This window comes from Coptis chinensis, chromosome 9, assembly GCF_015680905.1.
Source record: "Coptis chinensis isolate HL-2020 chromosome 9, ASM1568090v1, whole genome shotgun sequence".
Classification (NCBI taxonomy): domain Eukaryota; kingdom Viridiplantae; phylum Streptophyta; class Magnoliopsida; order Ranunculales; family Ranunculaceae; genus Coptis; species Coptis chinensis.
The window spans coordinates 57,569,432-57,641,520 of NC_141464.1; the positions used below are offsets into that span (position 1 = coordinate 57,569,432).

Below are 72,089 nucleotides of genomic sequence, written 5' to 3' on the forward strand. Positions count from 1 at the left end.
GGCATGGGAAGATCAGGTCTAGAAAAACTGTTTGGCAAAATTCATGGTAATAACAACAAGGAGTGTGGGATTGGACATATTGTGGGGATTGATTTGGACACTATTAAGCCTATTATGGAAAGGGAGAATGAAGACTATCATGTAGATTAACCACTGGGGTATTTAGGTTTGGGTCCTATTTATAGTACCAAGATCTTAGAATGCTTCTGGACGCTCCCTCCACCTGGCATCATAAAGATTAATACTGGTGGGTGTTCGAGAGGAAATCCTGGAAGAGCAGGATGGGGACTAGTGCTTCGAAATTACAAGGGAGAATTCGTCGGAGCTGCAGCAGGAGGATTGGGAGTCACTACCAATTACCTGGCAAAAACGGTGGCCATAGTGGAAGCCATTGAAAAAACATTAGAGCTCGGATGGAAATATATATGGGTAGAAAGTGACTCGACAGCTGTAGCTCAAGCTTTTCAGGAAAATAAGATGCATTGGAGAGTTAGAGGAATCTGGCAAACTCTGAAGGAGCAAGCAACATGGATCAACATCACCACCACCTAGAGGGAGACTAATCTTGGAGTTGATAGTTGTGCTAAACATGGTGCAAATTTACCACAGGGAGAAAGGAAATGCTGGGACAGTAGACCTTCATTCATGAAAAATCTAGAGAATCACTACACCACCTATTTTCGAGTTGTCCACTAGTATTTTGATGTATTTGGAAAGGTACACATATGATGATATCTTTCCCAATCAGTTCTTCAAGTCCTTTTCTTTTATTGTAACCTTATTCTTTATTAATCAATTACCTTTTAGCAAAAAAAAAATAGTAGCGATATTAGGCTTTGGTCCATTTATAGTTGGAAATTAGACTTTAGTCCAACTTTTGGTAGTCAAACTCGTTGACTTTCTTATATTTTGCTTAATACCTAGAATACCCTTACACGTGTGTCTCACACGTTTGATTAGTTTTAGTTTTAGGATTGCTACGTGGCAAACATCTAACGTGTGTAGATCTACTAAACTATGTCTGTTGATTTCCACTTTCGCGTATCTCAAAAAGGTTGCCAGAAATAATGAGTTCTCAGCACAAGGATTCTTTCGATTCATCTCAGACAGACAAAATGGATTAATACAAAAGGGATTAATTCTGATTCTTCCCTTTCACTGAGTGCTTTAAGAGGTCTAGAAGAATTTGATATTTCTCGTAACAAATTGTCAGGTGAGATTCCAGAATATTTAGAGCAGTTCCCTTTTTTAAACCTAAATTTGTCCTCTAACTAGCTTGAGGGACGAGTTCCAACTAAAGGGTCTTTGTGAGCGCTAATGCAACTGCAATTTCACTTGTTGGAAACAAGAACTTGTGCGAAGGAATAGTAGAATTGGAGCTCCCTCCATGCATCCAAAAAGGGATCAAAAAGAAAAAGAAAACTTCCTTCCCTGTTAAAGTGGTTGTTCCTATCATTGTTGGGAGCATGTCTTCTTCTATTATCGTGTGCTTTTCTTGTACGCTGGCGAAGAACAAAGGCGAAAAATGAACCATCTTCAAAAGAAACATCGTTCAACCAGCTTCTTTATGAAAGGATCTCATATGGAGAGCTCTTTAAATCCACGAATGGATTATTTGTGGACAATTTGATTGGTGTTGGGAGTTATGTGATAAGAGCCCAAAACTGTAGTTTTAACCCCTTAATAATATTACATTTAGACCAATTATGTGTATAATAAATAAGAGTTAGTACTATTTACGTAATTTTGTGTATTTCAGGTCTTGGAGTCAAATATGTGAAGAAATATGTCACTTTTGCAAGAGAAATGAGCAAAGGTTGGTTGCTAAGAAGTTCTATGGTTAAAGGCCAAGATTCAAGGAGAAAAAACTTTTTAAAGCCCAGTCAAAGCTGAAAAGTCAAAGTCAGTAAAACCTTTGGGTGGTGATACTAGAGGTATGGGGTTCAAACCCCGCTACACACAATTGAGTTACTGATCTCTTTAAAAACAAGCTTGCCCACACATTTTTGTAAGTGCCTTCTAGCTTAGTTGGTAAAACCTTTGGGTGATGATACTAGAGGTCTGGGGTTTGAACCCCACTACACACAATTGAGTTATTGATCTCTTTAAAAATAGGCTTGCCCACACATTTTTTTACAGGTGCCCACTAGCAAAGTCGGTAAAACCTTTGGGTGATGATACCAGAGGTTTGGGGCTCGAACCCTGCCAGCATCAAAGAGTTACTGATCTCATTTAAAATAGGCTTGCCAATCAAAAAAAAAAAAAAAAAAAAAAAATCAAAGTCAACGGAGACAGAAATAGAGCATAAAAGTCAACATAACTTCCGCAAGTCGTATCTTTGGACTCAGACCTCAGAATTGGGCCTATTATATGTCAAAACGACCGGCTCGAAAAGAGATTTCTAATGGTCCAGGCCTTGACCCAATAAGAGGAGTAAAAGTAGATTAAAATACTGTTTCAGTAATTTCCAGCAGAAAAACCCTTTTTGGACTTAAGTAATTAGGTTTTAGGCTTGATTTCATGGCCCAAAACATGGCTCCAAAGCCCATGCACGAAATTGTAAACCTAGCCCTCTCCTATATAAAGAGGACTAAGGCATAACTCTCTACTAACTTAGAAAGTACTTAGATACAACTTAGTTTTACCTTAGTTAATTATTCAGTACTTAGTTTTTAATATAATTTTAATTCTTAGACTCTCTTCCATTAGATTAATCAAGCCAAGTTATTGTTATTATAATGTCTTCTTCTTATTCTTCTATTAATGATAGTCTAATGAATCTTAGCTAAACCTCTATTGGAGGGGTTTGATGAAGCTTTGATGAAGACTTGATATGTTAGTTAGAATTATTGCTTATTCAAGAGTTTCACTCTAGAGGTTAGTTTATTTACCATGAGAATGGATTAAATTTTCTCTCATGCTAATTATTAGTTGGTAGAGATTGTCATGAATAGTTAGGGATCAATACTTAATCTTTATTGGCTAGGATTGCAATAATATACACTAGCATATTAGGAATTTATCTAAATGAAATCAAATCCCCCTAATACCTCTCTTCCCATTTTCATCTTATAAACAATTTGCCATAGTATAAATTAGCATATCATAATTAGTTATTCCCTCATATTAGTTTAATTCAATTATTGCTCTCGTTGATATTATAGAATTATTAAGTTAGAAAAACTGTTACGTCTAGTAAACTAGGAGTAGAATGAATTCTTTACTCCACCTTATCACAAGATAATCGAGAGTAGAAAACTTGATCTAAACGTAGAACCCAATTGCTTTTACTTATTCCTAGCATAAATAGTTAAGAGTAGGTAAAACATTAGTTTTTAGTTTTATCATTATGGCTCTGTGTTTAGAGGTGTTGTCCAAGACATGAACAAAACTGTTGCTGTGAAGGTCCTAAATCTTCAACGAGAAAGAGCTTCAAAGATTTTCCTAATCGAATCCAAAGCTTTGAGAAATCTCCGCCATCGAAATCTTCTCAAAATCATAACAGCTTGCTCAAGTGCGGACTTTCAGGGGAATGATTTCAGAGCTCTAGTTTTTGAGGACATGCCTAACGGGAGTTTAGAGGAGTGGATACATCCAAAGACTGATGATGAGCACCAACTTCAGCCAAGAAATTTAAGTTTCAAACAAAGACTTAATATAGCTATCGATGTTGCTTCTGCACTTGATTATCTTCACCACTATTCTGAACCGGAGATTGTCCATTGTGACATAAAGCCAAGCAATGTTCTTCTCAATTATGACATGACTGCTCATGGAGCTGATTTTGGAATAGCAAAGATGTTTTCTGTTACTGGTGATGATTCTTCTCAAAGCCAAATCAGCTCATTTGTAATCAAAGGATCAATTAGTTATGTTGCTCCAGGCAATTGTGAATTCATTATGGGATTTTTTGGGATATTTATGCTTTGGTCCTATTTATAGTAGCGATGTTAGGCTTTGGTCCATTTATAATTGTGAAAAGTTTTCCGTCGTTATTTCTAACAACTTTTTTGAGATACGCAAAAGTGGAAATCAACAGACATAGTTTAGTAGATCTACACGCGTTAGATGTTTACCACGTAGCAATCCTAAAACTAAAATTAATCAAACATGTGAGACGCACGTGTAAGGGTATTCTAGGTATTAAGAAAAATACAAGACAGTCAACGAGTTTGACTAGCAAAAGTTAGACTAAAGTCTAATTTCCAATTATAAATGGACCAAAGCCTAATATCACTACTATAAATAGGACCAAAACCTAAATACCCCTTAACTATTTTATCATCAGCCATTTCACATTTACTAGAGATTGGGTAGTTAGTTGGGAGCTTGTACTATGGGTGGGGGAGTATTAGTTTTAGAGGTCTTTTAAACGGGCTTTATGTGGTGGTCTCTCACTGTATCTCTGGTTGTACCCCGTTTGTGAATTTTTCTCCTTTTTTTCATCCTAACAAATATTACTTAAAATAAAAATAAAAAAAAAAAAAAAAAAAAAAAAAAAAAAAAAAAAAATCAATCACATTTGTTGTTGGTCATTTTACATCAAGTTCAGAAAATTATTTTCAAGTCGTATTCTCATAGAAAGATTTTGTGGTTAGAAAGTAATAAGCCACATAAAAATATTTAGATCTGGACGACATGAGCACCAAGGCGCATAGGATATGGCTGTAACTCTGCAATTGTGTTACATGGATGCTCACCTACAATTTCTTGGCAGTGTATGGGACAACTAAATGATTGAACGGAAAACTTTTCAAGAAAAACAAAATCCTATATCTTAGGAAATACAGTAGTACCTCGACAATTTAATACCCTTGGGACCAAACAAAATTTATTAATTAAGCGGGTTTTAATTAATCAGTAAATTAATAATTATATTAATTAATATTTATTAATTTATCCAAATATTTATGAATTTTCAAAGTTTATTCTAGAAATATTTTCTACGGTTCTAAAGATCATATTATATTATCTTCATATACATTTCATTATACTTTAAGAACTTGTTCTCTTATGTTTTAATGTTTTAGGAAATAGCTATGTTTTAGATCCCGCCTTGACTTAAATTTCACGACAAGACAAACAACACTGGACTCATAGACAAGACAAACAACACTGGACTCATATTATATTTTAAGACATAATATTTCGCTTCATTGTATTTTTTTTCTTATCAATTTATGTAATAAATGGGCTCTACTAAACTCCACATGGGGTTGTTTTGAAATCTATTATCTTATAAATTTAGCGAAAACCAAGGAGTTTTTTTCAATATTCAGTGCATATGCCACATAAACCAAGGAGTTTTTTTTCTCTCTTGGGCAAACAGGTTGTTAGGCGCGCCCGCGCTCTAAGTATGCTGGACAAAGGCCCAGCTCCTCTTTTAGCTTAACGAACAGGTTGTTAGAGCCGCGTGCTTTCGACTTTGCACGGCCAAGGCACGCGCCAGCCTATCGTATTTCAACAGGACTTTGACTGTTTTCGGAAACAGTATAAATATAAGTTTTTTTTTGTAAAAACTTAACCTAGCCAAAAGAAATAAAGAAAGTGATTGTAAGAGAGAAATTCTTAGTGAGTTGAATGTTCATTCTTTGTGAGTGAATTAAGAGCTCTTGTAATCTGTTACTCTAGACATCTAGTAAAGCTTGGAACTCGCAGTGTGGATGTAGGCAAATTGCCAAACCACGATATATCCGTGTCTTGTGGTTTGTTCTTCTTTTACATTAATTGTTTTACTTTATATGCTTATTTAATTGACATTGAGAAGTGTTGGGATAGTACTTGGAGGGTATTGAAGTCTTGTCAAGAGAGAAGGATCAATCCTTGTGTAGGGTTGATCTATTTGTAGTGGATAACGTTATTTTCGTATTGTATTATTCACAACAAATATCTTATGAGAACTGCAGTAGTGTTTTATCCATACATCTTTCTCCTTTTGGTTGTTCTACCACTACCTTTTTTTTCCACGATATCAGCCCACTTCCGTCCTATACTGGTAACCGAATTGGAGTGAGCATCTTGTGTAATTTGTTCACTACCCTTAGTTTTATTTCCATTTTCTTCTTGAAAAGTAACTTTTTTTGTATTTCGGATTGTTATTGTATCTTGTTCTCTCTCTTCTACAATAATATTGTTGGGGGGAATAACGATGCCAATTGATCCCCACCACTAAAATAACTTGTACTAGGATCAACAACAATCTCCAGACTAAAATCTAAACTTTCACTACAACCAACCTAGCATGCCCAACTCTCTAAACAACTATCACAAACAAATAATAATGCAGAGAAAGTAAAACATACCACAACACAAAGATTTAATGTGGTTCGGCCAATGGTGCCTACTTCCACAAGAGCTAATCATTTTATAACGTGGGAAGGACGATTACAATCACTTCTTTCAGTCTCTCACCTTACTAGATCACTCCTCTCTCTCTTTACATGCTTTTCTCTCTAACAAAGGTTTCTCTCTAAGACTTGTGTTGGCTTTTTTTCGTGTTTTGTGTTGCTTAAGTTTTCCCAAAAATCCTAGTTCTCTTTTTATACTAAACTTGCAAATCTCGCGGTTACTGTAGAAATAGAAATCTGCAATTTTAGGCCTGAGCGCGTGCGCGCCCTCAGACAGGCCATTTCAAGCGCGCGCGCCCTCATCAAAAAACACAGGAAAAGTCCAATACTGATGTTTCTGAAAAAGTTGAGGAAAAAAACTATTTTCTTTTTCTCTCCAAGGCTCTTTGGGCAAGACTAGTTTCGAGCGTTCGCTCGCTCAAACTTCTTTAAGCAAACATCATCGGATTCTCTCATTCTTCTTCATGTGAGTGATAACTCCAACAAATATCGTCACAACTAGCGCCCGCATCGGATTGAGGATCCTCAAGCTGTTCACTTCCCTTGATCGTATTTTCATTCTCTTCACAAATATTCACTATATGAGCATCTGGCACTGTGCTAACTTGTAATTTGCTCTCTTCAACAGTTACATTAATACTAAGAGAAGCATCAATACTTTCCTCTTCACATTCTCTAGGAATCGAAATCAAATGTGAATCTGGGACTGTACTAATAACTCGCTCTTGAACTTTTTCAACATTTGGAGTGCTAATGATCAAACTCTCATTCACATTTGATGTACTACTTCTACTCCTGCCACTTTTAGTCTTTTACAAGAGGCAATGTTGACAACACAAACAAAAAGTTTCCTTATTTTTGCTAGAACTTGGCCCATTTTTGACTTCTTTTCTATGGCTCTTTCAATGGAGTCGTCTCACCGGTATATATAGCATGTTAATCAGTTAATGGTACCCAAGAGAGAAAACAGAGAATGCATGGCTATTAAGTTTTCAAGGAGATGATGATTCAGATGCCTAGTAAATTGCTTATACTTAATAGTCAACGCGGGTATAGGGAAGATTAAAAGGCTTAGGGGTTGGTGCAATATCTATGGGAATGCACGTCTCAATCGTAATTAACAACTTTATTGTCTTTTGTAAGCCAAGTGAATAATGCATGCCACGCCAAACTGTTCACCTGGTCTGAAATGTGATTTTGAGTCTGCCTCCTTCCCAACCCCCAAGGATCAATAATTCCATATAACCAAGAATAGCGCACATTCTCCATGTCATGCACTCAAAATGATCATTCGGAACCTTAGCCATATCATTGCTTGAATCCTTATTAGGGGAAAAAAGAATCACATCAAACAAATATATTGCACAAAGATTTCACTGTTAGAATGTTGCTTATGTAATGCATGTCTATAGTGCTTTGTGTTTATAGAACAATGTAAAAGTTAGGGTTTACCTCATTCAGTAAAGCGTTTAGAATAATTAACAAACTTCACTCATGACTTGTCATTATAACAAATTGAGCTGATACTTCAAATGCACCTAGGTTAAATGCACAGCATCCTACGTTTAGGATTTTCTTCATGGACAAATTGAGCTGTTCTAAAAGGAGTAACGATTGCTTGGAAGATGCAAATTAAATGAATTATGCCACTAATTATCATCATGAACATAAATATATTAGAAAGTTTGAAATCCATATAATCGCATTCCTCATAGTTGATAATTAAATTCAAATATCTGAGAGTCATCAATCGACCAAAAGAACGACACCATATGTAACTAATTTTCATATCCATTTGCCACACTACTTTTCTGGTTTTGTTTTGGATGCATGAAGTGAAGTTAACTATTCGTTACGACCAAATTTGTAAGTCCTGCTTGGGTAGCAATGAAAGTTATTGTCACCTCCAAATCCAGACTTATTATTGTAGCCTGGGTAATCTGTCAAACTAAATTGCACGTCTTCTATCAGCCGAAGCCCATTGTGCCTAGCTAGATTTTCTAGATTCCATTCATAATAGATGGCACTTGTTTTATGAGTAATGTGAATTTCTCCCTCATTTTGAAGCAACTCCTTTGCCTGTGCCATAAACCCCCTAACTAAGGCGCGGTTCCACCTGCACAGAAATATCAAAAAGTCTCGATTAATTATCAAGTAGATATTTCTACATGCACACTTTATCCTAAAATAAAATGCATTATTTAACAATTTTTCGAAGAGATTTAAGTTCACAATCAACTAACTTACTTGATTTCTTCCTACATCCACAAGACAATCGAGGCCCAAAGTTCAAAAATAAAATGCATTTTTTTAACAATTTTTAGAGAAGAGGGAAACAAATGGTTCTAACGTTATTTCATAGATTCGTTTATCTAACCCTTAAATAAGGGCCTAGTGGGCTGAAAATAAAGCATTGGGCTGAATTATAATTTCTTCCTAGGCTCGACGCCTCGACCTTTGGGGGTTGAGCCGAATAAATAAACCAGCCAGAGGGAAATTGAAAATGATTCGATCAAATCTGGAATGATTTAGCAAGTTCCAGTTTTCCCACATTGCAGTAGCATCAAAATTATGTATCAAAGTGCACCCTCTACTCTTCAAGTCCTTGATGTTAGACATGGCCTCTGCATAGCTTTTCTTCAGGAAAGCTGATATAGGAACAATTATTATATGGTTAATATTTAGGATTCACTGGTCAACGTACATGTACCATGAGAAATATAATTAGTATGGAAAGTGTACATACTTAGCTCAAAAGGTTATATTGAACTTTCTCTATTAAAGTGATTTTAATTATACATAATTTTGAAACGAATGAACCAATGATCAGGCCACTGGTGTTGTTCACCACAGGCTTGTACTAGTTAAAATAATCATTCAATACCCAGCTCAAGAAAAAATTTATGGATGTACAAAAAGCAAGCATGCATAGAAAAGGAAAAAAACTTACTCTTGGAATCAAGGGAAGTTGCAACCATGTTACTACCAGAGCTAAAAGCATTAGCCAAACATGCCGTAAACGAGAAGTCACCCTCCCCAACCAGCAGTATCTTATGAGAACTGCAGTAGTGTTTTATCCATATATTTTTTTGCTCTGGTGGCTTTGGCACAGCCTTTTTCTGCAAGATACTATCCTGATCCTCCTTCTAGGGCTGGTAATCAGGCTCGGTGCTCGTGAGCAACTCGGTGCTCGGTTCGTTTTGGGATTGGCTCGTGCTCGCTCATGAAAAAATGAGTCAAATATGAGCTTAGTTTTAGGCTCGTTTCGAGTTCGAGTTCGAGTCAAGTAGCTCGCGAGCTGCTCGCCACCAAATAGTTTTCTTTTATCTCTTTATATATATATATATATATATATATTACATATAAATACATAGAAAAGAGAAAAATACCTAGACCCACAAACACATGAACCCATAAGCCCACAAGGAAAAACCCTAAGTAATAGCCACGTCTCAAATGTCAAAAGTCAAAACACATTTTATCCCAAAAGGCCAAAACTTACAGGCGGCTCTCAAACCCCATTACACCCCACACCACCATCTCAAAGTTAATCAACTTATTGACACCTCCATCATTGAACTTCAATTCCTTCATTTTTCATATTTGTTTTCATGGAGTAAATTTCACTTTTTTTTTTTTTTCTTTTCATTTTCTTTTGCCCATCATTGATACTCAAGGTGATAGTGAGAAGTTAAAGTTGCAGACTTGCTGCTATTGTAGAAGCAATTGATCCAAACAAGGGCATTGCAGCTAAGAAAGTTGGAAGATAGAGATATGAGAATACTGATTTTGTTATATTTTTGGCTTTCACTTTTTGAAAGTGATGGTATGTAATATATAGCTCGTTGTAAATTTGTATGTTGATTGTAGTTTGGATGCGCTTCTTACTTTCCTAAAACTGAAATGTAATGTGTTTTGGATTTTTTGTACTTAATTCGTTCAAAAATGGAGTTTATGCCATTATTTCCAGATCTAGTTCACGAGCTACGAGTCTCGAGCTCGAGCTGCACTCGAGCTCGTTTTGTAAAACGAGTCGAGCCGAGTCGAGCTCAAGCTATGTGTAATTAGAAACGAGCCGAGTTTGAGCGCAAAGTAGGGCTCGACTTTGAGTTTGAGCTCGGCTCGAGCTCGACTCGAAAACCCACGAGCCGAATCTGAGTATGTCAATACTTGGCTCGCTCGACTCGATGACCACCCCTACCTCCTTCACTGCTACACTGGTAGCCAAGTTATTCATTTGAGAGTCTTGTGCAATCCGTTCACTTCCCTTTCTTTCATTTTCTTCCTGAACAGTCTCTATATGAGCATCTTGGATTGTAATAACTTGTCCTCTCTCATCTATAACATTAATACTATCAGTACTAGTGCTCGCATCGGATTTATAGTCCTCTCTAATCTGTTCACTTATATTTTCATTCTCTTCAAAAATAATGTATACTCTATTCTTACAACCTCTGAGCTCACCTCTCTTTTCTTTTCCTCTTTCTTTCTCGCTCTCTTTCTCCCTTATATCCTCCTCTCCTTCTTCTGGTTCGTCCTCTTTTCTTCATCCATCGATCTCCTCTCTCCACGTATTGCGGTGGTTATCTCTGGCCTCACTATTCACCCCCTCTCTCCACGTCTCCTAGCAGTCTTCTAGCAGTTCGGATACCGCTCCCTTTCTCATCACGTCTTGCAGCGGTTCCCAAACGGTTATGATGTCACGGACCTGATCCCATGTGACCTGCTCCCCTGTACTATACCACATCCGGTCCATTTGTCACCATTAACCTCATAGGTCATACATACTACCCCTACAGATGCCATCTCTCGGTCCCATAGATGGTCCGCAGACAGAAATGGGGCCGAGAACTAACTTTCCTCCTCTCTTTCCCGCCGTATATCTAGTTCTTTTTCTCTGTCAGCCCTCACCCCTCATTATTTTATTCTGTCCCATATTTTACTTTTCTCAGCACGTGTTCCACACTCCCACCTGCTCCCTTTTTATTGCCATGTGGAAATACGGCGCATGCGCCTCCAAACCTGCTGCCTCTTCGATTTTCGAGAATCCACGTGTCTCAACTTCTGTGATCCTTTCTTTCTCAGTAAATTTCCCTTTTGCCCCTGCCCCTTCAAATCCCGCTCAAACTTTCTATTTTTCACAAAACCCCCAAACCCTCACTTACCTCTTCCACTTCTCTCTCTTCAACCCTTTCTGCTTTCTCTCCCCTGTTCTTCCCTCCGGCAGTTATCTCCGGCTCCGCTCGTGCTCTCCATCTCTTCTACTGCTTTGGCTTCCTCCTATCGCAGGTTTGTTCTTTTTTTTCCTTTGCTCTTCATTTTCTTTTCCTCTCATTATTTGTTTTCGTATCTTTGGGTGTTGTTGCATCATTTTCTTCCTATCTTGAATTGCGATTTTTCCCTTTGAGTGAAAGTCCATTCCTTGCGTTGTTCCCATTATGTCTGGATCGGAATCGGTGGCTACCTCCGCCACCCGATCCGATCGTTCTGGATCGGTCACCCCCAGATCTAGTACACCCTTCGCGGACAAATCGGAATCCCCCGCTTCTGAATCCCACAGTCCAGCCGATGTTCCCTCTACTTCTGGGAGGACCTCTTCTATTCCTCCCCCGCCGTCGTACTACCGCAGACCCAACTTAGATGCCGTTAAAGCCGCTTCTGGCATACCCAGTGACGTGATACTAGAACACGTGTCCGGCGTCACACACTTTCCTCACTTGGTAACTCCGCGACCTGGATATTGTCACGCCCCGAGACCCAACACACATCCCGAGGACGTGAGGATGAATCTCAAGGCCGACACCTATCCTGATTCTACCGAAATTTCGGCAGAGTTTCCTTTGTTTAATCCACATTCGTAAACCCTAAAACCTGTCATAACCTGTCATAAACCTGGACATTTCATAATACCCTTCCACCAATCATATACATATACAAAATCTTCACCCTATACACAACTGTGATGCCTATATACATATCCAAAATGTTTAAGGCTAACTACACTCCAATACATCAAATAAATACATCAAAAGGAGCGGAGCTCTCTATATGTACAACCAAAATGGCTAAACTATCTCTATACCACCCAAAATAGGAACTTGACTCCGTCCTCGTCAGGCATAAGGGAATCCTCCCAAATCCCCATAACCCTCATCGCTAGGGTTAGGAAAAGCCTCCTCTGCCACTGGCTCGTCTGAAATGTTAAGTAGGATGAGCAAACAACTATGCCCAGTAGAAACACACATAACCAATAAATAGTTTACTTATAGAAAACATTTAAAACATGCAGGGTTTCCATAAAAGTATTCAAATATCGTGACTATATATATATATCACTAACTAGCAGAAATTATCTCGACATGCTTCCTTGATACATAAAATAGAGTTTTCACAATCATCATACAACTATTGTGGCCGCTGCATCCTATTAGAATGGTGAGGTAATGACCGTAATACTCGGCCCGATCCACAGGCAATCTCGGTTCAAGATTACTTCCCGATTAGTGAACCATGCACCGTTGTTTTTCGATTTTACCGGGAGGGAGCTGAAATGCCGTTGTTGTGTTTCGACACACAAAAATCCCAAAGCTTTTAGGGCTCGGTGGGCCCTGTGACCACGACCCCCCATACGGGCCGTCACCTAACTTACGGTGGTCAACCGTTCGACGATTCCGCAGACTGTTTCAGATCCCGATCGACACCTCCTCGAGTGGACTAAACTCTCACTCCTCGCGTCTAAACCTCATCGAGGTAACATGTAACCCCACACAAACTAATCACCATACAAAGATGACACGCAAAGCATGGTTATCTAGAAAAGTAGAAAAGGAATTCCCGGACTACATCCGGTGATGCATCCCTTTAAAGGTGGCCCACCACCTCGAAGGTGTACACCACGTTGGAATCCTAGAGCTTAATCGCTCCCTCCGAAATCGACAACAGTTCCTTCTTTATAGGAATTCACAGTTCCTTTTTCTAAATCCTCTCATGATAAACATAGTAATATCTATATATATGCTCGTATTACCGATTGTTTTCAAATACTCTAGTTACATATCTAGTTTTTCTTTTAAAACTGTTGATTATATAGGTGTGAGCTCCTGGATTTTCCGAAATTGAGTAGAACAACCTATGACTCCCAAACGGGCCAGTCATAGTAAATAACAACCGATGATTCCCAAATGGCGAATCATCGTAAATAACAACAACCATTCCGAGAAAAATCCAGAACCTCGCACCTAATTACAAACAACCGGGAAATCCTTCCCCGCATTACAAAATCCATCTCTATGTCTCCTTACTGAGACAAGAGACGCGAACCTTTCCCCAAAACCAGTTTTTCACTTTTAACAAAGAAAACAATCCCTCGCTACCCCAATTTTACAGAAACCCATTTCACACGATAGCTATCTATATATATATAGTTTATAGCGAGGAAATACAGTGCAAAACATGAATATCATATATACATGCATGGTTGATACGCAACTATCTATTTCCTATTTAAACAATTCAAATCATGCATGAAAATAAGCAGGCTATATATTGGTATGTAGGTTCCTACCTTAGCAAGTTCCTTCTCCTCAAGCCCACTTAACCAAATCGAGCCCGCTTACCCGAATCAACTCGAATTCAATCCTATACAGCATATACATATACGTCGGTTGTTAGAATTGATCGAACAACGAGGAATTCTTAACTAGTGTAAGCCGAGAAGAAATCTCGACGTTAAGAATTTGGTTTCGGATAAATTTCCATCTAACTACCGTTAACAGAGCTACAGGCCATTTCTGGCATTGTTCCTCTGACAGGGCTCTGTAGTCATTTACAGCCACTGTAGGACCGCACGTCAATGCCAATCATATCTATCAATCCCCCTAACTATTATGATTTTTCCCAACTCTAACTACCACAAATTCCACTCTTCAATTCACATTTAATCCAATACTACTAAGTGGGTGTTCTTTCTCACTTATTCGATACTCAACATGATCTTAAACAAGTGTGAACTAGCATCAATGCTCTAAAATAGATTGAATATTTAAAATTCTTACCGAGTCAGCCGATCCCTCCTCAGTTTTCGGCTCCACCACTATTTCACTCCACTCTAGCTCCTCCAAACTGCCACTGCCGACCTTCAACACCCCTAATACAATCAGTTACAACCGATATATCCAATTCCATCGAAATTTAAAGCTAATTATCTAATAGAGACGGAATCGCACTCACCTTTCTCTGCGATTTAAGCAATGCTTCGAAAATTCACTAGCTTCTCCAACTGCTACTACCGAAATACCACACTCCCGTTCAATATTTCCATCAATACATCACAAGCTATCAACATCGAGTTTAAACTTGTTGATTGAGGCAGATTAAACTCACCCGGCAGCGGCGGTACGACGAAATTCACTAACCTTTCGCAAATCCCGACGCAATTCCAAAAATATTTGAATTCCCGCACTTGCTTTGAGTGTTGTTAGGGATTGGTTGTTCGAATTCTTAGGTTGAATCGGTCGGAGAGAATTCACTCACCTGTCGCCGCGATTTGGCTGCGGTATGCTCGAATTTCCAAGAGATTTTGAATTCTCTCACTTCAGTTTAGTGTTCCTAGGTTTGGGTGTGAAGAATCTATGGTTGGATCGATGGGAATTGAGAGAATTTCGGTTTCTCTCTCCTAGGGTTTTAAAAGGTGTGAAAATTGGGGAAGAAGAGAATTGGGTGCGATTTCTTTGGTTTCGCGATTTTTGATTTTTTTCTATTTGGGCCGCGATATATTTAGGCCCAAGCCCAATATATCCTAATTAGACTTAACGTCCTACTTAGACTCCTAACCACTAACGAATTTGACGTCGCGTCGTAATTATTTTTCCGACTCATCCCGCTAAATTTAATCTTCTATATTCTATCTCACCGCATGCTATAATGATGACCCAATCATGCGTGTAAGCTGTTAACTCCGTGCACCTTCGCGACGCGAAAAACCGCTAACCGCCATTTTTGGTCAAATTTTCGTATAAGATTTGCTCATCTAACGGGGCTTAGGAGTCGGAGTTAAGTTTCCTTAAGTTACGTACGTTTAAAAAATAAACCCGACGACCAATTTACATAAACGACCCTAGAGTTGATATGAAATTTACAAAAATACCTTTAATAATAATTCAGGCCTTTACATATATCTTGTCGCCACTGTAGGACAGATAGCGGCAGGTTTGCGTTTTCCATTAACTCTTCTTGACGTCGAAGTGTGTAACCACTTCAACATTCCGCCATGCCAAGGCATAGGTAACTTCTGGCGTGTTATGTACGCCGCCAACCATTACAACGAGACCCATTCCCCCAAAATCCAGCTCCGCGATATTCTCGCCCACTTTTATATAAAGAAAAGCACTAAACTTGGGGGCGTGGGATACCAATCCTTCTGCACTCATCCGCAGAAGAAGTCTTTTATTCTTCACATCACCACTTCTGACAAAGTGTGGCACCATTATCCATTGTATGTGTCGGGGAGTTTTTTGTCCGCGGACCTCCCTTCGGAAGTTTCTCTGAGACATCTCCATTTCCTTCCCAGTGGTAAGCACACACCATTTTGAGTCATAGTGTTTTTTGTTCAATTTGTTTGTAACTTGCCTCTATTTTTGTTGATCCAGGTTGGAGACCCGACTCGCGGTCACAGATATACACCGGCGTTACTTCAGAGATCTTCCAATCCCTTCGCGACCTTGGGAGTGCCCAGTGTGAAATTCTCGGCATAGATCCCGTAAAAGCCAATCCTCTCTTACTTGATCCTTCTCTGAAAGACATCGGCAGATACCAAGGCCAACTCTACCGCCTGCCGCCCCCCAAAGAAAGAAAGCCAAAACCGTCACCTCCTCAAAAACGAAAACGTCCCCTTCACCGATCATTCAAGTATACCAACAAAATTTCTCATTCACGAGCTGTCGCACAACGTGCTGCTGCCTCTAAGGCCCCTTCTACTAGTGTTCCCTCATACTCCCGTGTGGCTGAGTGGGAAGACGACTTTGCCTGCAATCCTTCCCCAACTTTTGCCTCCGATATGAATGTGAATAAATTCAAACTTTGGGACACCGATTCTGACGGCAATGCGCCTGTTGAAGCGGCCGAGAAGAGTCCTCCTGCGAAAAGGGCCAAGACTACTTCTCATCCCCGAGCTGGTACCCGCGCTGATACTTCGCGATCTAGTGCTCCCACTCGCCGTCTCAGGCAAGATCCCAGTCTAGCGGGTCCCTTGACATCCGGCCTAACTGAAGTATGGCATCCTAAATTCAAGGCCAGAGACCGCGATGTCAACACTCGCGACTCCGCTCTGGAGAATCCAAATTGCCGCGAAATCTTTTGTTCTTCAGCTCCTATCTCCCTCGGGATCAGGCCTATGGAGACTCTGGCACTGTTGCGTCCCATAGGGCTTCCATCTATACGGGTTGGGAAAAGGTGTGTGTTATCATTGTACTTTCCCATTATCTGTTTCACTATCTTTAATTCCAAATCTTTCTCTTCAGCTGAACCTGGATATTGGCTATGTGCTGCGCGGCTTAACCAGTACTGTGGAGAACTTGGATGCTGCGAAGCAAGAGATTGATGGCTTGAAATCAAAGTGCTCCAAGTTGGAGAAGGAAAGGGACGACTCACGGAGCGCAGCCCTTAAAGCACAGAAGGAGCTCCAGGTTGCCGAGGACAAGCATCGGGATTACGTGGCGGGGGTATCTTCTAAGCTGGAAAGCCTGAAAGAGGCAGAGAAACTTGCCTCCCAAGCGGCTGTGGACAAGGCTTTGAAGGAAGCCGCCGAGCGATTTCGTGGGTTGGCCGCCAAGAAGATAGCTAGGGAACTGCAGCAACAACTGGACCATCTATCCGCAGCTGGCCGCCTTCTTCCCTCGCCACCTCCTGTCTCCGATACTCCACCGCTGGTTCCATCGTCCCCGAACGTTGAAACTGTTGAGACGGCTACTACGGAGGTGCCTATATTGACTGCTAGCGCCGAGACCTCCCCTGGAGAAGTGGGCGAAGAGAATAGCACCGCTGTTTGTGATGAAGCCAACCTCACTCAGGAAGAAGTGAATACAGTCCCCCAACAGTAGACTATGCTGGCTTTCTTTCTTTGGAGTTAATTATTCTGATGTGTAACATTTTGTGAACAAATGCTTTTGCTTGTGCTTTTGTTTGAACATGTATTTCTCCGAACCAATGCTTTCGTTTTGCAATTGGCAAATACCGTTGTTTACTTTTCCCTTTGTATGTTATTAACTGTCTATTATTATTTGAGCATTCACTCTTATCAAATCACTATGGTATCCATTTAATCAAAACTCTTTCCTGATATTCCTTCCTAACCATTCAATGGGGCTATCTTGATTTGTTTTTCAAATTAACTCTGTCTTACGGTCCACTGACTTTAATTAGTTGTGAAGCCAGATCGGGTTGCCTCTAGTTATATTTGGACAAACAATTCCAGGGCGGGCTTCCCCAAGCTCTCTTTGTATAGCTGTGAAGCTAGTCGGGGTGCTGCCCCAATTGATTCGGACATACACCATCCAGCGAAGGGCTCGTCCCCATCCAAAATTCTCACTTTGTATAGGCTGTGAAAGCTAGTCGGGGTTGCCCCAGTTTGATCGGACATACAGTCCTCGAAGGGTCCTCGTCCCATTTCCCTTGTTGTATAGCTGTGAACTAGTAAGGTCGGGGTTGCCCCGGTTTTGATTCCCTAACGGACATACACCATAAATATAAAATGGGCTTTGAAATCCCCTTGTCCCCCTCAGATAAAATCTAACGGAATTAAGCTTAGTCGGGGTTGCCCCTAGTTTGATTTGGACATACAATCCCTTGAAGAAACTCGTCCCCGCGTCTTCCTCTATATAGCTGTGAAGCTAGTCAGGGTTGCCCCTAGTTTGATTTGGACATACAGTCCGCGAAGGGCTCGTCCCCCCCGCTCTTCCTCTGTATAGCTGTGAAGCTAGTCAGGGTTGCCCCCAGTTTGACTCGGACATACATACTCGTCCCTGTTTGGTTTCTATTATCTACTGCTAATCCGGTTGGAAGAAATGCATGTTTATTTCATAGTCATAATAATAAACCATACAAAGAGTACGTTATCAAATATGAAAAGACTGAACAAAGATCTTAGACATGGAACTTTTTCAACATTCTGATCTTCCACGATTTATCTATCTTATCTCCAGTCGTAGTCTCTAATCCATAAGTTCTAAAGGTACCCTTCTTACTGATGACATATGGGCCTTCCCAGTTTGGCCTCAACTTCCCGTCGTTTTCTTTCTTGGTGGTAGGAGTAACTCATCGCAGCACATAGTCCCCCACCTGGAAACTCCGTGGCTTCACTTGTTTATCATATTGTCTCTGCAGAGTTCGATGGTATTCCTCCAACCGAATACGGGCTATCTCTTTTCTCTCTTCAACAAGATTCAAGTCCGCGGCCAATATTTTCTCATTCAGTCCACTTTCCACAGCTTGCGTTCTGGTCGTGGATTCTATCATTTCCACTGGGATGACGGCCTCTACTCCGTACGCCATTGCGAACGGCGATTCATTAGTGGAAGTTCTTGGTGTGGTCCGATATGCCCATAGCACATGACTTAACTCGTCTGCCCATGCACCCTTTCTCTCTTCGAACTTTCGCTTTAGATTGTCCATTATTATTTTGTTAGATGCTTCTGCTTGTCCATTTCCTTCAGGATTGTATGGGGCATAAAACCCTTGCTTGACCTTAAATGCTTGAAGAAATTCTCACACTTTTTTCCCTATAAACTGAGTTCCGTTGTCTGCAATGACAGTATGCGGCAGCCCGAACCTGCATATTATATTCTCCCACAAAAACTTTTTTACATTCTCTTCTTTAACTTGTTGCAAAGCTACGCCTTCCACCCATTTGGTAAAATAGTCAGTAGCGGCTAACATAAATCTCCTTTTTCCACTTGCAAGGGGTAGAGGTCCTACAATATCCAAATTCCCACATGGCGAATGGCCATGGGCTGAACACTGATATCAATGGCTCGGTGGTGAATGTATGAATGAAGCAAATCGTTGGCATTTCTCACATTTCTTGGCGTACTCGGTGGCGTCTCTTTTCATATGGGGCCAAAAATACCCTTATCCTATCAATCTATGAGTTGTAGTTCGCCCCGCGGAATGACTGCCGCAATCTCCTTCGTGAACCTCAGCAAGAACTTCATGAGCTTGCCGCGGACCTATACATTTTAGCAACGGTCCACTGAAGTTTCTCCGGTACAGGTTATCATCCAGTAATGTGTACCGCTGACTCAACTGTTCCATCCTTCGCCTGTCTTGTTTATTCTCCACCTCTACTCCCCTCAAGAAAGCCTTAATTGGTTCCATCCAACTCTGATCCCCTTCGGTAGCGAGGCAAATACCATTTTCATCTGATGTACTCGGCTTGCTTAACACCCTTACTTCAATAGACCGACCCTCTGATCCAGGCAAAACTGCAGCCACATAAGCCAAAGCATCGGTGTGTCTATTCTCTCCGCGGCCCAAATGTGCAAACTGTATTTTGTCGAACTTACTTGCCCTTCACTGTAGGACCTCAAGGTATCTTGCCATCCGTGGACAGCGAGCTGCAAACCCTCCATTCACCTGACTCACTACCAAGTTGGAATCTGAGAAAACAGACAACTCCTTCACCCCTAGATCTCTCGCCAAGTCTAACCCAGCTATCACGGCTTCATATTCAGACTCATTATTTGAGGCTGCGAACCCTAATTTCATGGATAACTCAAGGCGATTGTTCTCAGGAGTAACTAACACGACCCCAATGCCATTTCCTGTGTCCATAGCAGAGCCATCCGTGAAAACTCTCCACCCATTACGCACATCCCACGGATCCAACGGATCGCGGCTGACCTCCCCTTCAGATTCCATTACCATTTCATCTCCCCAAGTGGGATCCTCTGCAGGAAATTCGGCCAAAAACTCCGCCATGGCTTGTGCCTTTTTGCTTGTTCTGACTTGGTAGGTAATCTCATAAGAACTGAGTAAGACCGCCCACTTAAGCATCCTATCTGACTTCTCGGCCTTCAACGCTTGTCTCAGAGGCAAATTTGTTACCACTACCACAGAATGAGATTTGAAGTACGGTTTCAATTTAAGGGCTGAAAATATCAACGCCAAAGCATACTTCTCAATCCTGCTATATCGGGTCTCTGCCTCCAGTAAGGTTTTGCTTTGAAAGTACACTGGCTTTTCTATCCTGTCGATCACCCTCACAAGAACTGAACTTATCGCGTACTCACTAACCCCCAGATACAAATGCAATTTCTCTCCCTATTCCGGCCATTACAGCAAGGGTGCCTGCCCAAGGTATCTTTTCAACTCTTGAAAGGCTGTTTCACACTCCGCGGTCCAATGGAAATCAAGAGATTTTCGCAGCAATCGGTATAGAGGCCGGCACTTGTCCGACGATTTGGAGATGAATCTGTTAAGTGCGGCGACTCTCCCAGCCAGTCTTTGTACTTCCTTCACATTCTGCGGAGATGGCATCTCAATCAATGATCGGATCTATAACACCCCGTCTTTTATTTTCTTTTCCAATAATAATATTAATAGTAATAATAATAATAATGTAAACAGATAAAACAGAAATAGGATATCCAGTAGTTCGGATAAAAGCCCGTAAGTAAGTAGATAGGTTTAAAACCCTTGTTTTTCGGGGAGGTTTTAAAAACTAGAAAATAGGGGTTTCTCATGTAGAGTTTTGAGGGAAAAAACAAAACGAGAGTTTTAGAAAAAAAAAGGAGAGTTTTACTGAGAGAAAAAAAAAAAAGGGGGTTTTGACCGAGGAAGATTATCGTTTCGCGTGATAGTAGACGTCGGGCTTTCGGGGAGCTGTTCGGGCTGTTCGGTTTTAAAACGGTGAGTAGATCTTTTATCTTCCACTGAACCAATATTTCTAAGTCTGTTTAAAAACTTTAATGTCTGATATCGGCTAATCTGTAAATTTCTTTCTGTTCAATTATTCGTCAATGTTATTCTACGTACTGTTTATTCTACATAATGTTCGTTAGTTTGCTGCTGTGATCGACTTAGTCGGGGTACTGTGTAAACAAACTTAAGAAATAAAAAGATGATTTTGAATCATATTTAATTATTGATATACGTTGGATATAAGCTTGTTCTGTTGGAGTTTGGGTAAGCCGTTTTTATTGGGTTTTGGGTTGAGGTGTTGATGTAGATCAAGTTGATAGGGATTGTTGTTTGAATTGGAGATTTGAAACTGTTAAACTGTGATAGGATTGAGGTTTGGTCGATTTGTGTTGGATGGGTGCTGTTGCAGGTGACAGAAGGTCGTTAATGGCAGCGCCCTCTAGTGTGGAGGAAGGGTCGATCAAATGGGTATGGTAGTTATTTTTGGTGGTATGAGAATTGATTGTAGGGAGTATGGTGGAGAGATGAGTGGTGTTCCGGCAAGTGAGGATTTCACAGACCATTGATGGCGTCGAATTGGGATTTTTGCAGTATAATAGAATCAAGTATTTTTGGTATAAGCACCGGGGGTTTTTCTCCCTGAACCAAACCGCGGGGTTTGGGTTAGATATGGTTGACCGGTGGTGGCTGTTGTGGTGGTCGGTGGTGGCTGGAAGTTGAATGAGGGAAGGAGATGAACAGTAGCCAAAAACGAATTTGGGCTTGGGCCAAAATCGTGTGGGCTAATATTTTTACTTTTGGATTTTTATTTTTTTTGGGCCTTAGACTTTGGGCCTTTGGGTTAGAAGAGTTTGTGGACTCTGACTTTGACTGTTGACCAGAGTGGACTTTGCCTTTGACTTTGACCAGGGTTGACTTTGACCAGTTGACCCGAAAATTTGACTTTTTCCTAAAATTATGATTCGGTCTAATAGGGTAAGTCTAGGACTATTAACGTGTTTGACCTTAGGCTAGGACCTTTATAAATATACTTGTAATGCGTGTATTTCTTGCTTTGTGATTTTTCGGTCTTTTTACGTACACAACGTTATGACACTTATACATCCATGAAATTAATAACGCGTAAACCAAAATTAATTGAATCAAGATATTCCTACGTTCTCTGAAATAATCTATGCAATAAAGTACAATAATGCGTAAACAAAACTTACCGCACCCTTTTAGAACTCTCCACGCCTCAAGTTTTGGAATTGAGTTTTATGACTGATGATGTCATATGTTAGGTGGGCATTTATTGAATGTGTCATAAATGGCTCGTTAGCGTTATATAAGGGTATTTATTGAATGTGCCATGAATTACCAGATTGTAGTGGACTGCCCTAAAGAAGAACTAAGGTATTCGCCTTGCGGGTTAGTTGTATTCCTTGAGTGTACGGGAATGTAGGATTGGGTATTCCTTGAATGTGGCAGGAATGACCCAGGGCATTCATTGAATGTGCCATGAATGGCCCGTTAGTGATATGATAGGTATTCCTTGAATGTGGCGGGAATGACCTAAGGTATTCATTGAATGTGCCATGAATGACCTGAGTTTTTGTGCCTAATGAGGCTGTGAAATACGTGTATGAAAGCCCAGAGATGGCTATGATATTGTGGTATTCGGTGGGAGAGAGGCACACAGAAATGTGTGATTTGGCAAATGTGTAGAGTGCAAATCGTGGAGTAGGTACTAAAGGGTGGGTGTATAAGAAAAGTAATTGATTAATTTATAAGAGAAATTGTTTGATTTATGCGAGTGTGTTTGAGCTTACTTTTGAATACATAGAGGATATCTACATATGTTATATACAAGTTCTAACTTTCTTTTGCAGGAGGGTAGGACTTAATAATATTTTGTGCAGGGACGCGGTCCTACCCTTATACAGCAGCGGATATCGGTAAGTTGTAATTCAATTATTTAGATATTAAAACGAGTTATTAGAATGAGTTAATGAGATGGAAGTTAATAAAATGGAAGTTTTGCTTGGGAAGAAACTATGCCGTTTGAGATGATGGAACTACTTGTCTTCCAAGCTGAAAATGATTAGGTTATGATAGATTTAAAGTGTTAGTGGGATAAGTAAAGTTTGAAATGTTTATATGTGGTTAGTCTACTCATACCAGCAAATTCCATTTTGCTGACCCATGTTTGCTTTGTTTGGCAACGTGGGTGTGTTCTTGGGAACATAGGTGGAAGGCAGTGGAACCGCGGCATGTGATTGGGATTCTTGCCTGGAGCAGTCCGTTAGTTTTCTTTTAGGTCTGATTTCTATGGGAAGGATGTAATAACGTAGTTTACCTTTTACATGGCATGAGAACATGGTAGTGATGAATTTCATTTTGAGAGTTTGTTTGATGTTTTATTTGGAAGGATGATATCTTAATAAAGCAATGGTGGATAATTATTGGGATTATTTTAATTTAAGTTGATTCTTTTATGACATGGCTGTTAGGGTTTTGTATGTGTAGTATCCCCTGTCATAGTCTGGGTTTCTAAACAAGTGAACCTAGTGATGTTTGGGATTTTTATATTTCAAATATTCACTTTGTTATTGTTTAGAAAATCGGGCTGTGACAGGATCTGATCTGGATTTGCTTCAATTCCGCGATGAGTGACTATGTAGCCCAGAAACTTTCCTGAAGTTACCCCGAATGAGTATTTCTCGGGATTTAGTTTTAGCTTATGCTTCCGCAGTATGCCAAAAGTTTCCTGGAGGCCTTCCAAGTGCTCTCTTTCCGACATGCTCTTTTCCACCATATCGTCAATATATATTTCTATCCCCTTTCGAATCTTGCCTTCGAACATCTTTTCTCCCAACCGCTGAAAAGTAGCACCCGCGTTCTTTAAGCCAAAAGGCATTCTGGTGTAACAATAAGTACCACCCTCCACCACAAAGGTGGTTTTCTCCTGATCTGGCTCGAACATCGCGACCTGATTGTATCCCATCGACGCATCCATGAAGGAAAACACCTTGTAACCTGTCGTTCTATCAACTAACTCATCCACCCGGGGCATCGGGTAACAGTCCTTCGGGCATTCTTTGTTTACGTCTGTGAAGTCGACACACATTCTAACCTTGCCGTTCTTTTTTGGTACTGCGACTACATTAGATAACCACTATATAAACTCCACTTCCCTTATTATCCATGCCCCCTTCAACCGTATAACCTCTTCGCGGATCCCTTCAGCGTATTTTTGCCTTATACTTCTCATCTTTTGTCGCACTGGTTTAACATCTTCATTCATATGCAAGTGATGACAAGCATACTCCGGATCCAAACCTATGATATCCTCGATTACCCATGCAAATATATCGGTGTTGTCTGCAAGAAAATGTACCAACTTACATTTCCATTCTTCCGGCAAGTCCACTCCAACCGAAGTAAACTTTTCCTCTTCTCCCACCCCGAGGTTCACTACCTCCAACTCATCCAACGTTTTCGGTCCCAGTGGAGGCTCATACCCCTCTATTTCTGCTTCCTTCTGTAATTGCTATGCAGGTCCAGTATCGTGTGATGACCCCTCGCCCTTGGTACCGCGGACCATACTTTTTACAGTCACTTGATGGATACTCTGCGCTGCTACTTGATCACCCTTTATTTCATATGTTCCCCCATTAGTAGGGAAGCCGATCACCTGGTATAATGTCGATGGGGCGGCTTTCATTTTGTGGATCCATTTCCTCCCCAGGGATGGCATTATCTTGGAACTTGCATCCACCACCATAAATCGGTGAATACCGTTGTCGGCCGCCGGCTGTAACCGGTAGCATCAATTCACCCAAAGGGGCTCATCATCTGCCGTTGAACCCATAAAGATTAGTTTGGGGGCTTGTAACCGATCTTTTCAATATTCATCTCCTCCACGCCCCGCTTAAACAACAAGTCAAATTGAGCTGCCATGATCTATCGGCACCCTCTTTACCAGATAATTGCCCATAGCTATAGTAATCACCAGAGCATCCTCATGCGGAGAAATTACTGACTCTAAGTCTTTCGGGGTGAACCTTATGCTTTCATCACCCATTACGACTCCTCGAACTAGTCGTGGTATGCTCACCACTTCATTCACTTGTTGTAAACTTGCTGTCTTTCTCATCTTTTCTCGGTGTGCATTTCTTCCCAGGGTTTCCCCACTGAAGATGACATTGATGGTACCTAAAATTATTGCGGGCGGCACTCTCGGCTTGGCGAACCTCTGCGACAAACTCCACGAGCATCCCTCTTTCAATCATTCTCTCCACCAACCACCAACAAAGGCGTAGCATTCATTAGTAAGCGTGATTCCCGACTTTATGGTAGGCCGCAGAATGGCTTCCCATCTATCTCCATCTGGCGTACTCATGGGACCACTCAAAGTATTGTAGTCCCTTAATCGGCGGGCAAGATTTCCTCAAGCGGCGGTTTAGCGGTCTGCCTTTCGATTTCCTGTCTGGCTTCCTCTCGGATATCCTTCGCCGCGATCTCCGTCTATCCGGACCTCGGCTTTCTCCTCATGCGTTCCTTTCCCTCTTTCCTCTTCTCTCCCTTTTCCTTTGCGGTCATTGCGGTCGGCGGCTTTTGCCTTCCCTCTCTCTTATGTTCCTTTGCATTTCTCTGCATTATGTCCTCGTAAGCGTATATATTTTTCTACCTTGGGATCTGAGCGTGTAAAGAAGTGATTTCGATTTTGAAACCGACTCATGAACTCTAGTTCCGCCCTCAAGCCGTCTTTGGAAGGCTATGACGTTGCATGTTCCTCCAAATTTTCCACCCTCAATGTCTCCTCCTTGAATCTGCACGAAACTCTCTCAAGGACTCACGGACCTTTTGTTTTATGTTGAACAGTGTTGCGATGTCAACCACCCTTCTTTTCTGGTGTATGAAGTGATCAACAAACGCGCGCTCCAATTCTTCAAACCTTTGGATACTCCGCGAAGCCAACCTATAATACCAATCCGAGGCTCCCCCCTTCAGACTAGCGGGGAACATCATGCAACGAAGCCCATCATATTTATTCTCCTGCCATAATGGCATCTGTTGCCTGAAATGGTGCAAGTGATCCGTCGGGTCTCCCCTTCCATCATACCTCTCAAATCTGGGCTGGGAGAATCATTTCGGCACTTATGAATTCCATACCGAATCTGCTAGTGGATTTTTGTTGAGGCTTGCAACCTCCTTCTGCGCAGCGCTCTGGTTCGCTTTTTCTGCAGTGCGATTCATCTCTCTCCTTCTCAATCATTGCCTGAACTACCTCCAAGGTGATACCCACCGTTTGTTCAACGTCCTGTGGCGGATACTCCTCGTTCTCCCCCTCTACTTCGCTGCTCCGATGATCATCCCGACCCGTTGCACCCTGCGTAACCTCTCTTCCCTTCCTTAACTCATCATTCTCCGTTCGTAGCCTAACTATCTCCTCACGAAGAAAGTCGGTAGCATCCATTTGCCGGCGTTTGATACCTCTTCTTCTCCTACCCCCTCTTCCTCTCCTACCCTTTCTTCTTCAGTGCTCTCTCTTTCTTCGATATTTTCTCTCACCGTTGCCTTCTTAGGTGTCCCTACTCCTCTTTTCACTACCGTAGCCATTTTCTCTTCTTTCCCCACAGACGGCGCCAAAATGTATACTCTATTCTTACAACCTCTGAGCTCACCTCTCTTTTCTTTTCCTCTTTCTTTCTCGCTGTCTTTCTCCCTTATATCCTCCTCTCCTTCTTCTGGTTCGTCCTCTTTTCTTCATCCATCGATCTCCTCTCTCCACGTATCGCGGCGGTTATCTCTGGCCTCACTATTCACCCCCTCTCTCCATGTCTCCTAGTAGTCTTCTAGCAGTTCAGATACCGCTCCCTTTCTCATCACGTCTTGCAGCGGTTCCCAAACGGTTATGATGTCGCAGACCTGCTCCCCTGTACTATACCACATCCGGTCCATTTGTCACCATTAACCTCATAGGTCATACATACTACCCCTACATGCAAATACTCACTATACAATCATCTAGGATTGTGGCAACATGCTATGTATCTTCAGCAATCTTACTAGTACTAGTAAGAGAAGCGTCACTTGCATATTCTATTATTGGAATTAAAATCAAATGCGAGTCTGAAAGTGTACTAATTACTCGCTCCCTAACTTCTTCAACCTGATCAGGAGTACTCACATTATCATCAACAATATCATTTCTACTCTTCCTATTGTTTCCAGTCTTGGGAGTTGGGCCACAGTCTGTTGATAATATAATAATACTAAGAACTTCCCTCATTTTAGCTAACACTATACCCATGTTTTTTAAGCTTCTCTTCCTCTAATATAATCCATAATATAGACTGCACTAGTATATATAAATAGCAGATTAAAACTTCTCGACAAGAGAGAAAAGTGAGGCGTGCCAGTTAAGTTTTCAAGGGGATGACAATTCAACTGCCTAGCCATTATATTACTTGCTTATTTTTCCTAGGGGAAATAAAGTGCATGTCTCAGTCTTAATTAAATTTTAACTTCTTTGGTCTTCCTTTTTTCGGCTTTTGTTAGTGAAAACATGAGGAATGCTAATAATCAATCTATCTAAAGAACGTGCGCTAGTATCGAAAATACATTTTTCATACAACAAAATTTGAAGGAGCTAAACTCACCCAATTCAAGTTAATCATTGAATTGGTATGTTTACTATTGGTTCAAGTTGTAAATGGTGAAATTCAGCATTTACATTCGTCATTTCAACCACTGTTTATGTTTATGGACATTAAAGAGATTCTTAGTCAATCAAGAGAGTTTACATTCCAGTGGTGGTATAGAGAGACAGATGGGTGTGCTGACAAGTTAGCGAGGTACGTGTCACAATGGATTGCAGATCAATTAATGACAGAATTTATCCAACTTCTTTCGCTTCCGCCTTGAATAGTCGATCCAATTTCCCCAATCTATCATGAGAATTGTCCTCCCCGTTTGCAACAGGCAATACATCCTATGGCTTCAGTTTGGTAGGTAATCCTATACCTCGATCCGTGGTGGTGGTCCAAACTTCGTTCCTTGTTTCTTAAACTGACACCCAAAGGTAAACCGAGGTATTTACATGGAAATATGGATTATAGAAGGCGTACATGCCACCCCTGCAACACCCATTAGATCAGAATGGTCATTCAATAATTTCGACATTATACCCCACTCCATCTAAAAACTGTCATTTTTGTCATTCAATATTGTAAATGGATAATGGATTAGCTTATGTTAATTCATATTCATAGGAGCAACCGACCAAATACAAACCTTGATTGCTTCTTTGTTGAACAGTCAATCAGCTAGCCAAATTCAATTCAAAAAGTTCAAAGTCGTCGCGAATGGAATTTCCTGGAAAACCGACCTTAACGTGTTTCAACCAAAAAAGACAAGCATATATATGCCTAACTGGCTATGGCCAGAAATCGTTAACAAAATAAAAGTAAAGATGGCTAGGATTCTTAATGGAATTAGTGTTGGAGGTGGTGGAAATTCTTTGTCTCAAGTTTCAGGGGCTTTGCTTTTGCTTTGCATGATTGTTGCATCCATCTCAATAATTTCTATGGTTATCTTGGCATGTGGCCACGGAGCAGATGATCCAGATAAACATCACAAACGTCGTCGTCGTCATGGTGGTGGTGGTGCCGTTTTTGCTGGAGGTGCAGCTTGTGGTGGTGGAGGTGGTGGTGGTGGCTGTGGAGGTGGTGGTGGAGGTGGTGGTGGCTGTGGAGGTGGAGGTGGTGGTGGTTGTTAGGTGTCATATATAGCATATTCAAATTTATCTGTGTTTGTACAGAGGCAGAATAAAAACAACATGTTTTTCCTTTTATTCCAACTCTTTAAAAACAACAAAAAGGATATATGATTCTTTTCTTTTTCGATGAACGAACGAGGAATATATGATTCTTGTAAATATGTAAAATAGCTTAAGGTACGTGTGTATAACTTTCAGGGCGGCTCAATGAAACTCGAGGCCCTTAGGCAGTGACTAGATGGGAGGCATTTTGTGTTTTCCCTTCCCCCATTATACTAAAAATATGAGAATAATTTTGTGGTCATACAACTATTTATTGTCCACAACCTTGTTAGCAATTCGGGATACGGCAAAAATTCGGTACGAGAATAATTCGTGAATTATTCGGTGATTAAAAAATGCGGTACAGTCAAATATTCGGTCAAAAAATCGCAATACGGCAATTATGCGGTGTTTAATTAATACACATTTTAAATGTTTGGTTGCAAAAATTCGGAAGTAAAAAATTCGTGATATTATGTTAGTAAATATTAATAATAGTTGTCATTCTTTACAACACAACAAACATATCTAAACAATTTAGCTACAAAAATATTGAAACCAATTGAATGGTCTACATAAGTACCTTCATTTATTTGTTCTTGGATTGAAATTACCGTTCAAATTTCAAAATACACACACACCATGACATGACAATTTAAATATTACCCAAAAAGTATAAAAATAAAGTTTTTGGATTAATTTATCACTAAAAATGTAAGAGTGATGACATAAAGTACATAAAAAATAACAAAAACGCAATCGAATTTTCATTCTTTTTTTTTTTTTTTTTTAGCTTAATCTGAATTTTTGAAAAATTCGGCAAGAAATCGTATTATTCGTTTCAAGACAAAAAATCGCGAATTATTGCGAATCTTTCAAACATTCGGAAGTATTATACATTTTGTCGTTCAAAAATTCGATTCGCGAATAATTCGGCGAATTGCTAACAAGGGTCCACAAGACATCATGTGCTGATTGGTGGAGAGGTTACCCAGAAAACATATTTACCTGCCCGAAAAAACTGTTTATCTAGCCCACAAAGTGTTTGGACCAATGAAAAGCTACTGTTTGTGGACAAGTCTGTCCACAAATTCGCTCTCTAAAAATATTTAACAAAAAGTCAAAAACACCACCAAATGTTTGTTAAGAGAATAAAAATAGTGGAGAGCTTAGAATATGGAAAGACAATATAGTTACCTTGATTTACTTGATGAAGACTTTTTGAAACAAAATGATTCAATGTGTGCGGCAAATGGATATGATTAGGCACTTTGCTAGTAACATTGGATATATTGTGAACTTACAGATATGTGATAGATGTATGTACATCATTGCATCTATTATATTCCCCTAAGTATAATGTATTACTGTGGCCGTTAGATGTATGGAATCCTAATCCTTACCAATTGAAATTATTTTCTCCGAAAATCTATGTGTGAAGAGAAATAATAAGAATAACTAAGTAGAGTTGAATTACCAAAAGTATAAGAAAATATGTAAGGAAATAAGTATGTAGACTAAGGATATTATAGAAATTTGAGGTCTTCCATAAATGGAGGCCTTAGGTCTTTGCGTTGTTGAAAGAGAACATTCTTTAGTAGAATGAAGAAAAGAAAATCCAACTAAAATAAGGACTTATTGCATAATTAGAAATACCCGAAAGATTGAGGCGACACTTCGAAGCAAGAATCATTTGGCATAAAAAAATTATGTTTAGTGGAGGTTGAATGGTTGATGCGTTCACATGTTCTGTTTTCTGAAGACTGAAGCAGTTAACTGTTGCCAAAAGCTAATTGCAACTATATATTTACTTATTTTGTGGTTGTACTATACGTTTATCCAAGCTAGATTAATCTTACAAAAACTAACTCTTTAATTAGGAATTGAACATTATTTCAATTATATTCAGTGATATCCTGCCCGAACTGTCAAATAAAGCAGAGGTTGTAGTTGGTGTCATCGGTAGAGAATCAAAATAACTAGTTGTGGAAGGCAAGCAGGGACTAAATGAGATATGTTTTATATGCTTCTGAAACACTTGCCCCAGGTCTCAAGTTATCGTCCATGTTTTTTACTAGTACATATATATTTGCAATACTTTGCGTGGCAAACATGTATGTTGTTCATAGGATTTGACCAGGAAAAAACTTCCAGTCAAGGTCCACTGAGGAATCTTCTAGTTATTTGTTGCAACTGTATGTGTGCCTTGGATCCTAAGGAATTGTGTGTTATTGATTCGGCCCAAGTGTCTCTTGTGATTTATCCATAGGTTGATAGGTGAGGAATCCATATATATAGGATCTGTCTACAATAGTTTTGTCATCATCAATTCATATGATCCACTCATAGTGTAAATTGGTGTTAAGTATGTTTGTTGAACTTAATTGGCTCTGGCCACTACAGTGGGTCGATTCACACGAAGGGAATGAAGATGAGCTAAAGACCAATCCATATTGTGAAACTAAGACCATAGAGTAATTAGCATGAGTATCCTCACATCTACACCATTTATAATGCGGCGTGGGGAGCTAGCGCCGTGACAATTCCGTTCCCACCTAATTGTTTATTCCTTTTTTCTCTTTCCTAAAAATGGTTCCACCAAATTCAAACAAAACATGACAAAAAGTGGAACACTAAAATTTGGTTGAAATTTAAAATTTAACAAACACACCCTTAGTTAGTTTGGTATTTTTTTTATTCTCTTTCTTAGGGCATCTCCAATGGGGGGTGTAAACCGTATAGAGTGGAAATTTTACACCCCAAATATAAAAAAAACTCTCTCCAATGGGGGTGCTATACCATAGGTAATAGTGTATTAGCTAATAGAGAGGGTGGGGAATTCCCCCTCTCGTTATTAGTTAATAAAAAGCATGGGCGACACTCGAACTGACGTCTGAGTGCAATAATTTTCGGACGTCACTTGGAGTAACGTCCCTTTCTAATTCTAAAGTAATTTTTTAACTCGGACGTCACTTTAAGTGACGCAGTTTAAATTAAAGAGGGATGTCACTTAAAGTGACGTCCGAGTTTAAAATCTATTTTTTTTTTTCACTTCTCCATTAAGGAGTATAGAGTGTGGATATTTATAAGTTATACAATATTATACAATTAGAGGTGTAAAATCCTAATGGCACCTATGTGGAGCCTAGGTGGAGGTGTAATTTTACACCCCCCATTGGAGATGCCCTTAGTTTTATTAATTTAACTAGCTAGTTGGGTAAGTCAACTAATTAATAATAGTTCCAACACAAATAACCATATTTAGCTTCTATCTATTGAGAGTCAAAGTAAAACTCTATTCATGGTTGTTGAAATTTAGAAGATGGCTAGGCTCCTTCATGTTATTGGTACAGAAGGAAGCAAGAACTCTTTGTTCCAAATATCAGGAGACTTGTTTTTGCTTTTCATGTCTCTCTCAATTATTTCAATGGTCATCATGGCATGCAGAAAACATTCTGCGTCACAAAGGTCATAGTAACGATAATCCAGCAGTTTACTACTTTGGGGCTTATGTTGCAAGAAGTGCTGATGCAAACTCTGGTGGTCATGATCATGGTGGACATCATCATGGAGATGGGGTGTTAGTGGTGGCGGTGGCGGTGGCGGTGGCAGTGGCTACGGTGGTAATCCGTGAGCGGGGAGAAAATGTTGTTTGGTCATTGTGTGTCCATATACCAAACCGTGATCGACTCGACTCACGCCCGCCCACTGCTATGTAGTAAGTCTAGTACTAATTAAATGTATTGTATCTTTTTGTTTAAATTAAGATAGTGCCTAGCATTCATCTATCTCCATTGAGTGTTGGTTGTATATATGTCCATCATTTCCAGCTGTTCTAGTGGCACTTAAAGGTCCCTACCAAATTCTAATCCTTAGTTAAAGATGTAAGATTACCTGTCGATACTCTAAATGAATTAAATAAGTTTCATCAATGTAGTTCTTGACTTCTTGTTATGTTTTTCAATTTACTTGTTAGTTAATAGATCGATCTATTGCCAACTTCTGCTGTATCTATTTGAAAAAATGAGAAATTGGGAGAAGCACTACACACTGATCTTGGTGGTCCATAGATCGAAGAAGGTAGAATCAGGAATCATATTTTAATTGTATCAATACTGCTGCGATAAAAGAGCATGCTATATGGCTATATCTGTAACAACAACGACTATGAATCAAAAGATAAATCTAAACCTTAGGCATAATGCTTGTTTCATCAAAGAGCTGAGATAGAACTCTCAATGCATTTCATTATTCTAGGGAAGAAAAAGCCAATTTAAGTTTGGGGGAGAATCATACTTCTATGTCAATACTCAATTCCAGCTTCAATTCTAAATGTGGATCAACTTGTATTCTTGCTATTCCTCTCAGAAAACCAGCGGCTTGTGTTTTTCTTGATTCAGTGCAAAAGTTATCATACCATATGAAAAATTGCTCATCCAACTAGACCGAGCTACAAAGGCACACAACATATTCTGCTCTATGTAAGATAAGGATACTCACAAAGTCACAAGTGAAAGACATAAAAAAAATTAGTAGCTTTATGGAAATCCCCAAAACAACCTAACAATTAAAGATCAAGTAGTGCGCTAACTGCTAAGCATCTTCACCGTAATATCAAACTATTACATCATATTCTTACCAAAGAATAATCAGATACGTGTGAAAGATGTTAGTAGACTATATATCGTCAAGACATGTTAGTAGTTGATGACCCTAGGCCTACAATAAGATACTTCGTTGCTAACATGCTTGTTTGCATTGTTTATCCTCTTGATCCTAATCAATCTAAACCATTGTCCTCAATCTTTTGATCTATCTCTAGACTTCAGCCTAACTATTTTAATACTTCCTGTAAAATTGAACAATCTTATTAGAAGTAGCTTCGTTCATGTTAGAGCGTGCATACCCTCTACTCTAGTACAATTAGAGCGCGCCCGCGCCTGACCTTCCAATAAACTGCTCTCGCCACTTGTACAGTTTGTTTCCTATTTGTTTTAGGATTTCTATTAACATAGATAGCAACAATATGTACGGATTAGGAACTTGTAAACTCTATATAAATAAGTGTGTAAACAGTAGAAAATAATCAAGTAAATATTCTCTCAAATCTATCTCTCTCTAATTTATCATGGTATCAGCCTAACTTCAATCCTAACCCTAGCCGCTTAAAGCTTCCGCTCTCTGTCCATTATTGATGGCCGAACCCAACACCATCAACAATGACTCTCCTCTGGGATCCGATGATCCTTTCTTTATGCACCATTCCGATAGCCCTACGGCTGTTCTCGTCTCTCCTCTATTATCTGGTGACAATTATCCGACATGGCTGTGGTCTATCTCTAGAGCACTTCGAGCAAAGAATAAATTTGGTTTTGTCGATGGCTCCGTCACACCTCCCACTACTCCCAAAGGGAAAGCCAAGTGGTCGCGATGTGATGATCTTGTTGCTTCATGGATTCTTAATTATGTTACTCCAGATATCCGTGGAAGCATCCTCTATGTCGACTCTACATCCAAAATCTGGAAAGATCTAGGTGTTTCAACCAAATATGATCAAAACACTAAGTGGTGACGAAGGAGATGAATAACGTAGAAAAGTAGTGAGAAAAGTGATGGTGATTGAGTGAATGATGAGACTGTACCTTTCGGTTGCCTACGTACCCAAATTGTCGATGGGATCAAGTCTCAAGAACGTAGTTTTTTATGAAAAATAGTTTGGTATTTATATGTGTAGAGTAGAGATTTCTTGTAGCTCAAGTAATCGTAATTGAACATGACTCTTAATTGATAATTATCTCTTTGATAAGAAACGAATCTGGACATAAATTAATGTACGTAAGTGGCAAGCTATGTGGCTAGGGTTCAACCCTAGACACATGAGTTAATGGGCATGTACATCAATCCATGGTATTGCAAATTGGGCCTTAGCCTTGTCGATTAAACGAATAAAGTGGAGACCCCTACTAATGGATGTTTGCCACGTAGGTGGGGGTCAAAACACTACCCCCTCTTTGGCATGCGAACAAAGTTCATATGGCAAAGAAAAGAAGAAAAATCGAGGAAAAAAGCAGAATGTATAACAAAGTGTCGTGTGAATGTAAACGATAGGACAATGGACTGTCGAGAAAAATTCGTGAATTATTGTGAACGAAATAATGTCAAACTAACTTATATGGGATGCAATGTAATTAAATAAAATATGGCTGAAGTGAGAATTGAAATGGGTGGCACAGAAAAAAAATGCAAAAGAAATTGATAGCAAAACCGTACCGAAATAATTACATAATAATAATAAAATTGATTTTGACGACTTTTGCCAGCGGAAGATTTATATTAGGATTAGACGGTTAAAATTAAATATAGGGACAGTTTAGTAATAATAGGAAGAAAAAGAAGTTAAATACGAATTGGAGTCGAAGGTGAAGACTTTAGCAATGAAAACGGGATGCCAACTTCAGATTGGATAAGAATTCGGATTAGAGACGAATTTGGATTAGAAAAGAATCCCACCAGCAATGGAAACCCAGAACAAAGAAACCTTATATAAGTGCTGGCGCAGTGCCATATAGGGCTGAGCGATTCCTACGATAATTCGAAACCGCAAATCCCAATCCAAGAAAAGATATCGGCACTCATCAAACAGAACGTGGTCAAGACTCCCTGAAGTCGTAGAAAGCTTGTCCTCTTCTGCAGTATCGCCAGTACTACCGCTCTAAAACTCTGTGATTCATCTTCACATTGACCAGCAGGTACGTTCTCTTTCCATCAAACTCTATTTAGATATAAACTTGTGTCAGTTTCGGTTAGGCTCAGGGGACAAGGCTGGCCGGCAAAGCAACAGGGCCTTTGGTGGCAGAGCACTCTAGCGACTCGCTTTTGTTCTTGCCCCATATCTATTGACATAGATGGTCTGTGCAGCAAGTGGGAAGCCGGTACCACCAATCCCACAAGAGAAGTCTGCTTCATTGTGATAGTCCCCGGTACGTGCTCTCGCCATGAAGCTTTGTGTGTATGCGCTGTACGTGCTGTCGCCATTACGCTCTGTTGAGATAAAGTCTTTGGGCGGTGTGTATAGAAAGAGAAAACTGCATGTGGAGGAAGCTGCGGACGTGAAAAAACACGAAGAGGCTGTGGAGGAAACGTTGTGATAGCAATAGATGATGGCGCCCTTATTCAAAAACTGGTTTGAACAAACACGATATGGTTCAGCACCAGCAAAAGAAGGGCACCATGTATGATAAGCACCCAAAACTGTAATACTAAACCCCGTAGCGACATAGTGTTTTGGTTAATTATGTGTTTAATAATCATGAAATAATTATATTTTCGTACATTTGCAGGTTTCCACAATTAACGTGAATATGATATTAAAACATGCATCAAAGTACGGGAATACTGTGCATATTTGAAGTCTTCACACTCAGCCCAGCGAAGCCCAACAAAGCCTGACTAGAGCCAAAGTTTCCAAAGGGACAAAACCAATGCAGACCGTTTCCACGTATAAAGAAGTAGCAAACTTCCGAAGCTCACATCTTTCAAACCTGAACGACTATTTTGGCTAGTGAACTGCCAGAGCAACCAAGGCGATGAACTCTATGCAAAGACAGAAAGTTATAAAAATGCCAAAATTGGCGCCGCCACTGGACACAGCACCTGGACCCACTCTGCGAGTCCACAAGGCATGACAAGTCAGCATAGGCAGGTGGCAATTGATGGTCACAATTGTGTGCCACCTCACAAGAGGAAAAGATGGAACAATTCAATATTTGAATTGATTTAGCAAAAGGACAAAACAAAATTAAAACATAACAAGACAAACTTTGTATTACAAAGTTTGGAAGTTATCAAGTTGAGTAAAAACAAAACAATTAAATGAGTTAAGGGCTTCACGTGAAGGGCTGGAGATATATATATGAGAGGGGACCTCACTATATATAGTTAGTTAGGCTGGAGACTTTAGTTTTAGCTTTTCATTTACTGTTTCATTTTCTAGTACATATCTTTCCTTTCCAGTAGCTTCCGTACCAGCTTTAGTACTGTAAGTTCTTACTTAATAAAAGTCATTTCTTTTCTATTTACATTCATGTTCTTCATTTACTTATTTATTGTATACAGCAAATTCAATTAATCATCCAATAACCATGAGCTAAACCCCCCCCCGGAGGGTTAATGATGCTTATGTGAGGATCCGGATTGACACTTTAATGTTCTAGAATCACTACTTAGGAATTAGGTGTAGATTATGCATCCGGTCCCAAAATGATTGAGACTATTCAAGTTTGGAGTGTTGATGCTCCAGAACAGTCTCGCGAGAGACTCTATGGTGTCAAACAGCTCTCTGATTTGTCCAGCTGATGTAGAATCAAACCAGGAGCTAAAATGATATTCCAGAGATGGAATATTAGTTCAAATCCTTATGCTAGTGAGATGAGCCTAGAGATGCATGCATCTCACTAGGGATCGAAACTCGACGCCGTCTCGGGTTTGTCTATGAACTCGAGACGGATTAGAGCTGTAGTGATATGGTACTCAAACTGTTGAAACTGATTTCAGCATGAGTACGGTTAACCCTTTTCCTATTTCTCTATCCCTGTTTATTTACATAAAAATCAATCGTTATTATTTTATGTTACTTGCATTGCCGTTAATTTGCATGAGTTTGTTCTAGATATTCCTCTAGCTCGCATATAGTTGCACGCATCGGTAGCTATAGATTATTGCATGCGTAGGACGTGTTTCTATTCACGTATAAGTAATATAGAGTAGCATGTGTAGACTTCCTGTGTAAAACTAGCATGTGTTAATTGTATGCTTAATCATCTATTTTGGTATCTCTAGTCTTTAATTGCGTGTTTCGTAATCACGTCTCCATAATACATTAATGGGTTAGTTTAGTTTCAATTATTCACTTTATTAGTCATTAAGGGATTTTTGGGATTTTTTGTACTTCTTATTGTGGAAATTGAATGCCTAAAAATTCCTCATTTGGAGTCAAAGAGAATAAAAGATTGAATTTAATATTGAGATGTTTTATTATGTTCTTCAAGTTATATTTTTCACTAATTCTAGAACTAGCGTTTAAGATTTACTGAAGTTTTGGAGAAATTTAACAAGAGGTATAAAACTGAAATACAAGAATTGTTGGTGAGTTAGTAACTTTCTACCAAGGGTTTTGATAAATTGATCTTTGAAAATTAATTGCTTTAGTTAGTCATTATTTCCTTACAAGTTACTTTTATTTTTAGTTTAGATAAAAAATTAGAAATCCTCAACAATTGTTTTAATATGAATCACCAAGTTAGCTAGTGGTTTATGAAATCTTTTCTCCCCCATTTATTCACTTCAAGATGTGGATTGATACCTCACTTACCGCTATTCTAATCAGATTTTATTGATTATTTTGTAGTTTCTTGAGATTTTTGTTGATTGACAAGTTTTAGACGACGGAATTAAATATTCGAAGAATTTGTGCAAATCAGTATCACTAATATTTTTGAAAATGGGGGGGTGTTGTGGTGGTGGGGACTGGAGAGGGTAAGTCTAACTAACCCTACATTAATTACGTAAACTAATAATAATAATAATAAATAAATAAATAAATAATAATAATATTAATATAATATTAATATTAATAAAAATAATAAAAATTTCAACATAATCATAGTAATAATAATTGCATAATACACCATCATAAATCATCATCCTATTCCATCAATGTCTAGCAAACATGAAAGATTGAGGTTACCTAATTAAGGAACGTGCTAGCACGAAAAACCTCCCTCAATTCTCTCATGTGACCTGGCTGCTGGAATATTCACACGTTATCCTAGCTTACCTGCTCACGTTAGCAACAACTCAGGAGGACGTGGTTCACCTCTCTCCTTTCGTAATTCTTAATCCTCATGACATAATTTGTTCCTTATGAGCCTAGAATTAAAATTTGTGTTTGCATAAGACTACGGTCTAGTACTAATAAGAAATCAGAACATACATATCGTCGTCGGAAATACGATAAACAACTGCATAAGTTATCCCCTAGACATAGTTATTCCTCCGTAAACCAACCTCGTCAAGTATCTCCGTTGCCATTATCTCCCATAGTTATGGCCTAGGAAAATCCCAGAGTCGAGAAACCCCTTTCGGACTTCTATACTGCCTTACAGGAAGGACCTGCTTCCTGCATTAAACTCGATGAGATTGCAGGTGATTTTCTCATTCTGCCAAACGTTTTTCGTTTGTTACCTGTTTACCATGGTCTAGACCATGAAAAACCGTACAATCACCTTCATCGGATGCAGCAAGTAGCCACCACTTTCCACCATCTAACCGTTACCAACGAACAAGTCTTGCTTAAGTTGTTTCCCTTCACCTTAGCTGATAAAGCTTCAACTTGGCTCGCAGGCGAAGCGCCACAATCCCTTGACACATGGGCCAAGCTCGTACAAGCATTCATGATAAAGTTTTATACTCAGAAGAAAACTACAGAGATACTTCAAAAGATTCAATTCTTTCGCCAGCATCCCCAGGAATCCTTTACGGAAGCATGGAGCAAATTTACTGATATGCTTCTCGAATGTCCCCATCATCAACTCGACACCGCTGTCTTAGTCCGGTCATTCTTTAATGGTCTCTCTGACCATCAAAAGGAGACATTAGATGTCATGAACGGCGGTTGTTTCATGGACAAAGGCACTAGTGAAGCATACACTTTTCTTGAGAAATAGGCTTCAGGAAACACCCATTGGGGTAATACTAATTCTTCCAGATCTTCTAAAGACACTCCTACCAAAGTTACATCTATTTTCGAGGTCAAACCCGATCTGAAATTAAAAACTCTGATCGAGTCCCTAACCAAAAAAGTCGATACTCTTTCAGTTCAAGTAAATGATCAAAAACCCAACCAAGTCATGGCTACCAACGCTTCCCCGTGTCTTCTTTGCTTAAGTCTTGAGCACTCCGATATTTATTGTCCTTTGGCATATGAGTGCCCTCCCTAACCATCTAAAGAGGCTTGTGCTTTCAACATCCCTAATGCACCGTGGAGACAACATCCGAATTTGGCTTGGCGTCCCCCTGCCCAATAGCCAACTCCTCCGAGTTTCAACAACCCTCCTGTATGACCATCCACGAACTACAATTCCTACCGTCAAGGAAATCCTCCACAATTCCAGCAAGGGCAAAGTCAGTTTCCCAACAACACAAATATAGGGTACCAAAACAACCGCAGCCTTGTCCCCGCTAATCCAGGTTATGGCTACCAAAATCAACCCGTAAACAATAGCCGTGATCTTGTTCCTAATGCTCCACTGGGACAATCCACTGCCGATAAAATAGCTGAAACTTTTATGACTTACATGAATCACCAATCTCAAATCCTAGCATCTATCCAACAGTCTCTTCAGTTGTTAGGACAAGATAAAAGTCAAAAGGGCGTGTTTCCTGGCCAAGCAGTTCCCAACCCTAAGCCCACAAACACTGCCTTTGAACTCAACAATGCACCAGGATTTAGTAATCCCAGCCAGGGTGAGGTGAATGCCATCACCACTCTTCGTTCTAGCCGAACCGTCGACAATAACATACGTATGCCAGACATTGAACTGACGAAAGCCGCGGCTGACGTCCTTCCAACTCCTACCTCGCAACCTATAGCGGACGAAGTTGTTCCTTCCAAATCTACAACCACGAACCTTGAAAAAGACGACACTGATCCATATGTAGAATTTCGTCCAAAAGCTCCGATCCCTGCCCGTTTGGCAAAGAACAAACCTGACGAACATTTCGATGAGATCCGAGAAACCTTCAAAAATTTGACCATAAACCTACCTTTTCTCGATGCACTTAAGCATTTGCCCAAACATGCCAAGTTTTTGAAGGACATGTGCACCAACAAACGACGAACGAAAGTTCCTCAACAAGCGTTCCTCACTGAGCAGTTTCCCTCTATTACTGCTACTAATGGTGTGGTTAAATACAAAGACCCAGGTCAACCAACTGTACTATGCACGTTGGGCGACAAGTATATCGCTACTGCACTTTTAGACCTAGGTATGAGTGTTAACCTACTTCCCTACTACTTATTTAAGCAGTTAGGTCTTCATGAATTAAAACCTACCAGCATGACCCTACAACTCGCGGATCGTTCCATCAGGTACCCAAAGGGCATAGTAGAAAACGTCCTAGTAAAGGTCCAAGATTTCTACTACCTCGTTGATTTTGTCATTCTGGATACCGAAGTTGCCTGTGACTCAATTCCTATTATTTTAGGATGTCTATTTCTTGCAACTACTAACGCTCTCATCAATTGTCAGGATGGTTCAATGACAATGTCTTACGGGAACCTTTTTGTAGAAGTCAATGTATTCAATTTAATGAAACAACTTCCCGATCTTGATATTGAGAGTGAGATTAGCCTGGTTGATAGTCTGGCACAGGAATATTTCACAAACTCTTTTCCCCCAGACAAGGTACACTATTTTCTTTCTTTTGATAATCTTGAGTTTGACGATGACTCATACATTAAGGATGTCCACGCATTATTAGAGTCAGTACCACTATTTGACCCTACTGCTGAGTTGCCAACTGATTCAGAAGAACCGAACTCGCTCTTTTCCATTGAAGAGAAGGCCCCTCATGAATCCTTGATCCCCAATCCTCCAACTCCGGATTTAAAACCTCTACCCTCTGATTTGATGTATGTGCATCTCGATCCCGATGGTAGTCACCCTATAATAATTTCTTCTCACTTGACTACTGACAAAGAAGCACGTTTGATTCGTGTCATTCATGAACACCGCTCCACTATCGGATGGTCCTTAGATGATATCAAAGGAATATACCCTAGTGTATGCACGCATCGCATACATCTGGATGACGGCTCAAAGACATTGCGAGAACCACAACGTCGCCTTAACCCCGCCATGAAAGAGGTGGTGAGGGAGGAAGTTTTACGTTTACTTGATGCCAGTATCATATACCCTATCTCTGATAGTGACTGGGTTAGTCCTGTCCACGTTATTCCCAAAAAGTTTGGCATTCAAGTTGTACAAAATGAAAATGGTGAATGCATCTCCACTCTCATTCCATTGAAATGGAGAATTTGCATTGACTATCGCAAACTTAATGCCATAACACGTAAAGATCACTTCCCTCTTCCATTCATTAACCAGATGCTAGAACGTTTAGCCGGTCATGCTTACTACTGTGTTCATGATGGCTATTTCGGATACTTCCAAATTGTCATCGATCCCGCCGATCAAGAAAAGACAACTTTCACATGTCCCTTTGGAACCTTCGCATACAAACGAATGCCTTTTGGTCTTTGCAATGCCCCTGGCACTTTCCAACGCTGCATGCTTCACATTTTTAGTGATATGGTGGAACGCTTTATGGAAGTCTTCATGGACGACTTTTCCATTTGTGGAAATTCCTTTGACGACTGGCTATCTAACCTTTCTAAAGTGTTAACGCATTGCGAAGAGAAAAATCTGGTACTTAATTTGGAGAAGTGTCATTTGATGGTGACCAAAGGAATTGTTCTAGGTCATACTATTTCAAAAGACGGGATAGAGGTTGATAAAGCTAAAATTGTTAAAATTGCTTCGTTACTTATCCCCCGAACAATTCATGATATCCGTGCCTTTTTAGGCCACGCTGGGTTTTACGGGCGATTCATTCAGGATTTTTCTAAAGTTGCTCGCCCTTAACCAATCTCCTGCTTAAGGATGCGGTCTTCGACTTCAATTTCAATTGCAAACAAGCTTTTGAAACCCTAAAAACTGCCCTGACTACCGCTCATATCATTCAACCCCCTGATTAGTCTGAACCATTCGAATTGATGTGTGATGCTAGCGACTTTGCTATTGGCACCGTACTAGGCTAACGACGTGATGACAAACCCATTGTCATTTACTACGCTAGTAAAACTCTTAATGACGCTCAACGTAATTAAACGACAACTGAGAAAGAGTTCCTAGCTGTTGTTTATGCTTTGGAAAAATTTCGCCCTTACCTGGTCGGATCATCCACCATCGTATATACTGACCATGCCGCACTTCGGTACCTACTCGCGAAAAAGGACGCAAAACAGCGATTGTTCCGCTGGATCCTTCTCTTATAAGAATTCACACTGAAAATCAAAGACAAGAAAGGAACCAAAAATGTGGTGGCCGACCATTTATCAAGGCTGCTTGGTGACATTAATAGTGATTCTGACGCCATTTGTGATTCCTTCCCAGACAAACATTTGTACTATATTTTTTCCTCTCCATGGTATGCGGATATCATTAACTACCTAGTTACTGAGGGAGTTCCTTCCTTTTGGTCACATCCTGATCATAAAAAGTTCTTATCCACTGTAAAATATTATTTCTTGGATGACCCCTACCTCTTTAAGTATTGTTCCGACCAACTCATTCGTCGCTGCATTCCCGACTGGAAACACACCGATGTGTTATCTTTTTGCCATGAACAATCTTGCGGTGGTCATTTTAGTGGGAAGAAAACTGCGGCCAAGGTTTTACAATGTGCTTTTTACTGGCCTACCCTTTTTTGCGATGCACCCGAACATTGCAAAGCTTGCATTCGGTGTCAGCACTGAGGTCGTATTACCCAACGCAATATGATGCCCCTAAACCCCATTTTAATTATGGAAATTTTTTACGTTTGGGGCATTGATTTTATGGGACCCTTCCCTATTTCTTAAGGTTTTCTCTACATTCTAGTCGCTATAGACTATGTGTCTAATTGGATTGAGACACTCGCACGTTGCTCAAATGACCATAAGACTGTCGTGAAATTTGTAAAAGAAAACATTTTCTTTTGTTTTGGTGTACCCAAAGCTATCATCAGTGATGGGGGTACACATTTTTGTAATAAAATTTTTGGGTTTTTAATGAAAAAATATGGAGTTACTCACAAAGTTGCTACTCCATATCACCCACAGACGAGTGGCCAAGTGGAAGTCTCCAACAGAGAGATAAAGTCCATTCTAGATAAAACTGTGAATCCATCAAGAAAAGACTGGTCTCTCCGCTTAACGGATGCCTTGTGGGCATACTAAACGGCCTTTAAGACACCTATAGGGATGTCTCCTTATCGTATCATTTTTGGAGAACCTTGTCATCTGCCGGTTAAACTTGAGCATCGTGCCATATGGGCCATCAAAAGCCTCAATTATAATATCAACGCGGCAAATGAGAAGCAAAAACTATAATTAAATAAGCTTGAGGAGATTCGAGTGATGTTTATGATCTCTCGAAATGCTACAAAGCTAATATGAAAAGAGTGCACGACAAGCACATTTTGCGTAAATATTTCAAAATTGGCCAAAAAGTTTTACTTTACAACTTCATATTACACATTTTTCCTAGTAAATTGAAAACACGATGGTCTGGTCCTTTCATTGTGTCAGCTGTGACCCATTATGGGGCAATCTCCTTGCTTAATCCACAAGATAACAACGAATTTCAAGTAAATGGCCAACGCCTCAAACATTACCACGAGTTACGATCTCCAACTATTGAACAGACTCTTCTCCAGGATCCGGTCTACATATACTAGATGTTTCATTTGGCGTACTCAATCTTGTTTCTATAGAGGGTACACCATTTTGGTAGCTGGGCTATCTTCTATTTTATGATCTCAAAAGTTCTTTGAAGTTTGTGGTTACAAGCAACGGAACCGTAGTCCACAAAAACTCTATTTCATAACTGAGTATAAATGTCTTCTACAACGCGAGCAAACATTCCTGCTGGTAAACGATGGGTATCAAAAATTTCTCCTCCTTCCTTCTCTTCCCTTTTCTACTCTCTGCCTCGCGAACTTCAGCGAATCATTTGGTGTAAGTCTCACTCATCACGAATATGTAATGGTCGTAGTACTTTTGCTCGTAAACGATGTGTGCGAAGGATGGGGTGGTGTATGCATTGTCAAACACCTTTCTATCTAGGTCTTGACTTCCTATCCAATACTAGCGGGTATAAGGTATACTTTTGTCTGATACCAGTTGTGCAGGATAATCTTCGTCGCTGCGCCGTTTCTCCCATGGGTTGGGAATCGTCTTGAGGATCTGACGTTAAAAGACTCAATTTGTCTTGAGGATCTGACGTTAAAAGACTTACCTTGTATATATGTATATATTGTTGTTTTTTAAAAGTCCCCTTGCATTAAGATGTGCACATAGAGATTAGTGTTCAACCTCGGATGTTGCCTACTTGGAACACATACGGGCAATGGATTCCACCAGGCCAACCCCTAGAATTGGTTACTTTGAGTTCCCTTTGGGGTGGTTTTGAGGATAGCCGTATGTAATAAGGGCAATATTATTTGACCGTAGCGCGCACGGTCCCGGATGGTACCGTCCTGCTTCTAGACCTATAATACATAAAGGTAAAGCCACAGTCTGGCTGGATTGGGTTCGCTCCAGAGCCGACATGACAATTGTCTAAGAATTTAGATGGTGACTCTTCGGGACATCCAGTATTGTTCACATTAATCTCCCTTGTATAGAAATAAAACCATATATATATATATATATATATATATATATATATATATATATATATATATATATATATATACTTGTAGTCACATGCCCTATTCTTTCCTACTTGATAGAACTATTTTAGAAGATACACGTGGTCTAACTACCCTGTGACACCTCGATTTGTATTTTCTGCATTTTTGGATTGGTGCCTATTTATAGCTAGGCTAGACACCTCTAAATTCCAATCTTCCCTCTTCCACTAAATTATCTTCACCACTCCATTCCTTCCATCTTTAATGGCACTCACTCGAATTTTTGTGCCCAAGCAAAATTTTATGAAAAATTTCCAGAGTGATCTATTTCACCCATATTTTGATACTGAAATTTTACGTTGAGGATGGTTCCCTCAATTACATCATAAGGAGGCACTATATTCCATAGAATTAGTCCTGCTATTCTATAAACACGGTTATTTCCAAAACGGGCAATTCTTTGTCCGTGCAAATGGATGCGAGCGCGAATTGAGTCTGGATATCATCTCTGAGGTCTTTCAAATTCCCATAACGAACCCGGGGTACACCTTCAGGATTCACCATTCGACAATATAAGGCATCTGATGTTTGCAACTATCCTTTACGGTGAATACAACCGAAAAAACCGCATTATTTATCAGCGATCCTTGCAATGAAACCAATTATCTGTGATCCAATGGCTAGCTCATAATGTGTTGGGCACATCTAAGACTTCCGAAATAACAAAACCCCTACTCCATCTACTCTGGGTGCTGCAGACTAAATGCAATGATTTTTGCATTATTCAATTTCTCTGGACCACAATTGCACGTGCCAGGAAAAAGTCAGCTCCTTTACCAACCATTGTGACACTTATCATGGTACGTTGGGGGTTTTCCTATTACTTCTCCTACTACGTACCTCAGAACAGCTAATATTCTCACCATTCACTCTGTCTGCATGAACGGTTTTTGGACTCCCGACGTTGCAAAGAACCATGTCGGTGCAGAAACCGGTGAAGCTTGTTCCGCTGTCAACATCTTCACTGAAAATGCAATACACAACGTATTTAATCCTATGGAAGGCCTTCATTTAATTCACCAAGGACTAATGACATTATACAAACGTCAGAACATTATCATCACTAGTCTTCTTTAATTTCATGACCTGTGGACAATACAAGAAGAGGAACAAGCACAATTCTTGCACAGCCACAACCAGTTCTTGGCAAATCATACTCTCATAATGGAGAACCAAGCCGAGATTTACCAGACACAGAGCAACCTGTTGCAACCGGCTGTTGCACGGATTGACTGCATCGAGAATCTTATAAATGGATTTCTCTCACCTAAGGATCCTCGCCGTTACTTGGGCACATGACATAAATTAGATTTTGCAAATTTATGTTCTTTATCATTTTCTTTTTAGTTTTTAATATAGTGTAATTTTCCTATGATAATAAATGTTAATTATTTTTACTTAGTCATTTCCATCGTAATCTAATTTTTTATTTATCTTTGTCTACAGGTGGTATCTTTCATCACACGTCTTCTACGATGGCATCTCCAAAGATTATTCCAGAACAATCTTTCCATGCATGCTTTGCTGAATTCTCCTGCATATGGACATCTTTTCAGAGATTTCATCACCCAAGTTGGTTGGACCTCCTTTATTCTGCACCCTGAGCAGACATACTCTCCAGGTTTGGCAACTTATTTTTATGATCATATGGAGGATATACCTACTGCACGTGATTTCGTTTTGAATGGATTTGCAATCTGTATTGGTACCACTAGACACCTCTTTTATGAGCCAGCAGTTGCTATGGCTTTGGACCTTCCTTATATTCAGCCAGACACCCTCATTCAATACATCATACAAAACAACTTTAATGACTATTCTTGGGAAGATTTCGCCGGCCGTTATGGCGATGGCGTCACCCAAGTCATTGAACGTGCAGAACATGGCCGATGGCCAGACAACACAATACCACTAGCCAGTATGACCATGAATGTCGGGACTGCCATGTTATTTATCCTTCTGAACATCATGGGGATTGCCATTTTTCCACTACCTCCGAATCAACTTATAAGACTTTCCTTACTCTGGCCTAGCAACATACCGCCTTCGACATCACAGAACTAGTAATTGAGAACCTGAAAAGGGTTCGTCTTTTTCGGCAGCACTATATCACTTTGCCAATTACAGCATGTCGGATAATGAGGACATTCTTCCCGCAGTTTGTAGCCACTTTTCATGACTGGGTACGGGTAGACTCTATGTGTCCGACAAACAAGATAATTCGTTCTTTGATATTTTGGGTATGGCGGCGCCCTTTAAGGTATCATAACTGGGGCAATGTAAGTTGATGTACATATTTGTTTTACGTTTTGATGTAAAAAATAAATAACCTAACAGTGTGCACTACACCATAATAGGATATTTGCAACACGCACCTTTTTTGATTTGCAACGGTTATTTACCGTTAGTAAGTTTCCAACGCTAAATAAGCGTTGGTAATGTTGTAAAGTGTTACTTTATTTGGTTGAATTTTCGGAATTAATTGCTAACACTTAGAAAGCGTTGGAGAAGTGTTACAAATCCAAAAAACCAAAATAACATTGAAATTTCGAAAAGAAGGAAACAAAAAAGAGATCGCGCTCGGTATGTAAAAATAGAAAACCTCTCTTTCTCTCTCACAGCAGCCGCTAGGTTATGGGTTTCTCTCCTTCAACCCCTCCTCCTCTTCCCCAGAACAATCACTTCCTACCTTCTTCTTCCTTTCCTAATTCCCAACAAATGGATTGTGTTGAAACCAGTCCATCCCGTCTTCTTAAAAAAAAAATTTGACTGAGCTCGAAGCTAATAATAATAAATCAATCAATGGTTAGAAAATCATCCAATAATAAATCCTTGACCTAGTAGAGTTAACAATTGAGGAAATCACACTATGAGCATCTTCTTCGTTGTACCTTCTCTAGCATCTTCTATGCATATCCTTGGAGAAAAATTAAAAGTGCCTCTTTTTCTCCCAAATTATAATTTTTATTTGCTGTTGTTATTGATTTTTGTTAGATTTAAATGGAAGCCATAGGAGTCTTTGGATCAGTCAAGGCAATGCATATAACTCTCAATTTTAACCAGATTTTTGCTTCAAGTGGTGTGGGGTTACATCTTGCGTTTTGGATTTGAAGTTGTTCGCATTAAATTATTACAATGCCCCCTTCTGAAATTAGGTGAAATTTTTGGTGTTTTCTTCCTGCTAGTCCTACTTAAGGAAAGGTTACATGATTTTCTTCTTTCATTTGGGATAATTTCCTTACACGAGAAAAGTTTACAGAGTTGGCTTGAGATTATGAACCAAAAGTATGTATTAAACATATCGAAATTATTTTTTGCACTTAATTAATCATAGACCATGAATGTACTTGGCGTTGCTGAAACTAGAAGGTGTATCTTTATGGTACTATTGGCTTGTTTAATCCTTAAGAAATCATTGGGATGAATAGTTATGTAGCTAAAGTAGGTACTTAACACTAGCAATCCATGGTGATGTCTTCTTTTGATGCTAATATTATTTGCTTTAATTTTAGGCTGTTTACACAAACTTCGTAGTATTCGGCGCATCTTAGTAGCTGAACCAGCTATTCAGTTTTGTGTGCGTTCTCTTGAACTAATTAAACTTTAGGTTGTGTTTGTTATTTTCTGTCTTTGAAATATATTTTGGTGCTAAGACTTACTGTACTTTATGCTTTGCTAAAACATGTTTGAAATAATGCAATAGTTATATGAAGATTTGATTTTGGATGCACTATCACTAAAACAGGTTTGAAATAATGCGATATAGTTATATGAAAATTTGATTTGGATGCACTATCACTAAAACATATTTGAAATAATGTGACATAGTCATATGAAGGTTGGATGCACTATCACTTTTTGCAGGGTGCTTGGTTAATTATGTTCTTGTAGTTTTGCGTCAGATTGATGATTCCAGGAAGTCACGTAAGTAACGACTTTATGCTAATTCTGGTCCTTCCAATTAGAATGTTTTATGAGTAAGAGGTTCTTTGTAATGAACTTTGGTGAATTTTTTGCTGTTTTCTTCCAATTAGTACTACTTCGGCCAAATTATATTGCTTAATTTCATCATTTGAAATTATAGAGTTGGCATTACTTAATCCTTGAGTGATTTTTTTTAAGAAAAACAATTCTGAACTAATTAGTTTAGCCACCATCACCATTTTCTATTTCTGAAGTGTAGGACAAATTATGATAGGTTGTTTCATGGGTTAGTTACCAGTATCACTTAAAGTACCTAGCCTGTTCATTTTTTGATGAGGGATTGAAGTCTCTGACACAGTTTAATTAGTTTAGTTAAGCTAGCACTCATACACTCATTCACTCATTCTTATAGATCTCATATATGATACGATCACACAGTCTAGTCCACTTGCTAAAAATATATGTCTTAGTTGCAAAAGCTTAGGTGACTATTTGTTCTGCTTTGGTTTTAAACTAACACATGCTAACTCCTACCAAGATCCGGGATCACGCAGCCTTGCCGTTCTTTATCAAAATTAATAAATCGATTAAGCCATTCAAGGGCCACCGAAATGGTTGGTAAGTCCCCCCCTTAATAAATTACTTTCTGAAGCATAGAGATAGCTTCTCTTGTTGATATTTTCGCTGTGTATCATCACATTTAGTAGTGTGTATCGAGTCTGAATGCATTGCTTATGTTATCATTGTGTAGTTTTAGCGTGGGAGGGTGCCAAAGGCCTTCTAAAGGCATGTTGTTCCAAGCCAACTTTGCAAGCAAGTTTGAATGCAATATGTTATTTATGGCTGCCAAATAAGTCTAGACTACACAAGCACTATTGCCTGTTATATCATTTAATCCAAATAAGGTAAAAGAAAAGGTGGACGACACGAGAACTGCCGACTGCTACTTATAGCAGTACTGCTATCCCCCATGCCAACCTGTGAATATAGATAGCACAAGGCAAAAAGCATGGGAGATAGCACATGTATTGCATGGCGATTTTGGCGCGCAATTGGTGCCAAAATGCAGACCATACTGTTTTAGATGTTGTATTAGTAATTCTTCCTTTGAATTGTTTCTGAAACTTGTACATTTTGAAAATCTCGTCTTGATTGACATCTTGTGCTTTGAAGTCCGTGTAATTGCAAGGAATTGTTGATGGTTTCTTCTAATGCGATGAAGTCGTCTTCGGATCCCCGATATTTTGCATGTTAGGCTTGAGTTGGATCCTTCTTTGTTCAGTTTTCCCTAATAATGAAGTTTTTAAAGTTTTAATCAAGAAATAGTACGTTTTTGGTTTCTACCTTTCCATGAATCATGTACCACATACCATATAATTGCAATTAAAGATGAGAACTCTGTAGCTTTGCTTTTATTTATTTATTTATTATGACATTTGTTTGTATTTTTTGTTTTCTGTGAAGGTGTGAGAAATGATGTGATTGTCACACGTTCAATAGTTGCGTACTAACTCTAAGAAAACAGATTGTAATTCTTGCAGATGAGTCTGTGGAGGACTCAATTGTGCATTCTGAGTCACGTTCTCTTGCAACCCTTCTTCTCATCCGGGATATCCAGGTATAGTTTTGGTATGTATGTTTCTACACACAAGGCTAATTTGTAAGAACTTATCATCCATTTATCCTTAACATTCACATTTGACATTGTTATCAAAATAATTTCGTTCAATAAGAAAAATTTAGATAATCGGACGCCATATACTGTGGACACTTTGGCGATGTGAGATATAGGGCATCACATGATCGAGTAACACCTATCGCTGAAACCGTAATGCGTCATGCTTTGTGTTCTCTCACAGTTCTTGGATCCGCTAAATGCAACAGTTTCGACAAAATCCATAATCATTAGTGAGATATTGGATTCTAGGACTAGGAATCTGGTATCAGTATCCAGAATCAATGATTATGTGCTATCAAATGAGCTCGGGTGAGTATGACATTAGCAATGGTGGCTGAAGACAAGCAAATCAATCGGGTTCTTGAGGAACTTTTTGCCGAAGAGGTATGTCGGATGCTCTTTTCTGAAGGTCTATACAACTGAAGAGTTCATTCAAGTAGACAAACATGTCTGGTCCTTGTGGCCATTCTTGAATGAATCTAAGCATTATTGTTAATTTCTTTTACAGGGGAACGAGATGTGTATTAGACCAGCAGAGTTCTATTTATATGATCAAGAAGAGTTGTGCTTTTACGAGATCATGATCAGAGGTCGACAGAGACAGGAGATTGTGATTGTGATTGTGATTGTGATTAGTAATTCCAAGTGACATCCCTCTTTAATCATGACTAGGAATTCACTCCAAGTGACACCTGTGTTTTAAAGTTCCAAATTTGTTAAAATTATTTAATTGCCCTTTTGTTTCATCTTTTATTACAGTTTTTGACATTTTTTATTATTCAGTTGAGCAATGAGGTTGAGATTGAAAAGGGGAATGGGAATCGAGTGTTTCGTGTTCCTATTAGTTTTTTTTTTTTTTTTTCTACTGTTGAGTTGATTTGTGAATATTTGTTTTATTTTATTATATTTAATTGTTTGTATGTTGGAAAAATAGATCCATGGAGGGAGTGCATCAGGAAAGGATCTATGGAAGTCGACGTTATCGAAATTGTATCATGGATGTAGTAATGCCAGCAATAAGTTTGCTAGTGAGTATCATCAACTTTTTAATTTTGTGCATGGACTAATTAGTATATTTTCTATATGAGAAGGTTGAAGTTAAAATGGTAGGGTTTTGAATTAGTTATGTAGTGCTTTTGAAATTGGATTTCGTTGTGCAGAGGCTGAAGTTGTTACTAATTCCAACCGTTACTTGATGATTGCAACTAGTGGAGGTTTGAATCAGCAAAGAACAGGGGTAATTTTCGTTAATTTTATATCCAAATCTTCACTTTATTCGTATGATGATGATGCTACTCTTAAATGCTAACTAGTTAGGAAGCCTTAGAATCTCTTACATAGCAAATGTAGGTATGCACTTGAGCCTGATACTATTTGATTGATACCTTGTATTGGCATGACAACATACCTTGTATAGGGTTGGGGGCAGGGTTGATCATTGTCGAGATTTTTGTCTACAACTAAAGTGATATAAGTACTAAGTATTCCTCGGATTGCAATCCCTTAAATATTAACATTTGAACGTCATTTTACTTGGAGTCTGTTAGTATCGAGTAATGAAGACATGTTTTTTTTCAGTATCGCTAAAGGGTGGAGTCGTCGTGTTGTGCTGGTGGAGATTGTTGTGATGAAGACATGTTTTTTTTGTGGTGAATTAGGTCCTTAATAGACGATAAAAAGTTTGATTTGATTAAGTATGTTTAAATTTGTTGGAGCAAGATTTATATGACAATCAGTTGTACTGAAGATTCTCAGTAATTTTAGTTTATCATGATTACTGTTCTCATCTTTATTTGCTATTACTTGAGTGATATAGGTGTAGTAGATTCGTCTTAAGCTGTGGCTAGCTCCATGAACCGATAGTCCCTCAACCTTGCCTCTTTGGCTCCAGCAGATATTTATAATTGTGCTGACACAATGTTAGCATTCTCTCACCTTGGTTGGGGCAGGTTTAGCTGGTTGCTACAAAATATGAGATTTTTTTTTTATTATTTGCAACCCATCAGCAACGGTTCATAACCGTTACAAATTTAAAAACATTGCTAAAATTTTGTACCAAACAGGCATATTTGCAACGCTTAAAAACCGTTTGAAATTTCAGTTTGCAACGGCTAATAAGCGTTGGAAATTTCTGTTTGCAACAGTTAATAACCGTTAGAAATTTCTGTTTGCAACGCTTATTAACCGTTGCAAATATTTCCAACACTTTACCCACGCCATATTTGCAACGCTTAAAAAGCGTTGCAAAATTATTAGCAACGCTTTTTTGCCGTTGCAAATAGCCTGTTATGGTGTAGTGGTGCTTTCACTTTTGTGTAGTATAATATATATTGTGTTACCATAATTTTCTGTAGAAGATGTCAGCTATATTTTTGCTCAAAGCCTCTCAGGTATATTCTTTCTTCCTCTTGACACTTTGAGGACACAGCGTCCGACTGTTTGGGGGTGGTGAGAACCTTTCGGAAAAATTAAGCATTCATAGTTGTATATAGTTTTATTTTATATCTAAATAAGTGTATTTAGTGACAAAGTCTCGTTTCCTTTTCTGTGATGAAAAATATTTAGAAATCTCACCCTAGCATCAAAATTAGGATTTGTTCTTAGAAACTTAAGTTAATACGTATGTAATAGTTTTTACATCTTTTCATGAGCATTCATGCACTGACTATCATTAAATGTACATAGCAGTAAGTTTCTGTGACCCACGGTTAGACAACTTAATTTCCATATCCTGTGAGAATCTAACTAAATAGCCTCAAAATGTGTGATATGTGAGTAATGACTCAGAGGAGTAGTTTTTCCGAATAGAGAAGTTCACACGTCTACTTACTTGATCGATCACTACCCAAATCTTAGGCGAGAATTTAGGCCTTCTTTGGATCGATATAGCCAAAAATTCACATCTATAAAAAAAATTACCGCTACTCGCCCCACTAAACCTTTCATTGATCCTTTCTATTTCACCAAAAATTCATTACCCATCTATTAACCACAAATAAATAAGCCCACCTAGATGATGAGTATGAGAAATAGGATGAAGTGCGAAAAATGAAGAGAAAAACTTGTCACAAATCAAAATCAGTTACCTGCTTCAGAAGAAAAGAAAAAGAAAAATTGAAAAATATTTCCAAAAATCAAAAGAAATATCAAAGTTAGAATTTCTCCCAAAATCAAATCAAAAGGGAATACAAAAGCTTAAAAAGGCCAAGTATGGAAAACTCATGTTAGAAGCAAGAAAGAAAATAAGGATTTCTCTAGTATAGATATCTCGAAGACCTTATTCTCTCATACTTATCATTTTTGAATTTTCCATTCCATTTTCTTCTACACCTCGGCTCCTCTAACTGTCATTGAGTATGTGAGGAAACGTGTGCCCACTACACACTAGAGTTAGCAAAACTTGAGTGGAAAAATAAGAGAGAAATTGTGTTTCGACACATACATGTGAGAACCTACTTATGGACGCTATCCAAAGGATCCATAAACGGCCCTGCTTGTACATCTCATTGTAAAGATCACTACATGCATGCTCATATGTAGATGTTTTGATTATTGTATGTATATTAACTTGAATTTCGAAAGAATGAATCCTTGTTTCCCCCGCTAGTGAGATGTATAGATATTTGAGATTAATTGAGGAAACAAGTCTTTGTTACTGAGTCGTTGTAGTATAAATGAAGTTTGTGAGTATCTTCTCTGGAAAACTCTCACGAGGCTATAACTTGTCCACTATGGAATTCCTAGTGGTTTAAGGCCTTGTTGCATACGGTCAATGCAACTGCACTCTGCGAAATGAGACTTAGCTTAGGACAACACATATTTGGCCACTTATCATTTTAATGTCTCTCCTTTGCTTGAGGACAAGCAAAGTGCTGTTTGGGGGTAGTGTGATAAGCACCCAAAACTGTAATACTAAACCCCGTAGAGACATGGTGTTTTGGTTAATTATGTGTTTAATAATCATGAAATAATTATATTTTCGTACTTTTACAGGTTTCCACAGTTAACATGAATATGATATTAAAACATGCATCAAAGTACGGGAATACTGTGCATATTTGAAGTCTTCACACTCAGCCCAGTGAAGCCCAACAAAGCTTGACTAGAGCCGAAGTTTCCAAAGGGATAAAACCAGTGCAGACCGGGTCCACGTGTAAAGAAGCAGCAAACTTCCGAAGCTCACATCTTTCAAACCTGGATGACGATTTTGGCTAGTGAACTGCCAGAGCAACCAGGGCGACTAACTCTACGCAAAGACAGAAAGTTGTAAAAATGCCAAAATCGGTGCCGTACCTAGACACAGCACCTGGACCCACTCTACGGGTCCACAAGGCATGACGAGTCAGCATAGGCAGGTGGCAATTGATGGTCATAATTGTGTGCCACCTTGCAAGAGGAAAAGACGGAATAATTCAATATTTGAATTGATTTACCAAAAGGACAAAACAAAATTAAAACATAACAAGACAAACTTTGTATTACAAAGTTTGGAAGTTATCAAGTTGAGTAAAAACAAAACAATTAAATAAGTGAAGGGCTTCACGTGAAGGGCTAGAGATATATATATGATAGGGGACCTCACTATATATAGTTAGTTAGGCTGGAGACTTTAGTTTTAGCTTTTCATTTATTATTTCATTTTCTAGTACGTAGCTTTCCTTTCCAGTAGCTTCCGCACCAGCTTCAGTATTGTAAGTTCTTACTTAATAAAAGTCATTTCTTTTCTATTTACATTCCTGTTCTTCATTTACTTATTTATTGTATACAGCAAGTTCAATTAATCATCCAATGACCATGAGCTAAACCCCCCCCCCCCAAGGGGGAGGGTTAATGATGCTCATGTTAGGATCCAGATTGACACTTTAATGTTCCAGAATCACTACTTAGGAATTAGGTGTAGATTATGCATCCGGTCCCAAAATGATGGAGACCGTCCAAGTTTGGAATGTTGATGCTCCAGAATAGTCTCGCGAGAGACTCTATGGTGTCAGACAGCTCTCTGATTTGTCCAACTGATGTAGAATCAAACCAGGAGCTGAAATGATATTCCAGAGATGGAATATTAGTTCAACTCCTTATGCTAGTGAGATGAGCCTAGAGATGCGTGCATCTTACTAGGGATCGAAACTCGACGCCATCTCGGGTTTGTCTATGAACTCGAGACGGATTAGAGCTGTAGTGATATGGTACTCATACTGTTGAAACTGATTTCAGCATGAGTACGATTAACCCTTTTCCTATTTCTCTATCCCTGTTTATTTACATAAAAATCAATCGTTATTATTTTATGTTACTTGCATTGCCGTTAATTTACTTACACCAACTAAATAACCTAAAATCCTACTCACTAAAAGTTGTAAATCCAGTTGTAATCCTTACCGAGCCATAAGGTATGGACGATCCCTTACTCTACCTATCCTCCAAACCCACGTGAGTAAGGTAACTTGACTAAACGGATAACTAACGAACTTTGGACTGTGGACTTTGGACTTCGGACTTAAAGGACAAATAAACCTGAAAATACCGTTTAGCAAATGGCGCCGCTGCACCCCATGTAGAGAAAAATGCCCCTAATGCTAACTTAACTTGGCAAAATTAGACTAAGCGATCGTAAAAAGGTTTAAACATAGACTGATGAAGTTAAACGTGGTAACTTTGGCGGAATTTGTCGTAGCGATAGTAACGTACTAAGTGAGCGTAAAAGTGTTCAAACTTAGACTGGCGAAACTAAACGTGGTAACTTCGTCAGATTTTGTCATAGCGATAGTAACGAACTAATAAGCGAGCATAAAAGCGTTCAAACTTAGATTGAGGAAACTAAACGTGGTAACTTCGTCAAATTTTGTCGTAGGGATAGGAACGAACTAAGCGAGCGTAAAAACGTTCAAACTTAGACTGACAAAGCTAAACGCGGTAACTTCGTCAGATTTTGTCGTAGCGATAGTAACAAACTAAGCGAGCGTAAAAGCGTTCAAACTTAGAATGACGAAGCTAAATGTGGTAACTTCATCAGATTTTGTCGTAGCGATATTAACGAACTAAGCGAGCGTAAAAGTGTTCAAACTTAGACTGACAAAGCTAAACGTTGTAACTTCGTCAGATTTTTTCGTAGCGATAATAATGTTGTGATGGAAACTAAATTATACCATTAGAACTGAAGTGAAAGAAATACTTTATTGAACACCAAATCTTGAAATGTGCAAAGATAATAACATAAAAGAAACTATTGAACTGGAAACATACTAACAAATTGTTATCCGATTTTTCGTTCAACTTGTCTATTTTGTCCGCTCACTTAGTAAAATAATTTGTTACGATGAGTAAGAAACGAACACTGCCAGGGGCTGTCAGAAATAAACCATCAATGTCAAGGCCCCATTTTTTAAATGACCAAGGTTTATGGATTAGATGACGCTTCATCGCGGGAAGTTTGACCCATATCATATATCATGTTTGTGACAAGGCATACACTTCTTGGACAAACGTTAAATATCCGTTGGCATGTATGGCCACCAATACCATTAGGTCATTGCTATGTGAGCGAGACTTCACCCCTAAGAGTGGTGTTCACATAGTCCTGAATGAATTTCTTTGAGGCCTAGTAAATCGTTCGTTCTGCCCAAACAATGAAGGAGAGGATTGAAACTTGTGCCACTGCGATAGAGTTTTTGGTCATCATGAATTCTGGAGCATCGTCAGCTGCATGATCATAGTCGGTAGATACCGAGACATTATCAGTGCCAAGCTCGTTAGAATCATCTGACAACATAAGTAGTTAATCCAGTGTTATTTTGGCAGCGACGACTTGATTTCCACAAATAAGTTGTGATAGAATTAGGATGTCGTACATCATAATGTGGATACTGTACAATACTGATAGATGTAAAATTTCATGTAATTCGTTTAACTAAGTCCAAATAAACGTCCATTCTATCATCGCGAGCTGCATATTATCATTCAAAGTGGCTAGCGACTAACTTAGAATAATTAATCATAACTTAGTCACACCCAGCTGAAGAGTTGTGCGTATACCGCAAATGACAGTTTCGTACTCGGCCATATAATGTGAAGCGTCAAAACCCAAACGTAGAGACCTCTCAATTATGTCTTCATTCAGCTTCAAGATGGCAAAACCAAGACCGGAGCCAGACTTATTATGCAAACTATCGGTGTAAATATAATAATCAGCTGATATATCCGATAAGTATTTTAAGTCATCGCCCCCGGGAGGTAATGACAATTAGGGATCGACGTATTCCTCATTGAGTAATGCGTTCGACATAGGAATATCATCGATAAGAAAATCAGCCATTAGCGAAACCAAAGTTTGTCTCTTTTTAATTGTATGAGTGCCAGAGACAATGTTGTAAGTGCTAAGGTAACTTTTCCATTCTGCGACTCAATCCGTAGACATTGCGAAAAAATGTGCGTAGCGGATATTGAGTATAAACTTCGACTATTCCTTCCTGGAAATAAGCTTAAGACGTCTGGCAGCATGAAACAAGGCCAATGCAATTTTCTCAATGCAAGAATGCCTTGATTCAACTGATATAAGAGTCTTGCTAACAGAGAATATGAGACGACTATCGGCACTATGAAACGGCAATGGACAAATATGAATTGGATATGTTTTGCTGAGATTTATGAAAAGTAACCATTGCGAAGTCCGTATGTATCGTCTTGAACTCATGGATATATAACCCATTACGAACAGTAAAAATCTAATCACCACCACGTAAACGATCCCACATGCAACTATGTTGTTGTCGGGTGTTACGTTGTGGTGTGACAGATACAACACCATTTTCGAGAACTCATGGATGACCATACGTTGGGAACAACAGGAATCTCATGCTCACCACGTAAACGATCCCACACGCTACGATGTCATTGGAGTGTGTTATGTTGTGGTGCGATAGATTTCACATCATCTTTGAGTGGAATGGTTCGTTTCAGATGACGCTTGTAGTATTTGTTTTGTTTCTGTACACACTTGAACTATCGAAGAAGTACTTTGCGAGACATTGGACTTACATTATCCGCATCAAATGATGGAGAATCATTAGAGGAAATAACTTCACGCTGAATAATTTGGTGCATCGGTAGAACGGCAGTAGGGTCACGTGCAACCTGTTGTTGAAAAGGAGTAGGAAAGATTAGTCTGTTATCGCCAACTTGACCTTGAACATCATGTACGCGATGATCGACTGTAATTATATCTGGAACTTGAGCTCTTCTAGTATTCGTCATAATTTTTGCAGAACGTGATCGAGGGTGTTGAATAAGAACCGCAGACGGCGCCAATTATGTTTTGACCAAATATGATTAAAATACTAAGTGATGATGAAAGAGATGAATAACGTAGAAAAGTAGTGAGAAAAGTGATGGTGATCGAGAGAATGATGAGACTGTACCTTTCGGTTGCCTACGTATCCAAATCATCGATGGGATCAAGTCTCAAGAACGTAGTTCTTTATCAAAAATAGTTTGGTATTTATATAGGAGTAGAGATTTCTTGTAGCTCAAGTAATTGTAATTGAATATAACTCTTAATTGATAATTATCTCTTTGATAAGAAACGAATCTAGACATAAATTAATATATGTAAGTGGCAAGCCATGTGGCTAGGGTTCAGCCCTAGACACATGAGTTAATGGGCCTGCACATCAATCCATGATATTGCAAATTGAGCTTTAGCCCTGTTGATTAAACGAATAAAAATGAAGACCCCTACTAATAGACGTTCGCCACGTAGGTGGGGGTCGAAACACTAGGTGACCGTTTTTCACAAACTAATACACCCAAGGTCTTTCAACTGAAGGATTCCATCACTCTTCTCAAACAAGACAACCGTCCAGTATCTGTTTACTTCACTTTGCTTAAATTATTATGGGATGAATTAAGTTCTTTGTCTACTATGTTTGCTTGTACTTGTGGTCATGCATCTATTTTAATTTGCCAAAGAGATTGAAGATGGTCATTCTATGAAATTCATGCAAGGCCTAGATGTTCATTTTCAATCCGTTCGCAGTCAAATTCTTTTAATGGATCATTTTCCTCGTATGTATGTCGAAGATTTATTCTTTAATCCGACAGGAAGAGAAGCAACAAGAGATTCATGCACTATATCTTCCTTCTGCTCCAGACGTTGCTGCCCTGAGTACACACTTTAAAAAGCTCAATTGGGCTTCTTCTTCGAAATAGGCCCATTCAAACCTCAGCAAAGCAACAATGGTTCGCAATAGCCTAGAGCGCGCGTGCCCTCAGATCTAGTGCAAACAGAGGGCTCCCGCGCCTTCTCCTCATGTCCGTTTTGCAATCATTGTAACAGAGTTGGACATCATATTGGTACATGTTTTAAACTACACTACGGTTACCCCAACTACTCAAGCCAATTTGGTTGCTACGGACTCAACTTTTCTTGTTTTCTCCACAGAACAATACAACCAACTTCTCAATTTGCTCGATTCAGGTAGCACCACTTCACAAGCAAACCTAACAGATACTTCTCTCTCGTGTTTTTCTAAATCCATATGGATCATCGACTCTGGTGCTACCAATCATATTTGTTCATCGTTACATCTGTTTTCTCATTATCATACTTGTTTAACACATTCTACTCTTAAACTTTCGAATGGAACAGACCATTTAATCACTCATGTTGGTAATGTTATTCTCTCTCTTCTATTGCATCTTGACAACGTTCTATTTGTTCCCACTTTTCATTTTAACTTGCTTTCCATTAGTGAACTAGTCAAATCTCACCCTATCTCTGTCACGTTCACTAATGATTCTCGCCTTTTTCAGGACCAGTTATCGAAGAAGAAGATTGGATTGGGATGGCTTAATGGGGGACTCTACCATCTTCAACTAGCTTCCATTTGCTCATCCCACAACTCCACCACCAATCATTTATGGCATTACCGCTTAGGACATCTCTCTTCCACTCCTTTCTAGATTTTAGCTAAGCAGTTTCCTTTTATTTCTAGTTCCAATAATGCTACTTGCCTTGTATGTCCGCAAGCTAAGCAAACACGTTTATCTTTTTCTCATAGTTCAATAAAAACTATTAGACCTTTCCCCTTTCATTTACCATCCTATTTCAATGCTCATTTTTTCTTAACTATTGTCGATGATTTTAATCGTGCTACATGGATTTATCTTATGACTGTCAAATCGGAAACTGCCATACATTTACAATCCTTTTTTGCCATGGTTCATACTCAATTTCATTCTACAATATATTCGCTAATATCTGGCCATGGCAACATTGATGACCATTTTCATGAAATCCAAGTCCTTCGATCCAACAATGGATCCGAATTTATATCCCATAACATGCAACAATTTTTTTTCCAAACATGGGGCTATCCACCAATGTAGTTGGTTGCTACTCCCCAACAAAACGCTATTGTTGAAAGAAAACATCGTCACTTACTCAATGTTGCATGATCATTACGTTTTCAAGATCATCTCCCATTATCCTTCTGGGATGAATGCATTCTCGCCGCAGGCTATCTCATTAACAAACTTCCTAGCCTTTTGTTAAATGGAAAATCACCTCATAAGCTTTGTTTACAACACCTCCCACTATTGCCCATCTTCGTGTTTTTGGTTGTTTATGTTTTGCTCACAACACTTCCATATATTAAAAATAAGTTTGATCACTGAGGTAAACCCGACATCTTCATTGGTTATCCTTATGCTCAAAAATGCTATCGCATTTATGATCTATCTTCCAAAAAAAAATTTACTTCCCGTGTCGTGATTTTCCATGAGAATATATTCCCCTATCAACATTTATCTTCCCCACCATCATATCTGCCTGTTTATCCCTTACCCATCCCAGACAATGAAACTTTTGACATTCAATCTTCTCCTGTAGCTCCAGCAGTCAAAGCGCGCGTGCGCCCTCTGATCCAGTGCAAATCGAGTGCACCCACGTCCTCCCTCCTGCCAATCTTCCACCATAGTCAGCTCTATCACCTGCAATTTTGGAACCCCCTCACCTCGATCTACTAGAGTGTGAAACCCCCCACCACTTCTCATCAAAGATTATCACTGCCCTACTCTTACCAAGGCACCTACAGTCCCTCGTTCGACCAACCTCATCCAATCAGACTCTAAGGTAACACGGTCTTCCACTCCATATCATATAGCTTTCTATATTTCTGACACTAATTTTTCTACTTGTCATAAAGTTTTTTGTCTAAAGTGTCTTCTTCAGTTGTTCCTACATATTTTTCTCAAGTTGTCAAAATTCCATAATGGAGAGCTACTATGGCTGCTGAAATTGTAGCTTTGGAATAGAATAACACATGGACTCTTGTTCCGTTATCCCCTCATCATAAGCCTATTGGTTGTAAATGGGTTTTCAAGATTACATATCATTCAAATGGCTCTATTAAGTGTTACAAAGCTCGTATTGTTGCCAAGGGATACAATCAAATTGAAAGACAAGACTATCATGACACTTTTGCACCCGTTGCTAAATTAGTCACTATTTGATTACTTGTCTCCATTACTGCTATTAGACATTGGTCCCTTTATCAACTGGATGTCCACAATGTCTTTCTCCAAGGTGATTTTGATGAAACTATATATCTACATGACCTTACCTCCTGGCTTCGCCAAACAGGGGGAGCACAGGATCTGTCGCCTCAATAAGTCCTTATATGGACTCAAGCAGGCTTCTCGGCAATGGTTTGCTAAACTATCTACCACTCTTGTCACTATCAGCTTCACTCAATCTAAGTCTGATTATTCTCTGTTCACTAATATTCGTGGTTCTAATTCTACATTTGTTCTTGTTTATGCGGACGATATTCTAATCACAGGCAACAATCCATCTCTCATTCAAAATTTGAAGCAATTTTTAGAAGCAACGTTCTATATCAAGGACTTGGGACATCTTAAATATTTCTTGGGTATTGAGGTAGCTCGATCCAAAGAAGGATTATTTCTTACACAGCACAAATGTCTTTTGGACATTCTGTCTGATTGTGGTACCATTGGTGGTTGTATTTCTGAGTTCCCTATAGAACAAAACATCAACCTCAATACCAATGATGGCATGTTACTTCAGTATCCTACTGTCTATCGTCGCTTGATTGAGCGTCTCCTATATCTCACAGTTACACGACCAGATATCACTTATTCTGTTCATTATCTCAGCCATTTCATGCAGTCCCCATGGACTCCACATCTAGATCCTACTTATCGTATACTCTGCTACCTTAAAGGTTTGATCAACAAATGGATTCTCTTATCCGCTACTAGTTCTTTACACATCTCTGGCTTCTATAACTCTGATTGGGCTGGCTGCCCTGTCACTCGTCGTTCTACTAGTAGTTATTGCACTTTTCTTGGTTCTAGCCCTATCTCCTGGAAAACAAAGAAACAGAGCACTGTATCCCGTTCTTCTGCTGAAGTTGAATATCAATCAATGGCTACCCTTGCATGTGAACTTCAATGGTTAATTAAAGTATATTCTGCATGACTTAGTCATCTCTCACCCCTCTCTGATGACCATGTTCTGCGACAATCAGCCCGCCCTCCATATCTCTCAGAATCCAGTTTTCCATGAACGAACGAAGCACATCGAATTAGACTGTCATTTCTTACGCAACAAGATACAAGCCAAGTTACTCTCTCCTAAGTTCGTTCCTTCCTAAGCTCAAGTTGCTGACACCTTCACTAAACCTCTCGGCAAGGACACCTTCCTCAGGTTAATACGCAAGTTGGGTGTTCTTGACATTCACTCTCCAACTTAAGGGGGAGTATTAGAAGTAGCTTCGTTCATGTCAGAGCGTGCACGCCCTCTACTCTAGTACAATTAGAGCGCGCCCGCGCCTGATCTTCCAGTAAACTGCTCTCACCGTTTGTACAGTTTGTTTCCTATTTGTTTTAGGATTTCTATTAACATAGATAGCAACAATATGTATGGATTAGGAACTTGTAAACTCTATATAAACAAGTGTGTAAACAGTAGAAAATAATCAAGTAAATATTCTCTCAAATCTATCTCTCTCTCTAATTTATCAAATATGTCTAGATATAAAACAACATTTTAAGTACTAGATATCCGTCCAAGGTTGATGATCAGAAGAAGCTACGAAAATGTCTTAATATTTTTTGTTAATGCAAACACGTACCCACCACTGATACCTATGCTCCAGTTGTCCAGATTGTTTAATGATGATAAAATTTTCAAAAGGAGTTAGGTTGCTATCTTAATTTTGGGAGAAAATGACCAAAAACACATCGAACTTTGCACTTGGTTTCAAAATAGACAACATACTTTTTTTTTTTTTCAAATAAACATTGTACTTTAAAAAAAATCAATTTAGTCATACCGTCCAATTAATTGGATGTCCAGCTTATGTAGACCGTTAAAAATTACCCCAATTCTAATTTGTTAATGCGGCAGCTCCCACAACAGTGAGGTGGACTGTAACCAAAATTTCAAAATATCCAAATTCCAATTTATTTCCAAAATCCAAGCCGAAAACTTTTGGTTGAAATTTAGATACCCAAAATCCCCGTCATTCTCAGAAGAATAAGATGAAGAAAGAGTGGCATCAACTCAATTGCCAACAAAGAACCCACTAGTTTTTTGTAAACCCAAAACTAACCCATATAACCCGTTTTCATCATCTCTTTCACCCATTTACATATAGACCATATCATACTCTAAAACAATCATAATCAAACCAAACAAATCGATACTAACCAGAGGCGGCTCAAGACAATTGGGGCCCCTAAGTAAAGTTCGGATAAGGGCTTTCTACTATTAATAACAAAGTTCGAAATATTGAATTAGAAGATAACAATTAGAGTAAAAAATTGATCCCAACCTTTTCCTTTTTCTTGCTTGAATAATATTCTCAAACTAACAAACTTGAGAATTGCAAATAGAGACTAGAGAAAGAGAAGATCAAGAATTCTACACCAAAAGTATAGAAAGAATAAGGGATTATGGTGAAAAACTAAAGAAGACAAGTAGAGATGATGGAGGTAAGATAGTTACCAAAAAACAAGATGATGGAGGTAAGATTTGATGTAGCTTTTAATCTTTTATATTATTTGTTAAGAGATGATTAGGTGAAGAATTTTTACTAGTTATGGATAGCGATCGAGGAGCTTTTTGTTGGAGAAGGCGAGGGAAATATGGAGAAGACGAAGGGAACGAAGGGTCTAATATTGTATTTTCATAGTTTCTATTATAAAAACTTTATCTAAAGGTTAAACAAAAAGGAAAAAACAATATTGGGCTAAAATATATTAGGGGCCCCTTGGGCTGTGGGGCCCTAAGCAACCGCAGATTTCACTATATGGTTGAGTCGGCCCTAATACTAACCAAATCAAGCCCCATGTCAACAAGATCTGAAATAAGTCAAAACCAACTCGTTTCCCCATCTTCTTCACCCAAGAAACTAAAACAACACTAAAAAAAAAACACTACTAAACCACCACTGCCAAATTGACACCTCCAACAACACTCAAACAACAACTCATTCCTTCTCAACATCAAACACCCAAGAAAAACACCATAAAATAAACCAAACTGAAATTCAATTCCAACCAGAGGTTATTTTTCAGTTGTTAGCTAGCTTAGATGTTGGTTATTTGTTTCTTTTAATTGTTAGAGGTGATTTTGAAGGCAATCATTTGAATATGAAGATTGGTGGAGATTTCCACCATTAATGGAGTTGGAGAAGAGAATGAGGAAGAATAAGAGAAATAGGGGGGAGACAACTCACGTGATGTTGGAATTTAAATATCAGTAGATGAAATTTTGTTTAATCAATATCAGTTAGAATATCAATTGAGATTTGATAAGTTGGTGTGTCGAAATGTTAGATGGATGCCACCTCATGGTTTAAGCAAAAACCACATAGGCAAATTAAAATTGGGGAAATTTTTAATGATCCCCGTAAGCTGGACATCTAATTAATTCGATGGTATGACTAAATTGAAACTTTCTGAAAGTACAATGTTTATTTGAATAAAAAAAAATGCTTAAATACAGAAATATGCAACGTACTTAGGTCCTATTAACACTTGTATCAACATAGAATTTTTTTTCACAAATGTATCAATGTACTATGCCCGATTTCACAAAAATAGCAATCTGTTAGCATCCATCAGTTAAGTGATGATGTGTCCGTTTTTTTTTCAATTTCGCTTTATTTGTATTTTCCACTCGGCATACCACCTCAGCATTTCTACCACCTCAGCCGAAACTGACCCATATAACCCGTTTTCATCATCTCTTTCACCCATTTTCAAACCCATATACATATAGACCCATTTTCCAAACCCGCCTGCAATAAATGCTCTATGGAAGTGAGTAATTTCTATCATTTGATCTAGTGGATCCTTAAGATATCAATAATTTAGAACAGTTATATATTGCAATGCCATTTTTTTTTTTTCATTTTCTTTTTGTCATATGGAATGCCCAGAGAATTGAATGTTTTTAGTCTTGCAAACAGGACCGCAAAGCAGTGGCTTATCTTTCATATTTTTATTGTTTGAATGTATCATCTATGCCATAGCCCAATATTTCTGAGGTTGCGTATTTCTCTTCAGTTCCATTTGCTAATAATTTCAGCTCATAATGTCTGTTAAAGTATATCTTGTTGAACTCAAGCATTCCGATTATATTGGTTATCTTGTCGAACCTTTTCTAAATCTTTCAGCCTGCACGAAACTCCTCATTTGTATACTTCATTTTTTTACATAATTAAACAATCTAAATTGGCATTACTTCATTGTCACATCAATAGTTGGCTTTTGAGGTTCGCTTTTTTTCCTTTGTATTTTCTGATGTACTATGTCATCTATCAACATCTTTATATAAGTTAGCCATTTTTTCGGTAGCATTCCAGGCGCCATTTTGTAGAGCATTTTTTAAAAATCCCACATGAATTTCGCTTTTGGTTCTGTTTCATAAGTCTAGTTCACTAGTTACAATTCATAGCATATAGTAGTAGTATAGTGGGTTCAAAAAATGGGTCTATATGTAAATGGGTGAAAGAGATGATGAAAACGGGTTATATGGGTCAGTTTCGGCTGAGGTGGTAGAAATTCTGAGGTGGTATGCCGAATGGAAAATACAAATAAAACGAAATTGTAAAAAAACGGACACTTCATCACTTAACTAACGGATGCTAACAGATTGCTATTTTTGTGAAATCGGGCATCGTACATTGATATGTTTGTGAAAAAAAAATTCTATGTTGATACAAATGTTAATATGACCTAAGTATGTTGCATATTTATGTATTTAAGCCTAAAAAAAAATACGTTGTTTGTTTTGAAACCAACTGCAAAGTTCCATGTATTTTTTGGTCATTTTCTCTAATTTAGGAGGTCAACACTACCAAAAAATCGACTTTACCCGACAGATGACATAAAGAATACCCTACGGTTTTAGTATGTAGGAACATAGCTACGCATTTTATCTGTCGGGTATAATCTGACCGCCTGTCAGGTAAAGTCTTGTCTCTGGGTTTTTCATGTGTTTTAGATTTGGTCGACGGTCTTACAAGAGTTAATAGCCGTCGGATATTTCGACAGTTTATACCTGCTGGTGAGATCTGACGGACATTTTTATTTGCCGACGGTTATTGGATTAATTTGCAATTGGTATTTGTAACACCTCTATTTTTATTAATGTCCAAAATTAATTATTTCACAATATTTAATATATTATTGACTATGTCTTAAGTTGACTATTAAATTGAAGTGAATATATATGTTTGACTTTTTGAAAAAAACAGGGAAAATAGTTTGTTTGGTTTGAAAATGATTTAATAGGAAAGTTTTTAAGTTTTAAAATAATGTGTAGAGATTTTTTTAATAAGGAAACATGGAGAGAAAAATTTTGTAATTTATGAGAGAAAATAGGGAAAGATTTTGATGAGAAAGAAAGTGTCTATAATTTGTGGAGTGAGAAAATTTTTTATTTGAAAAGAATGTATGGAGAATTTGTAAATATGGAAATGTCTTGAGTTTGTTTTAGATCTAAAAGAAAGAATAAGAAAACAAAAGAAGATTAAAAAGAATAAGAGGGAAAAAAAATGAATAAATGAATTATTTCTATTGCTTGGTGGTATGGATTTTACATGGCGTTGATTCTTTTCTATGATTGTTCTTTCGATGGCAACAACAAAGGGTGAGTAGATATATTTTTCTCAAAATATATATATAAATCATTTTTTTTTGTGATTTTTATCTTGTTTGCTTCATAAATGCTTCATTATCATTTTATAAAAGTTCCATATTTAATTATGAACGTTTTCTATTTGTTTTGAAATTTTAATTGCCGTCTGGAACGATGATATGTTTGCAGAATTCTGCACAAGTACTGACTTGTGACTTGAATTCGACTAATTAGATGATGTAACTTGTTTTTTGACAGAACTAAACAATTTTAGTTCTCTGAGTTGTCTTTCATTTCCAATTGGCCTTGACTGATTCCAGTTTATATTCTATTTGATGTGAATTTTACAAGAAAGTGCGTCAGAAAATTGAATAGCAGAATTTAAGTTGTTGGGTCTATTCTATCACATAGTTTAGGGTACATACTAAACGAATTAGTGTTTAGAAATTTTTGTATTGAAATAGATTTTCTGTCTAATTTTTAGAATGGTATAATTGATTTAAAACTTTGATTATATGAATTCTCTAGAATTTTTAGAATGGACAAAGGTCAAACTGTCCTAACCAATTTCTCATGCATAGAACAATATACGTAACTTATTAGTGTAGGTTTTAGTTGTACAAAAAAAAATATAATAATCATGCAATTTGTATCGTATTAATATTTCAAATAAATGTGTGTTGATTGGAGGAGTAATTATTTTATTTGTCTAAAGAGTTCTATTACATGTATTGGAATAAGAGTTGCATGCATAATTGTTTAATGAATATTGTATGTATAAAGCATATATTGATACCAGAATAAATTAAAGATTTTTTGATGATGACACTATATGTATTAAATGTTGGTTTCGTATGAGTATAATTATTTATAAATTTTATTAGCATGTGATATACGTAACAAATTGGAAATGTTGTAATTGGGAAATTTATTTATTGTTAAGACGTGTTTGATGGCTAAATGGGGTTCGGATGGATTAATTAGAAATCTTTGTAATGTAAATCAAAGTGTACGTATGATTTCAGTGTGACATGACATCCCTGAAATGCTATAAAAATATTATGCATTATGTTTAGAGCAATGGTGACATAATATTGTATGTTATAATTGTTGTTCTGTTAAATGATATGATATGTTATGATATCTATTAAATGAGACATTTTTCATAAATAAATATAAAGGCTCCATTATTATATTTGTGTGATGCTAGATGAGGTATTATAGTCTTTGTGGATATTTCCAAAGGGATTGTGGTTTAGTACAATAATTTTATTTGGCACGTGAAAGAATAAAATGGTTATGAGATGGATGGTGATATTTCCAAACATTGTGTTTTTAGTGCAATATAGTTTATTGGCACATGATAGAATGTGGAATTAATTATTACGAGATATAATGGTAAGATATTTGAATAAATTACGTAACGAAAATCCTAGAACCTAGCTACCATAACTCATGTGATTAGCCCTTGTGTAGGGCGTACGTAATATGATTGGCCCTTGTATAGGGTGTATAAGATGCTGATTGACCCATGTGTAGGGCAATTGTAGCCAAATAGTGGCTTGATTATCTCATTCGCAAAATTTAGAACGAGACGCGCGATATTTTATGTCGAATAGTGGCAGTACCCACATAATGGTGTTCGTGTGATGGTTACCTGGTATGCGATATCCCACTTAGGGTAACTACGCACGGAGTGGTTCATTACGTGAGGGGAGGCATGTGGATGTACATGTTCAACGTTAGGAAGCGATTGTGATAGCCAGGAAAACTAGGTTAAATATAGAGAAGACTTGATTCTAGAGACACTTGAAGAAACTCTAAACAATAATTGTGATGATATATCAAAGTGTACATTAAATCTATAATAAATGATTTATTGTGGTTATGAAATTGGTCATTGAGATTGTTCTTGTTGGTTTAATGAGATTATTGGAATTATGTATATGATATGTTTGTTTTATTGTAATTTATTTTGCATTCACAATGGTTTTGCAGAAGGGTGGGTTGATTTGATTATTTATGCTGGTGTGACCCACTTTGTGATTAGGCCTACACCAGTGTAAGTATAGAGTAAGTTTTAGTTTTGTTATTTTATTAGATGTATTTGATCTAGTATGATTTGAAGCTAAGGCGCCTCGGTGGAGGAACTAAATGTCTTATTATTATTAAATTGGAAGTTAATGCGCCTCAGTGGAGAAACTACCTGCCTTAATTATTATATTTAAGAATATTGTATTATTCGTTGGAAGTTAAGGCGCCTCGGTGGAGGAACTAACTGCCTTGCATTTAAGAATATTGTATTATTGATTGTATATATATATGTATAAGTATAATTTGTATTTTAGGGCTACTCATACCAGCATTGTTTATAATGCTGACCTGATTTGCATGTTTGCTTATCGGGTGTGTTCATAAAAAGAACATAGTCGATAAGTCTTGACATGATTAGTGTTGAAGAAGGTTGACTGCTGCTTGTGGTTTGCGTTAGCGTCTCATTACAGAATATGTTTTGTTTTCCCTTGAGGTGCAATAGATTTTCAGTTGAGACAATGTTTTTGTATTTTCAGTTGTAATTATAATTGAAACGATGTTTAAGGGGAAGTTTGTAACTTAATCATATTTGAGAATTTTTGTAATGTAGAGGACTTTTGTTTTTTTTTAATTTTTATTGGTTTCAAATTATTGAAACAATCAAACTGGATAATGGGTTTTTGGAAGTTGAGAGTGCATCACACCTCGAAAATCAAAGAGTCGAGAACAAATATTGTTTTTCCGATTTTGTCGAAATTTGGGGTGTGACAGTATTAGCCGTCGGATATTCTCCTACGAGTTTTGACCGTCGACACATATCTCCCAATTATTAGGTAGCAAAAGAATTTCGTTTCCCACAATAAATTTGTTTGGACCAACAAATTATGTCAACAAAATAATAATTAAAAAAAAACGAAAAAACAAAATAATAACTTTGCTGCTTCATCCCTCTCTCACTCTAACAATTCCACTCGAAAAAGTAACAACTCAATCTCACTCTCAATCTTAACCATTTAATTTTAAATTCATTAATTCTCAATATCAAATTTTGATTTCTTTTGTTTCGGTGATTTTTTAGGTTGTTTTGTAGCAGTTCATCAGGTTGAAGCCATCAAGGCAAATAATTGGTTAAAATTTATAAACCATCAAGGTAATAAATTTGATTATTTTGATTAAAATTTGATTTTTTTTTCCTTTTGCATTTGGTTTTTTTGTAGTAGTTGTGTTGTACAACTTCACCTCTACAACGTTGCCAGTAAGCGTTCCTCTTCTATTAAACAAATACTGTAAAGGATGTTTTTGGTTCTCCTTACAAATGTAGGCTTGATCAAGGGATTGGGATGATTGGATTGAATTGACCGAGTTCGTATGGACGAACTACCTACATATCGAGTTCTCTCTTTGGGGGACTTGAATCAGGTCAGACGTAGTTCCTCATCCTCTTTATATAGGTAAGATGCCCGTGCCTCATGCTCTCCCACTTCAGGTCAGACCATGAGAAGAAATTAGGGTTAGGTCTCCTAATAGGCTTGGGCTTCCCATGTTCGCCCAGAACACATGACCCAAGTCCGTCAACAAATGGCTTATTCCACTAAAGTCCATTGTTGCACTACCGCCCTAATCCCAAATTACGTGTATTAC

General features: G+C 38.5%; 2 protein-coding genes, 2 long non-coding RNA genes and 1 pseudogene across 4 annotated transcripts; 2 read left to right on the forward strand and 3 right to left on the reverse strand.

The window, feature by feature from the left end:
- Positions 1-703: 703 nt before the first annotated feature.
- Positions 704-3,942, forward strand: LOC147476917 (putative LRR receptor-like serine/threonine-protein kinase At3g47570 pseudogene; annotated as a pseudogene).
- Positions 3,943-18,656: 14,714 nt separating this feature from the next.
- LOC147476918 (uncharacterized) lies at positions 18,657-19,013 on the reverse strand. The gene has a single exon (XM_086585865.1). It carries the CDS (start codon positions 19,011-19,013, stop codon positions 18,657-18,659), a length of 357 nt encoding a protein of 118 aa, XP_086441991.1.
- An 897-nt stretch (positions 19,014-19,910) lies between these two features.
- Positions 19,911-20,876, reverse strand: LOC147476919 (uncharacterized). The gene is made up of 2 exons (XM_086585866.1): positions 20,677-20,876; positions 19,911-20,586 (listed from the first exon to the last, which is right to left on the reverse strand). The coding sequence occupies exons 1-2, from the start codon at positions 20,874-20,876 to the stop codon at positions 19,911-19,913; spliced, it is 876 nt and encodes a 291-aa protein (XP_086441992.1).
- A 7,311-nt stretch (positions 20,877-28,187) lies between these two features.
- LOC147476920 (uncharacterized) lies at positions 28,188-29,573 on the reverse strand. The gene is made up of 2 exons (XR_015207774.1): positions 28,542-29,573; positions 28,188-28,384 (listed from the first exon to the last, which is right to left on the reverse strand). It is a non-coding gene; the product is annotated as an uncharacterized LOC147476920 (long non-coding RNA).
- Positions 29,574-51,464: 21,891 nt separating this feature from the next.
- LOC147476921 (uncharacterized) lies at positions 51,465-52,999 on the forward strand. The gene is made up of 4 exons (XR_015209280.1): positions 51,465-51,628; positions 51,753-52,272; positions 52,405-52,481; positions 52,823-52,999. It is a non-coding gene; the product is annotated as an uncharacterized LOC147476921 (long non-coding RNA).
- The last annotated feature ends 19,090 nt before the right edge of the window (positions 53,000-72,089 follow it).

What these genes read in the sequence shown, in the direction of transcription:
- LOC147476918 (XM_086585865.1), bottom strand. Translation starts at nt 19,013, where the DNA reads ATGGACAATCTAAAGCGAAAGTTCGAAGAGAGAAAGGGTGCATGGGCA.
- LOC147476919 (XM_086585866.1), bottom strand. Translation starts at nt 20,876, where the DNA reads ATGCCATCTCCGCAGAATGTGAAGGAAGTACAAAGACTGGCTGGGAGA. An exon ending in CTTGGGCAGGCACCCTTGCT is followed by an intron (nt 20,587 to 20,676) that starts GTAATGGCCGGA and finishes GGTGATCGACAG; the next exon opens with GATAGAAAAGCCAGTGTACT.